Genomic DNA, 72,089 nt, shown 5'->3' on the forward strand with positions numbered 1-72,089 from the left:
AGGTGGCAACCCCCCCCCCCCATGAGCGTTCTCGCTCATTGTAATTGCTGATCGGCAATTCTTGAGTGCAGGGGCATGTATATTGTGAGAGCTCTGCTCCCAGACACACACCCTGCACTCGTCCATGCTCCATGTCCGTTTAGGAGCAGAGGCAGCGCGCCTTCATAACTATGCATGGCACGCTGCCGTGCTACTCTTAAACAGTCGTTTCCATGCAGGAATAAGCTATTCCTACACAGAAGCATACTGAATCCCGGGGATAGATATACAGATAAAGATATATACAGACATGTTTGCATGTGTACGTACGTGTGTGTGTGTGTGTGTGTGTGTGTGTGTGTGTGTGTGTGTGTTTGGGCGCACGCCCGTGGGTCGGTGTGTAAACAGATTGATAGATATACACTTATACAGATTATGCATACAAACACAAACACATTAACTGTAATCTTTATTTCATAAAAACCCTGTCCCTCAGTCCACAAGCCAGCAATCAGTTCTGCAATATTCATCACCTTCACTGTTTTGCCTTGACTATTTCTCCAAGATGTGACCTTAAATTACATAATTATAGCTCTCCTTTACATTAACTTACAACATTAATAACTCTAGTTGTTCATGTATCAGAGTGTCTTGTAAGGCTGTGCTGGGTGTTCAGGAAACACAATTTATACCAGTAATTTAAAACATCATTGACACTTGTTCTAGTAATTAGTCCACTGCTAACAGTTGTGCTTATTTTATTGTACTCCTGGTAAGTTATTCTGCTAAATTCCAGCAGTAGTCCTAGCAGCAGTCCTAGCAGTGTATGATGTTTGCTGGACCCTGTAATTTCTCAAAAAAATCATTGTTTTCTGTATTGCTGCCACTGGCAGGTGATATAATGCTAAGCTGCTTCACATCTTTAAGCAAGTAGCTGATAAATGTGGCTGAGGCCACAGCCTAACACTCTGCTAACAGATACTATCACATAATGAAATGCAAAATGTAAAAGCACTTTGCAGAAGGAACCGGCTATGCATTTTCTTCATTGTTCTTGAAGTTTAAGTCTAGAAATTCAGGAGGAAAATTGAAATACCTACAGCAGCATAAATGAAGATAACTGGATTTTCTCCATGCAGGAGCCTTGTTATCATAGTTTTCAGTTATGTTTACGGTTATTTCAACATTTTCTCCTTTCAGCATTTTATTATTTCAAAATTTTAATTCAGTACAGTAAACTCTCAGTTAACCATCACCCATGGGGATTGGTAGATGCTGAATAAGTGTAGTTTCTGGTTGATTGAGAGTTACTATTAAAAACAGACCTGACAAAGACTGTACTATACTATACCATAAACACTGTATTGATTTGATTTTAATATTGAGATACAGTCATTAAAAGCCTGGCTGGAATAATAATATTTTAAACTCATATTTCCACTAGAAAGAGTGGCACATGGAACAGTTTTTAGCAGCATTCTGAGTGGATTGGAATTGAATGAATTGAACAGAAAGAGAGAGAGAGTGTGTGTGAATGCATGTATGCAAGCAGAAGCAACTGTGTGTGAGAGATCGGAGAGATGTATGAAAGCTGAAGAGACTGTGTGCGTGAGAGATCAGAGAGAGAAAAAGTTAATGAATGCATGTATGAAACCTGAAGAGGCTGTGTGTGTGTGTGTGTGTGTGTGTGTGTGTGTGTGTGTGTGTGTGTGTGTGTGTGTGTGTGTGTGTGTGTGTGTGTGTGTGAAAGATCAAAAAGAGAATGTGCAATCTGATACAAACTGACTGAGTGAGTATGGAGCAAGTGCTGACGTACTTTTTGACTTGTTTTCAGGTTGGGGAGAGAGGGAATTTATTTGTATCTTTCTTTTTAAAACTCTAAAATTCTAAAAACGTAAGGTATGTTCCTACAAGGTGGGGGGGGGGGACATGAAAAACTGAACTGTTCACACTGTACTGTATTTCTTCTATTTTTTTCTGGTTGCTTGAGAGTTCTGGTTGCTTGAGGTCCGGTTAACTGAGAATTTACAATATTATAGCTTCAGTATATCTATTTTAAGTAAAGTGTCAAAGACCCTAATAATCCGCACTGGCTTTCCCACCGTGCATAAGCAAAACACAACATATTAGCATGGCCATTGATAGGCATGTAGCATGTGTACCATGATATGCACTTTATTATACAGTGACTGCTCATTACTATTCAAAAGCAAGCACACTAATTTGACAGCCCAACCAGCATTCCTATTGTAAATTGAGCATATACCAATAGAAAAAAAGTCTGGCTGCTGAAATACCATTGAGTGTCCAAGACTTTCTATTGGCATATGCTGAGGGACAGAGCAAAATATGAGAAAAATCAGATACAGTCTGCAAAACTAAAGAATCAGAAATATACATGATTTTCCTTGTATTTCTACAGGGTCCCTAGCAAAATCGCGGCAGTTAAAAAAAAAGAGAGAGAAAAAGCAGCAACAGAGATTCTCTCTGCTTAGGTGCTTCTCCTGCACTGTACTATTGTCCTGTGCAAGCATGGGAATGTAAGCCCCAAACACATGCACAGTACATCAGTAAACAAGGAAGAACGCAGAGAAATACTACAGTGCCATTATGCAAATACATTATTTAAGAAAAATGTCCAATTTCTTTCTTAAATAACATCATTGTATAATAACAATAATCCACTCCTGTGTGTGAGTATATCAGGATTTACCCACAGTTGGCTGTGTTTGATCAGTCAGGCACACCAGCCTTGGGTAAATCCTGATATATCTGCACACAGTCATGGATTATTCTTTAAGTAAATAACTTACTTATTTTGTGCAATAAGATGTACTGGATTTTTTTTTCAATTTGACTTACTTATTATGGTTTATGTTCTTATAGTTTGTTAAATACATGTTTTTTTTTTCAGAAAGCCTAGTTGGTTATTTATTTTGTTTCCTGCTTAAGCCTGACAGTGTTGCTGTAAATGAATGGTATAAATAATGTTTAACAAGTGAAAAGATATGCTATTCATGAATACAGAAACATGCACTGTCTGTATACACAATACCATGCATACATCTGCTTTCTCTTCCAGAGCTATACGGGTAAAAAAGTAAGAAATGCTATGTCGGTCCACTAACAGAAAACACAAAGACAATGAAACACAGATCTGATGTAATACATTTTATTAGACCAGCATAGGTTTTGCAATTACGTCAGCCTGTAAACTAGCACAAGCCCTTCATATGGAGTTATTAAGTTCCTGTTAGAGAATGGGCAAACTGTACATCAGCACCCTGACTGGAGAATGAACATTCTCCAGAAGGGTATTAATGTACAAGTAATGCCTGCTGAAAAATGAGTCCGCCGCTTCACGGCAACATATTAAGCCACAATGGAGCTTGGGCAGAAAAAAAACTAATGGTCTCCATTACTTTATACTCACCAAGCAGCTCTGTTGCTGTTTGGTGAGTGCAAAAACAGAGAAAAAGTGTATCCATGTGTATGTATGTGTATGAGTGTGTTTATGTTTCCGTCTGCAAGTGTAAATGAATGCATGTATGAAAGCAGAGGAGACTGTGTGTGTGAGAGATTGAGAGAGAGTGAAAGCAATCTTGTCTGAGTGATTGTGTGTGTGTGTGTGTGTGTGTGTGTGTGTGTGTGTGTGTGTGTGTGTGTGTGTGTGTGTGTGTGTGTGTGTGTGTGTGTGTGTGAGTTTGAGAGAAAGAGAGAATGCGTGTATGAAAGCAGGGGAGACTGTGTGTGTGTGTGAGATCAAAACAGAGTGAGAGCGATTATGTGTGAGTCAATGCATGCGTGAAAGCAGATTAGACTGTGTGTGTATGTGTGTGTGTGTGAAAGCAGAAGAGACTGTGTATGAGACAGACAGACAGAGAATGGGCTTTCTACAAAATTGTTTTACTTGTTTATTTTTTAAGCACTATATTATTTTATTTTTAATATTTTTGATAAAAAATGCTTCCTCCAACACCATAAACATATACTACAGAATGTTTGAAACATTAAGAACAGGAACTATTTTACATCCAAAATATAAAAAAAAAAAAAAATAATATAGTACCAAAAAACAGAATTAAGTAAAACACAACAATTTTACAGAGTCCATTCTCTAAGAGCAATAATGCTCTCCAGGGTGCGAGTTAATATAGCAATAACCCACGCCTGGGTGTGGGTAATGCTGGATTTACCCATGGTTGGTGTGGTTTGGTCACGAGGGTGAAGCCCGAGTGGCCAAACAAAGCCAACCGTGTGTAAATCCAGCATTACCCACACCCAGAAGTGGGTTATTGCTATTATACAATGACATTATTTAAGAAAAAAAAAATAACGGCATTGTATAATGCCTCCATGCTACCCTTCCACAGCTGTCTGGTATTCTGCGGCAGTTCTGATGTACTGCGCATGCGTATACTTACGCAGTACATCAGAGCTGTGGGCAAAAGCATGGAGAACGCAAGATCTACGTTGCTTTTTACAACCTGTCTCGCTATGTTAAAGGAGGTTAATACAGTGAGACAGCTTTAAAAATAGCAACGGAGACTCTCCGTTGCTTTTTTTAAAGCTGTCTCGCTAGGTTAAACCCATTTAACATAGCGAGTCAGTTTTGAAAAAAGCAACGGAGAAAGCAAGATCTCCGTTGCTTTTTAAAGTGTCTTGCTATGTTAAATGGGTTTAACATAGCGAGACAGTTTTTTAAAGCTGTCTCACTATGTTAAACTTGTTTAACATAGTGAGACAGGTTGTAAAAAGCAACAGAGATCTTGCGTTCTCCGTTGCTGTAAAAAAAAAAAAAGGAATTATATTAATGGAAAAAGTCCAGGCGACCGGACCTTTTTCCATTACTATAACTATGATTTACAATGTGCACGCTGACCAATCAGCATGCACGTTTTGGAATATTAATGGGGGTCGTTGTATAATGTGTAATTAATGCCCTTCCAAGGGTGTTGAGGCCCTCCAAGTACACAATTTCTTTCTTATTGGCAAAATACACTTTTCAAATGACAATGTGGAGAGTGTGCAGCAGGAAAGCTTGGCATGACAGCTACACCTGAAAGACAAACCAGTGTGTGTGTGTGTGTGTGTGTGTGTGTGTGTGTGTGTGTGTGAGCCTGAAACTTTAGAATTCAAAAGTATGGCCTGTCAGGTTCTTTTTGCATGTTACTTTAGAGTCAGTGCTCATTTAGCAGAGAAGAAAACAGCCTTAAAGGCTGCTCTGCCACTTAATAAGGAAATACATATCTATACAAGAGATGTGCAGGGAGATCAGTTAAATCCACAGAAGGAAAGCAAATTGGTATGATTTATAATTTGTAAGTTTGTGTAATTAAACAGTCCCTGTGAGATGTTTTGGTTGACAGAAAATGTGAATTTGCAATACTGTCCAGTTCACAATGAAGTGATCTGTTATGAAAAAGGCAGGGACTACCAAGAGAATAAAGTATTAGGTTAGAATATATGGATGTTGTGTGCAGTTAGTACAGTATACAGGCTGAATGAAAAAAAAGAGAGAGACAGAGAGAAGAAAAATGTCTTAGTGTCTCAGTCTAAGGTTCTGACAGTTAAGTCTGAAGATCAGCAGTAGTAATCAGTGTGTTTTTTAAAGATACTTTATTGGTTGCAATATAATAATTGTCCAATTTAACATTTCTAATGAAATTATATAAAACATTGTTTATATTATAGTCATCCAGTTTGTCCAACAACCATTTTATAAAATAACAGACTATCTTAACTGAACAAAGTTTTGTTATACTGTTAAAATTGAATACTAAGGCTTTATTGACTGTTAAGCTTGTTTTCTAGTGCTCAGACTAGAAAGTTACCCTGTGTGATAATAACTACTCTATTGTCGTGAATAAAGCGCAGGTGCCAAAGCACAAGTCCTAGTAATCTTATAATTACTGTTAACTTTCTGAGATAGCAGCTTGGAGTCTGCATATTTGTAGTAACCCAGAAAGATAGTCCACTATGGTGCGACTCTTTGAGGTAAGCACTGCAGAACGGTTGTTTAAGAATCAGGAAAGGGTACTACCAGTGATAAAAATGGCTTATTGCTGGTATTAATGTTTCTGTATCCTAGCCCATTGCTGTATGTATTATGAGGGGACTTCCTTAGCTGAAGTGGCAGTAGTCAGTCGCAAAAGAACATACCTCTCAACAAAGAAAGACCTACCATTCTAAAAATAAATGAGTGACTAGGAGCTGAAATATAGTAATATTGATATTGAACAGAAAGGCAGCCGGAACATGTGATGTCCAGACTAGCAAAGTATGGATGAGATTAATAAAGATAAAAACAATGGGAGTCTGAGAAGTAGTGCTTGAGACAAAAGGGAAGGTAATGGATCCATTGTCAGTAAATATGGCCTACAGGCAGACTGATGCAGGAAAGAAAGACAGTGGTAAGCTCAAATGTAAAATGAGCAGATGGCCAAACAGGTTAAAACAGAAAAGCAAAAATGTCAGCACTGTTACTGCATTAAAAAGCTAAACTAAATAAAAATGTATACAGAATGCTACCAAATACAAATCTTATATTGCTGTAGGTAGACATACATTGTCAGTACAAAATATGACGTAAAGAGTAATGCATTAAAACCAATCCTAAAATACAGCAGTTAATCAGTTTGGCTTAGTTACTTAAGTAAATATGTACAGAAATGTTAAAAATTTAAACTAAATACATTAATATAACAGACAGTAGCTGGTCACATTGCCTGTAGTTGGGAATTTCTGTACACATCTTAATAACGTTTGGTTTCATAATAGCTCACTAAAGTAGTTAGTCAATGTGCTTTCTGTTTGTACTTAGAGCATACATACAAGAAGAGAACTATAACCATGGGAGAATTCATTATCCTAGCAGAGAACTAAGAAACTGTCTACCTCTAAAATATACAGAGAGAATAACTGGACAGTTTGGTGGAAGCTTGACCTGTGGAAGGAAATTATCGTTGATCTTGTCATATCTATTGCAGAAGCAGTGACCTTGGCTGAATGAAGTCAGATACTATGCAGCAATGCTCATACCACCTTGTGGATTTTCATCCCTTAGTAATGACAAGTTGCATGCACAGACACTGGGAATTAATGGATGGTACAGTTCACATCTTAGACAAACCCAGTAATAATATGGATCTGTGCCAGCAACTGGGAATCATGGACAAGCTGTGGGGATACATTAACAAAGAGTGGGGAAGAGAATAAAAATCATAGATCAGAAGTGAAAACATGAAGAGGAGACAACTAGCCTGATTACACCAAGCTAATCAAGATAAGTAATCAACAAAAATGACATGACATATAAAAAATGAGTAGTGGGGTGGATGATGAAGTACCCATTGGGTATGCCATGAAGAAGTTACCTGTGCTAATTCTGCATCCAGTTTGGCCCTAAAAAAAAAAATAGCAGAGTGCAGATGAGGATGGATATACAAAATTCTTTACACATATATAAAACATAGAGGTAACTGTGAGGAGATTGTCATGAGAAAAGTAAAATGACTTTAGCCTCTCCGGCAGCATAGCAGGATAAAGTCCCAACTACGGCCCAGCCGAACCAGTTTGAGTAGTATCTCAGATGACTGATGGAGCAGCAGGGAGAGATGGATGCCCTAGTGAAACTCCTAAGGAAAGGCATGATCTAAATAGTGGAGTTGCCCTCAGATGCAATCAATGACTGTGGGAGACAGGGAAAGGGAAAAAGTGTATACGACATATAAAAAAAATAATACTGGACAGAAAGAGGGATGGCTGCATTCCCAGGGCACCATTAAGATCCAAGACAAGCTTCACCAACACTGAAGCAAGGCTGGGGGTGTTGGAGGAGCACTGGAGGTTCAGCCACTATAAATGAGGTCCTGGGGATAAAAAATAAATAAAAGGTAAAAAGACTTTAAAAGCGATACAGATCAGACGTAGTTATCATTCATCTACATCTATGTTTATACAATACTGAGCTGTAGACATGAATAAGGCTTATCTATGCATTTGCACTGCATCATTGGCTGAGCAGGTGTAGGTCAAGAATTTAATGTCGTGGGAATTTTAACCACAATGTATTGCATTGTGCGAAACAGTGGTGTATTTTTCCAGAGTTCACCTTTTCTACACTGTGGGACAAACATGGAGTCGGTATATAAAAGTTTGGTGGGTGTGGGGGTCTTGACTCCCACATTAGGAGATGCAGGAAGGCGTGCACCCTCCCACCCACAAAAACATGTTTTTTGTGTGTTTTTTTTCCCTTTTTTCAGTTCACACTTTTCAGTATGTGATTTGCAATGATTGGTGAACATAAAACTCATTCTTCTCATTCACATAAGGAAACCCATGAATTAGGCAGAAGTAAATGGACAAATGTGACAGTGACTACACAAGATGGCTAGTTTTATTTACTTCATTTGTTTACATTACAAGTTCACTGCTCCATCTTAACCCTTTACTGCTACAGCCCAGAGACAGTATAAATGCTGCAACCAGGTGCAAAATATGGCAACTACAAATATCCTCACAAGAAAAAAATGTAGTGATAATGAAGAAATACAGTAGAGTATCCATGCAAAAAGAAATGCACATTTTCATTATATACTGTGCCAAGCAAAACATATAAATACAACATGTTACTGTATTTGATTAAAATGGACACATCCTGCTGACTATATTTAAATCCAGAGAATTATTTAATGAAGTTTAGAAGAAATATAACATTGAGCAATTTCATTCTATAGTCTTATGCCATTGATACAATCCTCTGGTACCAGTGGAAAGTTTGTTCATAGGAACAAGAACTGAGTTTTGAAAGTCAAGGGAAGCTGTGAAGAGTGGGTAAAAATAGATGAAGGGTGCCAACCTAGCCAGATAGAATTTTGCAGATAATTCTGTCATTTGTAAATATGAATGTAAACTACAGGCTTGTTGTCTTAAATGGAAAAACTGCTGTTAGATGTGGAACTGAAAAAATGAAACAACAGTGCTCTCTACTGACCATAGTAGAGCATGGGGTGACCCTTTGATGTAGACAGTGGTGCCGAATGGGCTAGATGAAGAAATCCTTTCTATTGTTTTAACCAAGAGTTAAATTGCTAGATTTAAACATGCAAATGTATTTTTATTGCTCTTTGTCCTGACCAGCTGCAAGATAACAAAAGGGAGATGTTAAGAATGTAAATGCAGTTTCTGTTAGCCTGGGAACCAAGGGAAGTGTGAAGAATGATGTAATGTGTAGCCTGGGAACCCCAGGAAAGTGCAAAGAATGATGTAATGTGAATCAGAACTGCAATTTCAATTTAAACAGAGAGAACCACAGATTATTAAGCAATTTGTCTTGACCATCCAACTCATCAGCACTGTCTTGCTCTTATGTAAGTTATCTTAGACTTTTGTTTTCTTTTAGAAATAGCTAGCAACTAGAAAGATTAGACTGTGTTTTTCTGTGATGTCAGAACTGTACTACTGAATTATTTTAAGTATTTCTCTGTGATATCTGAACTCTTGATTAGCACTGTGTAGTAGAAAGTATTGTCTTGTCTTTTTTATTTATTAATAAATATTTTAAAACCTTTCAACTATGGCTTTTTTGTGTAGACATAATTTAAGCTCTAGAGTACATTGCATATTTATAGTGATTACTGTACTAAGTCACACTAATAAGCCTAGGCTGTTTAGTTATACTACCAATTGGATAATAATATTACGCCATAATAATTGGGCACCCTTTTAAGGGCCTTTGAGTAGCTGATAAATATTAGCTGGGTGGTGGCAAGTGGTACTACTATATAGTCAGGTAAAAGGGGCACAGCTAGAGAACCTGTGCCAGCCTTTCCCAGGAGTGTCTGTGTGGTTGTATAAACTCTTATCTCAAAGTGTGTGTGTGTCAGCTACTTGGGCAGGGACACGATGCACTGGTTGGACAGAGAGGGTGCTGGAGGTTTTAGCTTACCCAGCTAGGCTGAGATCTGGACCCCATAGCTGTTCCAGTGGGGAGTCTTATTGGGGACCTGGAGAGCAAGGGAGTGACCAGCCCAGGACTGACTGTTATCTCTGTGTGCTCTTAAGGAAAATTGCACTTTACTGTGTGCATTTGTTATCCTTTCTTCATATATGAGACGCCCTCTCTGGTGTTAGTGGTGAGGATTGAGGCTGCTTGATTGCTGGGCCAGGGCACGGGCATCACATATTAATTGTTTGTCAGAGGTGGGATATCCACATCACATATTAATTGGATGGCAAATACTAATTTGCTTGTAGTGGTGTGGGTAGAGTGAATTCCTGTAGCTTGGGTACAGTGAGCTCTGAATGTGATGTTCATCGTGCATACAGCTGCAGTCATAACAGATGGGTTCTCCTGCCGTCAGGCGGGTCCTCGGTCGGCCGAATTCCAAAGTCTAGGTCCGGCGTCGGTTGTCGTCGCTTCTTCCCTGACGTCAGTGTGACAGGGGTATAAAAAAACCAGCCAACGCCATTTTCTTCAGTCTTTCTTGCCGCGCGGTGCCCGAAGCAGAAGCAGTTTGCAAGTGCCGGTCGGCCAGCTCCTGAGATTATGAAAAATTTGGAAACCGAAGTCTTCTTAAAAGCTAAGTACCCCATTGGGGAAACTTTTCTTGCCTCAGACCGATGTCAGACAAAGTTAATAATTGTATTTCTTGTGGGAAGCAAATACCACATAAGGATTTCCATTCCCTCTGTATACCTTGTTTAGGCCCAGACCACGACGTCTTGGTCTGTCGCTTTTGTGCTACATTCAACAAACGCACTATATTAAGCGTCGGGCGGAGTTCACCCAGCATTTTTTTGGGAAAGCATTTAACTATACTATGTCGTCGGATACTCCGACTCCGGTTTTGTCTAAAAAATGCAAAGACAAGGACCGACACTTGAGGTCCGCGGCCTCTACCGACACCACGCCAAAGCCGACTGCACGTGGTCTGGTTCTCAGCGAGGCGCCTACGCAGCCCCTGATTACCGACGACACATCTTTGGCAGTGTCTCCTGCACCCGAGGTCGCAGGCTCCTCGGCCCACACCCCGACTACAGATACCGAAGCCACTCTTGGCGTTGAAACACAGAATGTGGACAGGTCCACCTCCACTCAAGGTGTCTTCAGACCTTCCTCTTCTTTCTCCATCAAGGCTTTCACCAAGTCTAAAGCAACCATGCACCCGAAGAGACCAGCTACACTGGGCCCATCTCCAGGCCCCACGCCTAAGAAACAGATGCTTAAAATGGCTGAGGATTGAATTACTCTAATCAGAGGTTCTCAGCCACCTCCGGACAAACGGCCCAGAGTGGAGGAAGATTCCCCCTCCTCTGATCAGGGCTCCATTATTTCAGAACACTCTGATGATCAGGAACAGTCTTACTCCCCTTTTGAAGACTCTGATGCAGAGGAGTCTATTCCTTCTGTATCCCCCCCTGAGGATTACTCATTTGGGGAAACTTTGCATACCTTAAGGGAACACTTCCACTGGGAAGGCCAGGATTATTCAGATTCCAAGAAAAGGCTCAGGGAATTTCTTTTGTTACCCCAGCACAGGCCTCTGGCTATACCTCCTGTCTTGGACATCCTAGATGATGTTTACTCGGGGGCCTGCCTTAACCCAGACTCTCTACCTCCAGCTCCAGTTAAGCCTGACAGGTACTACAGGGTTACTGACTCACACCAATTTCTATACAAAAGCCATGCTGCTGACCTAGAAACCATCTCACAGGGGCCCAAGGGAGTTAAGGCCTCCATTGCCAAAAATCCACTGCCTTCCGAGAGAGATTCCAGATCATTAGAAAGGTGGGGAAAAAAGGTATATACCTCGGCTACCTTATCCATGAGGGCCTTAAACTGTCAGTTTCATATGCTAAAATACCAACAGTTTCTGTTATCTCAATTGAAAAGTAAAATGTCACAACCTGAACAACCAGACTTGAAGGAGTTGCAGGATTTGCTGCATAGTGCAGAACAAGTGGGTAAACATACCTTACAATATGGTTTTGATGCTCTAGAGGCCTCATGTAGAGCTGCTGTTATAGGCTCAGTCATACGCAGGCATGCCTGGCTCAAGGAACAAGCCTTGCCTGATCATGTCAAAGCTAAATTACTAGACGCCCCTCTTCAAAAGGATGTACTATTTGGGGCAAATGCTGAGGAAGTATTACAGAAAATGGAGGAAAAGGCTAAATCAATGCAAACTGTGAAAGAATTTCTGCAGGTTCAACCCCCATGTTTTAGTAGAAATTGGCTTTCCAAAAACTGGTCCTTTCCTGCCACAGACAGACCCCAAAGAGGCAGATACAGGCGCCCAAGGGGCAGAGGACAATCACAAGGATCGTACAGAGGCAGACAATGGCAAGCTCTTACACAAAGAGGTGGTAAGGACAACTTGCAATCTTTCAGAAAGCAAACCCAATGACTTTCCACTTTGCATGCCAACCAGGTCTCAAATGGCAGCCCCCTTAGGAGGAAAGCTGGCACTATTCTCAAAAAATTGTCATGTTGTCACAAAGGACAAATGGATCCTAGACATTATAAACAGAGGCTACAAATTCCATTTTCATACCCTTCCAAAAATGAGAGGCATGCCAAACCTGCCACACAATCAAAGGGAAGAGGCACAAAAGCAAATTTCAGATCTTATAAACATGAAAGCTATTCAAGAGCTACCTACACATGAACAAGGTCAAGGTTTTTATTCCAGGCTATTTCTGGTGCCAAGGAAGGGAAAAGATTGGAGACCTATTTTGGATCTTTCCATCCTAAACACATTCCTACTCGTACCAAAATTCAAGATGCTCACTCTACAGCAGCTTCTTCCCATGCTGGGCAAGAAGTCTTGGCTGGTAACATTGGACCTCAAGGAGGCATACCTACATGTCCCAATCAGACAAAATTGCAGAAGATACCTCAGATTTCTTGCAGGTTCAACCCATTATCAATTCTCTGCATTGCCCTTTGGCTTATCTACTGCGCCCAGAGTATTCACGAAATGCCTGGCATCAGTAATTGCCTACTGCAGACTTCAAGGGATACAAATATACCCTTATTTGGACGACTGCCTGATCCAAGCGGACAGCAAGCACATTCTTCTGAAACATCTGGCTTATGTAATAATGTTATTAAACTCTCTGGGATACACAGTCAACAAAGAGAAATCAAGGCTAATACCCTCTCGGAAGATAATTTTCCTGGGTGCCAATTTGGACACAAACACCCAGATGGCCTACCTCACGCCAGAGAAGCAGGGGCAACTAATTCAATATTTCAGAACACTGGCAAATTGCACCAGGCTGACTGCAAGGAAAATCCTGCAGGCTCTGGGATTCATGGCATCTTGCATCTTACTAATCCCATGTGCAAAGCTGCATATGAGAAAACTACAATGGTACCTAAAAAACATATGGTCTCAGCACAGCCACAGTTTGGAAACAATAATACCACTAATTCCATGTCTGCAAAAGGAATTCCTGTGGTGGGCTCAAGCATGTCAAACAAACACAGGTCTTCCATTCAGCAATCCTCAAGCAAATCAAGTCATCACAACAGACGCCTCGGACTACGCCTGGGGGGCGCACATGACAGGCCGGTGCATTCAGGGCAAATGGTCCCAAAAAGAAAAGCACCTTCACATCAATCAAAAAGAAATGCTAGCAGTAATAAATGCTATTATAGCTTTCAAGGACCTTCTACAACCAGGTCAACTATTGATAAGAACGGACAACACCACAGTTATGTGGTACATAAACAAGCAGGGAGGAACACATTCTTATCCCCTATGCAGACTGGCCATGTCACTTTGGAACATGGCCATGGACTTACAAATGGAACTATAAGCACAGTACTTGCCAGGCAAGGAAAACACGCTGGCAGACAACCTAAGCAGGAATATGACAGATCCACATGAATGAAAGTTGCATCCAAAAGTTTTTACAGAAATAATCCAAAAATGGGGAAGGCCAGACATAGATCTCTTTGCCTCCCACAAAAATCATCAATTGACAAAATTCTGCTCAAGGATCTTCCACCCAAAGGCCTGGAGAGTGGACGCTCTCTCTTTCAGTTGGACATCAATGACAGTTTATGCCTTCCTGCCTCTTCCTCTGCTGCCCAAAGTCCTATTGAAGACCAGAGCAGACAGACCAAAGATGATCTTCATTGCTCCGGACTGGCCAAGGCAACACTGGTACCCACTCCTGAGGAGCCTGATGCATTCCCCACCATGGACCCTGCCTCTAATGCCTCTTCTTCTGACTCAGCACAGCTTCAAACCTCTTCACAGTCAGCTAAAAACACTCAATCTAGCCACATGGAAGATTCCTTAGCATCACAGCAGGCCCTACTCTCCCAAGGAGGTGCAGGGTGTCATTTTGGAGGCCAGAAGGCCATCAACTAGAAAAACTTACTCCGCAAAATGGAAAAGTTTTTGTGTCTGGAATGAGAAAAAGGGCCAGAACCCTGGAAAACTGAATTTACCTCAAATACTACAATATTTGGCTGAACTGCTAAGCAGTGGACTTTCGTTCTCCTCCATCAAAATCCATGCCTCAGCCATTTCTGCAGAATACAACACTGACCCTCACCCTCTATTAAGACAGTTCCTCAGAGGGGCTAAGAATTTAAGACCTCCAAGGAAACAACCAATACCTGCTTGGGATCTTAATTACATTCTGGAAAAAATGACTTTGCCTCCTTTTGAGCCAGCTGCCTCATCAGATTTGCAATATTTGTCCTGGAAAACAGCTTTCCTTCTGGCTATCACTTCAGCTCATAGAGTTTCAGAACTACAGGCTCTCATGGCTGTCCCACCTTTTATCATCTTCCATCAGGACAGAGTTTCCTTACGAACCAACCCGTCCTTTATGCCTAAAGTGGTATCCAGGGTAGCTTTAAATCAGGCCATACATTTACCTACTTTTTATCCTAATCCTCAAAACAAAGGGGAGAGATTACTACATTCCTTGGACATCCACAGACAACTGCGTTATTATTTGGACAGAACAAAACCTTTCAGAAAATCAGAACAGCTCTTTGTGGCCTATGCGGTAGGAGCTCAAGGAAAGCCAATTTCCAAACAGACAATCTCAAAATGGATAGCCCACTGCATACGCTTTTGCTATTCCTTTCATGGCAAAACTGTACCCACAGGCATTAGAACTCATTCCACCAGGGCCACAGCCATCTCTGCAGCCTTCCTCAGAGGAGTTCCTACCAAGGATATTTTGGAAGCAGCCACTTGGAGTTCTGTGCATACCTTCTCCAAGCACTACAACCTACCATTATACTCCAAATCTAGAGCAGGTTTTGCCACTGCAGTCTTGCAGGGCATTTTGGCTCCTCCTAGTTCCACCTAGTGCCTACCACCCCTTTCTTAGCTTTGGGATTCTACCCATCTGTTATGACTGCAGCTGTATGCACGATGAACATAGTACAGTTTTGTACCTACCGTAAATGTAGATGTTCGAGTGCTAATACAGCTGTAGTCCAGGTTTCCCTCCCTCCTTCCCCTCTAGGGGTATTCTTTTATGGTGTATTTGCTTACAACTACTGTTTTTTTGATTATATTGCATTGCATTATTACATAATTTTATGTATTGCCTTCCTTCTGGGGGCACCTGACATCTGGGGCAAGAAAAACTGAAGAAAATGGCGTCGGCTGGTTCTTTTATACCCCTGTCGCACTGACGTCAGGGAAGAAGTGACGACAACCGACGCCGGACCTAGACTTTGGAATTCGGATGACCGAGGACCCGTCTGATGGCAGGAGAACCCATCTGTTATGACTGCAGCTGTATTAGCACTCGAACATCTACATTTATGGTAGGTACAAAACTGTACTTTTTGTACTCTAAATCAGCCACTCAGTGAATACTCAGAGTTCAGATCACAATTTTTGTATTTCTTTTGTTAGCTTAGTTGGTCAGGGTGAGCAGGCAGCATGTCAGCAGAGGTGTATGGAAAGTTGACAAGGAGCCAGCTGGCAGAGATGTCCCAGGCTAGGGGACTGGTGCATGGAAACCTGACTAAGGCAGACCTGACTGCAGCCTTGGTTACAGCTGCATCAGAAAACAGTAATCAGGAGGACAATCAGCCTGGCAGTTGAGATATAATACCCTCGGAGAATGGACAGCTCACCCTTTCTGCAGAGGACTTAAAAATCCATCTGGAGCTAAAAAGACTTGAGTTGGTGGCCAGGCGTTTGGAGATAGAAGATGTGGAAAAGGAGAAGCAGAGGAAGCATGAGAGAGAAATGCTGACTCTTTGCCAGAGTCATGGAGGTAATGGGGAAGGGAGTAACTGGACCCCAGAAGCACAACAGGTCAGGAAATTTCTTCTGCAGTTTAAAGAGGGGGATAATTTTGATAGTTTCATTCATATGTTTGAGAAGGTATGCAAACTGTATAGTGTTGACCAAAGGCTCTGGGTACAGTTCCTGACCCCCTTACTCCATGGTAAAGCTCTAACTATATTATCTAAAATGTCTGACATTGCATGTTTTGATTATACTGCTGTAAAAAATTGTCTATTAGAATTTTTTAAGCTAACACCTGAAACATAAGAAAAAGTTTTGTGAGCATAGATGCAAGGCAGATGAAATTGTGAGTGAATATGTTGCTGAACTGACCACTTATTTCCATAGGTGGGTGAGTGGATGGCAGGTCACCACTTTTGAAGGGCTGGCAGACATTTTGGTGAGGGAACAAGCCCTTAGCACTTTGCCTCAGGACATACGGATCTGGTAAGCTGATAGAAAATGTGCTACTTCAGATGAGTTGGGGAAGAAGGGAGACCTATAACTTGCAGTCAAGACTGGTGAGGTGGTTACAACAGTGAGACTGAAGGTGTGTCACAGCTGCTTGGGGGTTACTGATGGTCCCTTGGACAGAGTGACTGCAAATGTAGTGGTGAGTAGTAGTATCCAGGCTGACAGTGAGGCACCAGTGTCAGAGGATGCCAGACTTCCTGTGGAAGGGGAGCTGGGAAGGGTTATAAGGAGAGAGTTGAGACAGGCTCAGCTCTCAGATCCTACATTGCAAGGCCTGAGGCAGGTAGCTAGGGAGGCACCTGATTCTCAAGGAAAGAGGGAATCTGTATACTGGGACAAAGGGTTACTATACAGAGAGTGGACCCCTGAGGGAGGGCTAGAAGGTGAGAGAGAACAGGAGTTGGTAGAGCCTAGAGCCTACTGTCTGGCGCTTCTAGCCATAGCCCATGATATTCCCTTTGCAGGTCATATGGGCATAAAACATACAAAGAGGCATATTATGCAGAACTTCTATTGGCCTGGAATTTCCAGAGATGTAACAGGGTACTGCAAGACCTGTGAGCAGTGCCAAAAGGTAGGCAAGGAAGGAGACAAGGTGAGAGCTCCTTTGATGCCTTTCACCTGTGATTGAGGAGCCATTTCAGAGGCAGCTATGGATATTTTGGGTCTTCTGAGTACCCCAAGTCCCACAGGGAAAAAGTATATCCTAGTGGTAGTGGATTACACTACACAATATCCTGAGGCAGTGACTTTGTTCTGCATTGAGGCAGGGAAGATGACAAATGCTTTGTTAGAGATTTTCAGCAGGGCAGGTTTCCCAAAAGAAATGCTGACTGACAGAGGTGCCAATTTCATGTCAGACCTGCTGGCTTGTCTGTGGAAGTCCTGTGGGGTGAAGCACATGAAGACCACCCCCTACCATCCCCAGACTAATGGTCTTGTTGAGAGGTTAAACTCTACAATCAAGTCCATGCTATGGGCATTTGCAGAACAGTTTAAGAGGGAGTGGACAAATATTTGCCACATCTGTTGTTTGCTTACAGAGAAATTCCCCAGGAATCCACAGGTTTTTCAACCTTTGAGTTGCTCTATGGGCATAGGGTGAGGAGACCTCTAGATTTAATTTGAGATGAGTGGGAAGGTGAGTGCGAGTCTCGCAAGGAGTCTGTTGTGGCATACATCCTAAACCTCAGGACAAGGCTAAGGGAACTCATGGGCTTGGCCCAGGAGAACCTGGCAGAAGCCCAACAACAGAACAAGGTGTGGTATGACAGGAATGCTCGAGCTAGAGAGTATGCTGAGGGGCAGCAGGTAATGGTTCTCATTCCTGTCAGACACAACAAACTGCAAGCAGCTTTGGAGGGACCCTACAAGGTGGTAAGAAAGGTAAGTGATGTTAACTACATGGTGGAACTGCTAGACAGAAGGCAGGGGCACAAATTGTACCATGCTAACACAATGAAACCTTACCATGATAGGGAGGCCCTTGTGCTGAGCATTTGCAGTGGATTGCAGTAGGAGTCTGAGAGAGATCTGGTAACTGATCTCCTCAGTGAGGCTCAGGCTGACACCTCAGTGGAAGGGGTAGCAATATCCCAGCAGCTATATAAAACACAGGTTAGAGAAATCCAAGCAGTGTTGCAGGAATCTGGGGATATGTTCACTGGGAAACCAGGGTGCACCCACCTGGGGCAGCACCAGGTGGATACAGGAACCCAAAGGCCTATTAAGCAGGCCCCTTATAGAGTGCTTGAGAGAGTCAAACAGACTCTGAGGGAGGAGGTACAGGAGATGTTGGAAGTAGGGGTGATTCAAGAGTCCAACAGTCCCTGGGCCTCCCAGTGGTACTGGAGCCACAGAAGGATGGCAGCACCAGGTTCTGTTTGGACTGCAGGAAATTAAATAGTCACACAAAGTTAGATGCTTACCCCATGCCTAGGACAAATGAGGCCCTAGAGCAGCTGGGTGGGGCTAAGATTCTTTCAACCATTGATCTTACCAAGGGTTACTGGCAGGTGCCCTTGACTTGCAGTGCTAGACAGAAGTCAGCCTTTTTTACTCATTTTGGCTTGTATGAGTTCACAAAGATGCCCTTTGGGATGAAGAATGCACAAGTGACTTTCCAGAGGCTGGTAGATCATATCCTAGCAGGAGCAGGAGGGTTTGCCCTTGCTTACCTGGATGATATTGATATATACAGCCATTCCTGGCCAGAGCACCTTCAGCATGTCAGGGAGGTACTGGGCAGACTACAGAGGGCAAGGTTGACCATCAAGCCAAGCAAATGTCAGGTGGGTATGGCAGAGGTCTCCTACCTGGGACATAAGAGCGAGGAGTGGTAAGATAAGGCCAGAACCTGCCAAAGTGGAAGCCATTCAGGCATGGCCTGCACCTGTTACTAAAAAGCAGGTGAGGGCATTTTTAGGGACAGCAGGCTACTATAGAACGTTTGTCCCCAGTTATAGTACCATAGCTGCTCCCCTCACAGACTTAACAAGGAAGAACAGACCAGATAAGGTAGTGTGGACCCCAGCATGTGAGCAGGCATTCCAGAAGCTTAAAGAAGCTTTGGCAGAACCCCCTGTGTTAGCCAGTCCAGATTACAGAAAATAATTTGTTGTGCAGGTGGATGCTTTGAACCATGGGGTGGGGGCTGTACTTAGCCAGATTTCTTCAGAGGGAGAAGAGCACCCAGTAGTTTATCTCAGTAATAGGCTCCAACCCAGGGAGGAATGCTATGCAGCTGTAGAAAAGGAATATCTAGCCATTGTGTGGCCACTGCAGAAACTTCAGCCTTATCTGTATGGAAGGAAATTCACTGTTATGACAGATCACAACCCCCTAACATGGCTAAACAGAGCCAGCCAGCAAAATTCCAAGTTGCTAAGATGGAGCCTGGGGTTGCAAGCATATGATATGTCAGTGCAGCACCACAGTTGATGTACCAATGCCAATGCAGATGGGCTCTCAAGACAGGGAATGGGGTAGGTATACTCAGATAGACCTGACCCTCTCAAGCAGCATTTCTCAAGGGTCACTTGAAAAAACTAGTTTGAGTTCTCCAGGGGGGATATGTGACGAGTGGGTAAAGATAGATGAAGGCTGCCAGCCTAGCCTGATAGAATTTTGCAGATAATTCTGTCATTTGTAAATATGAATGTAAACTACAGGCTTGTTGTCTTAAATGGAAAAACTGCTGTTAGATATGGAACTGAAAAAAATGAAATAACAGTTCTCACTACTGACCAAAGTAAAGCATGTGGTGACTGTTTGATGTAGACAGTGGTGCTGAATGATCTAGTTGAAGAAATTATTTCTATTGTTTTAACCAAGAGTTAAATTGCTAGATTTAAACATGCAAATGTATTTTTATTGCTCTGCGTCCTGACCAACTGCAGTATAACAAAAGGGAGATGTTAAGAATGTAAATGCAGTTTCTGTTAGCCTGGGAACCAAGGGAAGTGTGAAGAATGATGATGTAATGTGTAGCCTAGGAACACCAGGAAAGTGTGAAGAATGATATAATGTGAATCAGAACTGCAATTTTAATTTAAACACAGAGTACCACAGATTATTAAGCATTTTGTCTTGACCATCCAACTCATCAGCACTGTCTTGCTCTTATGTAAGTTATCTTAGACTTGTGTTTTCTTTTAGAAACAGCTAGTAACTAGAAAAATTAGACTGTGTTTTTCTGTGATGTCAGAACTGTACTACTGAATTATTTTAAGTATTTCTCTGTGATCTCTGAACTCTTGACTAGCACTATTTAGTAGAAAGTATTGTCTTGTGTTTTTTATTTATTATTAAATATTTTTAAACCTTTCAACTGTGGCTTCTTTGTGTAGAGATAATTTAAGCTCTAGAGTACATTGTATATTTATACTGATTACTGTACCAAGTCACTCTAATAAACTTTGACTGTTTAGTTATACTACCAGTTGGATAATAATATTGCACCGTAATAATTAGACACCCTTTTATGTGCCTTTGAGTAGCTGATAAATATTAGCTGGGTGGTGGCAGACAGTAGTACCATATAGTCTGGTTAATAGGGGCACAGCTGGACAACCTGTGAAAGCCTTTCCCAGGAGTGTCTGTGTGGTTGTATAAACTCATCTCAAAGTGTGTGTGTGTGTGTCAGCTACTTGGGTAGGGACACAAAACACTGGTTGGACAGAGAGGGTGCTGGAGGTTTTAGCTTGCCCAGCTAGGCTGAGATCTGGACCCTATAGCTGTGCCAGTGGGGAGTCTTACTGGGGACCTGGAGAGCAAGGGAGCAACCAGCCCCAGACTGACTGTGATCTCTGTGTGCTCTTAAGAGAAATTGCACTTTACTATGTGTATTTGTTATCCTTTCTTCATATATGAGACGCCCTCTCTGGTGTTAGTGGTGAGGATTGAGGCTCCTTGATTGCTGGGCCAGGGCATGGGAATCACAGAAGCCATAAGATTCAAATGGGCTAACTGAAAGAAAATAGTATACAAGAGAAATGCAGAGATTAAGAAAAATAATTTTAAAGGTCAGTATGCAGGTAGGACCACCATATCCATACCTACCCAGACTACTTAAAAGATACAAAGTGGATGGTGTGTTTGCAGCTGTATGAACATGCGCATGATTCCTGAACAGAACCACATGCCTAACAGCATGCAGTCATGGTTTGCATATTAAATGCATGCTGCACTCTAGTGAAGCTTACTACTCTTCATATTTTGTCAGTACATTTAGCGCTGGCATGCTAACACAGCAGAACACTGCACCAGGGTAGATTAAACACAGTAAGATGTATGGCATAGCAGTCTGAGTATCCTGCATATTAAAGGCACCCTGTGCACTGAGATACACAAAATAATTAATGTGAAGTATGCTAAATACAGCGACTTATGTTCTCTGCATGATAAAAGAGGGTATGTACACTGGAGCACAGAGGGAAGTTACTTAGGAAGGGCATGATTCATAACAGCTTATATGACTACACTATACATGAAAATTGATAGGAGGAAAAAATAAAGCCCAGTAATGCATGATGTGGCTGTGGGAGGCACCATGAGTCAGATATTACATGTGACTGTGGACTCTCTCTCTCTCTCTCTCTCTATATATATATATATATATATATATATATATATATATATCTATGGGTCTACTTTAGATGAATAAAATGCCACTTACCCAAAACCCATTTCACCGAGATAAGTAAACCGCCACAACACCGACATCCAGGAACATCGACTATTCACTCCAGGTAAGTAACCGCTAGGCCATCCTGCTGAACTTTGCCCCTTATCCCCACAGTAGTGCAATCTTGGAGTTGGTATATTTAGTTAGTGGGTGTGTGGGGTTGGAGGGATAAAGCCCCCTCACATGGGTGGGTTTGGTTTTCTTCTGTTTATGTGTTGATTTCAGATGGTCAAGCGGTTACTTACCTAGAGTAAATAGTCGGTGTTCTGGGACGTCGGTGTTGTGGTACTATCAATCTTTTCATCTCAGTGAAATGGGTTTTGGGTAAGTAGCATTTTGTTCTTCTAAAGTAGATATATACATATATATATATATATATATATATATATATATATATATATATATAAACATATATACATATCTAGATCTATATATTATACACACACACACACACACACACACACACACACACACACACACACACGCACACGCACACACACACGCGCACACACACACACACACACATGCACACACACAAAATAGAGCAACTCTGTGCAGGAATAAGCAGAGTTTTTCCTTCTTATTTTTCAACTTTTTAATTTGTTAACTGAGTAGGTGTTCTAATCTATAGATGATGTTCAGCCAAGTACTGGCGCAGAGGCACATGGAGATAGTGAAACCAGTTTAGATTCAATTAAATGGACTTTTTTTTGTCATGTCAGGAGTCAGCATTTCAAGTTCCAACATTTCAATAACATTTCAATAAGGAAATCATAGCCATAATGTCTTTATTTAAAAAAAAGAGCGAGAGAAAAACTGGACTGAATATTGATCCCTGAGGAACTCCAGCAGAGAAAGTCCGATAGCTATTAAGTGTATTTCCTCTCCAGCCCATTCCAAATATTCTGAAAGATCTACTGGTTATCAGGTTTGTACTTGCATCCTGAGATCTAGGAAGTGTTTGACTTTAAGTTTTAAACAGTAGTATTTCATGATTAACACTCTCAAAGCCTCTTTTAAGATCAGTAAATATTATATCTGCTGGGCTATCATTTTCAGTTTTAGCATACATTTTCCCTGGAATTCAGCAAGCAGCCATGCAGGAATAAATTATTCCTGCATGGCAGGGACCGTTCCTGTTCAGCACGGCAGCGCGCCATGCATATTTATGAAGGCGCACTGCCATGCTCTAAAACGGACACAGTTCCATGTACGAGCACAGGGGGTGTGTCTGAGAGCAGAGCTCTCACAATACACATGCCCCCTTCACTCCAGAATTGCCTTTCAGTATTTAGAAATGAGCGAGAATGCTCATAACACCCCCAACCCATCAGGATAACAAATCCGGTCAAACGCAAAAGGGACAATCGTCCCCACCAAGCCAAAAGTTGTTAGGATAACACAGGTAGTATAAGCACATAGCGCACACCTCCTAACCCATTAGAGTACTTGTTTGTATCATTGTTGGTTGAGATGCTCTCAGATTGCTAAATATTGGATTAAAACTGAAATCTTGATCTCGTCAATGCTGTCAATTGATTTTCCTTGTACTCCTAATTTTTTTTTATTGGATATGTTATCAATATGACAGAAGAATACAGGTTATGATAGCCTTACCAACAATGGTCATCAATGGCCAACAAAAGATGTATAATAGAAAATAGAAAAGCTTATCTTTCCACCTTCATTTTTATTAACCCACTAGTGGTGTTATTTTGTAGGCTTTAATAGTTAGGTATGATATACCTATTTTGTGTAGAACTGTAATCAATGGATTGGTCTGAAATGATGGTTTATTCCTCAGTGTAGTCCTATTTGGTTTTCCCTGCCTTCTTTTTCTTTCCTTTCTTCTTCCTTTATCTCCCTTTTTGTCATCAGTGTTTTTAATGACTTGCTGAAGCAAAATCTTTTTCAGAATAATTGAATAAAAATAGTGTCAGGTTAGTAGCAGAACAAATCTCATCAATTCACCACTCCAGACTTGGTGATCTAATTCCTATAGACTGTCTGACAATCTCTTTAGATAATACAGACTCAGCTCACCAAAATTTACCTGAAAGGACTCACCAATGTTTCTGGACAAAGTGATGAAGATTACTGTCACTAAAATTATACCAGGTATGAGAAGTCCCACAAGTACAGATAATTTAGAAGAATGTACAAGCAACCCAAAATTTGAATCTATGAATCTGTTTCTGCCTACGAAACTTTGTCTTCATTAACTATTTGTTTCAGCTGTGTTAACCATTAACAGATGCAATCCTTTAGTGGAGGATGTCATCAAGGACACGGACACCTCGTCTGATATCTCCTCACAGGACAGAAGTTCATCCCTTCCCCCAGTATTTTTATAGCACACAATATCAAAAGGCTCCTGGTACCTCACAAAAAGGAGTTAACAAGCATAACTGTCAAAAGGTCAACATGAAAATATTCATGTCTGTGAACCACTATGCAATGATCTCCCATTTGCAGATTAGGAGATCATTTAGTGATTGTGATACTGACTACCATTACATTGTTTTCCTGTTCCAACTGTTAAAAGATGATGGTTCAGTGACATTGTCCATAGATCTAGACTATAAAGAGTTATTCAAAGAATCTGCTTCAGTTCACCTATTGTAAGTTACTAGTCATGTGCTTCATATTGTTAGAACAGTCTGAGTTAATGGTCACCAATGTTAGTCTTAATATGAGGGGATTAAATTCTCCAGTTAAACAACATGCCTTGAAAGAATATTTACAGAGGTTAAAGGCCAACATAGCTGTTAATTAAGAATGGAATGTCAGAAATCAGCACAAATGTTGTCATGGCAACCTGTGGCATGGTGTAACACTTCAGCTAGTCCATGAATAACCTGGATGGGCTTTAAAACAGGTTGTCTCCTATGGGGTGAGTTTTGTGGAAACTTCGCATACCAGGAAGACCTCTTATCTTGAAAGAAGTTTACAGGCCAAAACATAATTTTTCTACTTTCTTCACTAATTTGCTTAACTCATTACAGTCGAGTGCATCTCCAGGCATTTGTGCAGTTACCTTCTCCTCCTGTGCCTCTAGGCATCAAATATTGCTTGTTCATATTTGCATTAATAATTCCAAAACCATACTACATACAGTGTATCAGAATATTTTTATCTTGAAACATACATGATGGCAAACACAGTTGTATTGATATTTGACCTCTGTCAGTGAGTATTTGTTAGAACTGTAAGGTGATAACTTCATTTTTAAAGGCTTAAGCCATACTAGGAGTTAAAGGTATGCACTCAAAAGAGCTGTACTGGATGGAATGAGTTAAAACATAAGTGTTTCAATGATGAAGGATTTCTTATGTTATTAAAAAGGAAACAGAATATAGTAATGGACTTCTTACTAAATCAATCAACTATTTCAGCTAAATAGCACATAGGTTCATAGGATGATACTAGGGTATGGGCCCAGAGACCCTTATAAGCCTAGACAAGAATTTCACCCATGTTCCCACAAAGTCAGCACCTGTTTTCCCTGTCCAGCAGGGACAGAGGTGGGATCCCAGGAGTATATTTTCTGTTTCCCATCCAGTCGTCCAGGTTCCTCTTAAAGAGGGCTAGTGAAGTACTCTGCTTTACATGGAGAGGAAGTCTATTCCACAGATGGGGGAGTCATTGGGACATAAATCTATCCCACCAACAAGTTCTATTAATGTCACATACCAGGTTGAGACTTTGCGTGTGGGTTGTGCAAGTGGAGTTTAAGGCTGAGTCTGAGACAACCTTGTATGCCAGACACAGGTCACCTCTGAGCAGTCTGTATGAGACTGAGTAGAGGGACAGGACTTTTACTGTATACGTATAGGAGAGGTATTTGAGACCCTGGATTTTCCTGGTTAGGAACCTCTGTGGTCTCTCCAACTGCTGCATGTGCTTGGCAAGGTACATTGTACTTGATAATGGGTCTGATAAAGGAGGAGTACAGGGATGTTATGACCTCCTTGTTCCTGGATGAAATACCCTTACTTATGAAGTGGGCCATGTAAAAAGCCTTCTGTACAATGCAGGCAAGTGGTGGTTAAAAGTCAGGTTGCTGTAAACCTGGGTGGCCAAGTCCCTCACGACTGATTGTGTGCTTAGTACGTTGTTATTAATATGATAATTAGTGCGAACACCATTTTCCCCAAAAGGGATAATGATGCATTTCTTTGCATTCTGTTTGAGGCCATGCTTCTGGCACCAGTCATTAGTTTGGTTAAGGCCCTCTTGGAGAATGTTCACATCACTAGGGGAAGTTATGACAGTGCCCAGCTTGCAGTCATCTGCAAACTTAGTCAGCTGCAGACCACTGGTTTTGGCTTGCACTTTACAAAAGTATATCCCAAACAGTAGAGGACCCAAGACCTATCCTTGGGGTACGCCACTTGTTACGGGTCGACTACTAGAGGTGGCTTCTCCTATTTTTAATGAGTGGGTTCTATCAGTGAGCCAGTTAGCTACCCATCTGGTAAAATATGGGTTGATGCCTAGCTGGGAGAGTTTATCTATTATACCCGAGTGGGAAATAGTGTTGAAGGCTTTGGCTAGATCAAGGTAGGTAGTGTGCACTGTCTTGCCCTCATCCATGGCTTTGGTGACTGTTTCAAAGAAGGCAACCAAGTTTAACAGGCATGATCTCCCTTTGACAAAACCAAACTGTGTGGGATCAAGCATTTGGAGGTTGCCAATGTCCTTGTTTATAAGGTCCATGATAATGCATTACATTGCCTTGCACATGAAGCTAGTTAGGCTGATGGGCCTATAATTGCCTGGGTCAATGGATGCTCCACCTTTGTGCAGAGGGATGACAGTGGCTGTCCTCTATTCTGCTGGGATGAAGCCAGTGCAGAGGCTTAGGTTGAATAGAGTGCCTAGTGGTTCTGAGATCTGTTGCCTGAGTTCATGTAGGACACAGCCAGGGATGTTGTCAGGTCCCATGGAGGCTGTATTTTTTTGCCTTTGAGAGGGCATTAATAACCTGCTCCCTGGTGATGAGGGGAGGAGGCAGGTGCTGGGGATGTCCTGGTTTACTGATAGGGAAGACAGAGGGGTGAAGTTTTCACTGAACTTGTCTGCCAGTATGTTGGCTATATCTATGGCGTTTGTGTATGTGGTATTCTCGACCACTAATTCAGAGCAAATTTGGGAGTTACCTTTGAAATTGTGGATATTGTGAAGGCTGCAAGCCTAGCTAGATAGAATTGTGCAGATAATTCTATAATTTGTAAATATAAATGTTGAAATACAGGCTTGTTTTCCTAAATGAAAGAATATGCTGTGAAATGTTGAACTTAAAACAATGTAGCAACATTGACCTCTGCTGTAAGGAAAGCTAAGTCAAGCACTTCTTGTCTGTCCTTTGAAATTAAAATTAATTCATGTCTGCCCCTTTGAAGTTAGAATTTGGAGTCGATGAGTCTGAAGTGAAGCATTCTGCCTATTGTTTTAACTTAAGGAATAATTACTAGAGTTTACATATGGAATGTCTTTTATTGATGTAGTTTCCTGCAGGTGCAAGATAACAATTATGTAGTTTCTGTTTGCCTGGGAACACCAGGAAAGTGTGAAATGATGTAATGGGAACAAGGACTGAAATAGCAATTTAAACAGAGAGAATCAGAAGGCATTACGCATTTTTGTCTTGACCATCCTACTCACAGCACTGTCTTGCTCATATGTAAATTATCTTAGACTTGTGTTTTCTTTTAGAAATAGCTAGGAACTAGAAATATTAGACTAAGTGTTTTTTCTGTGATGTCAAAACTTTACTACTGTGTTATTTTAAGTATTTCTCTGTGATCTCTGAACTCTTGACTAGCACTGTGTAGTAAGAAGTATTGTCTTGTGTTTTTATTATTTATTATTAAATATTTTAAAACCTTTCAACTGTGGTTGTTTTGTGTAGAGATAAGTTAATCTCTAGAGTACATTGCATATTTATAGTGATCACTGTACCAAGTCACTCTAATAACCCTTGACTGTTTAGTTATACTACCAAGTGGATAATAATATTGCACAGTAATAATTGGACACCCTTTTAAGGGCCTTTGAGTAGCTGATAATTATTAGCTGGTTGGTGGCAGGGTACTACCATATAGTCTGGGAAAGGGGGGCACAGCTGGAGAACCTGTGTCAGCCTTTCCCAGAAGTGTATGTGTGGTTGTATAAACTCTTATCTCAAAGTGTGTGTGTGTGTGTGTGTGTGTGTGTGTGTGTGTGTGTGTGTGTGTGTGTGTGTGTGTGTGTGTCTGTGTGTGTGTGTGTGTGTGTGTGTGTGTGTGTGTGTGTGTGTGTGTGTGTGTGTGTGTGTGTGTGTGTGTGTGTGTGTGTGTCAGCTACTTGGGCTGGGACACGAAGCACTGGTTGGACAGAGAGGGTGCTGGAGGTTTTAGCTTGCCCAACTAGGCTGAGATCTGGACCCTATAGCTGTGCCAGTGAGGAGTCTTATTGGGGACCTGGAGAGTAAGGGAGTGACCAGCCCCAGACTGACTGTGATCTCTGTGTGCTCTTAAGGGAAATTGCACTTTATTGTGTATATTTCGTAACCTTTCCTCATATATGAGATGCCCTCTCTGGTGTTAGTGGTGAGGATTGAGGCTCCTTGATTGCTGGGCCAGGGCACGGGCATCACAGATATATGCAAAGAAGGCCTTGTGATGGTCCTTAGTGGATGTGGCCAATTTGGACTCGAAGTTAGCCTTAGAGGATTTCACCAGTGTTTTCTTGTTCAGACAAAGAAAAGATTGCTTCCAACTTGGCACCTGTTCCTTCTTGGTCCTGGACAGCAATTCTTTTATTTTTATAATAGAATCTGTTTATTGCTGCTGCCCACCATACAGGCTTACTCTTCCTTAAGGAAGACGATTTGGTCCTGTCAGGTATTTCTGAGTCCATGCAGCTATATAGGTGCTCATATAGTTTTTTGGTGTAGGCTTGGACATTAGTGCTTTATTCAACTGAAGGGATGGTGGCTGTTAAGCTGCTTATACCTGCTCTTAGAAGGTTGTAGTCAGTTTTGGAAAAGTTTTTTGTTCGACCCTGGCAAGGTGGGGCAGGGGAGATCGTGACTTTGAAAGTGATTGCTTTATGGCTGGATCTTTCACCTCTTCTCTTTTACATTTTAAATATGGCTAAAATGTTTGTAACTAAGGAAATGATTCTTTTGAGCTGTGACACTAGATCTAAATTGCCTAGACATAGTAAGGCTTTATTACATTTAACTCTATTGGCTGCCAAAAAGCAATTACTAGAAAATGGAAATAAAAAATCTAAACTAGCTGTGTTTAAAGTATTGACTATTGTAAAAGAGAAAAAATAACTGGAAATGGGAATTTAGAAAATGAAAGAAACAAATTATGCAGACATGAATGGAATTTGTGGGAATAATGCATGCAGAAAAAATATTCAGTCAGAGTTAGAGTGAGGTTTAAGGGAAGGCAGGACTTGAGCAATTTATGTAATGCTGGACTGACTGACCATTATAAAGAAAGAAAACATATATGTAATGTATAATGTATGTAACTGAAAAAAATGTTAATATGGCTTTTTTTCTATTAAAGTATATGTACCTATGTCTTAAGTGATGGTTTAATAAATATGGTAAAAAACTCACATAGCCAGTAATGGGGAGAGGGAACAAGAGAGACTTTTTCTGACTTTTAACACATTGAGTAAGAGATTTCTCATTCTTAACGTATGGAAATGTTTACAGATTAGGCATGCTGTTAGGTATTGCATCAAGAAACAAGTATTAAAACATGACAAGCTTAAGAAGCAAATGTATTTATTTGTGTTTATTTACTGTTTGTTAAATGGGGTGGATGGAGCACCGCTCCTAATGGATCATTGTCAGGCTCTGCCTGGGACATACATGATATGAGAGCAGCAATGCACAAAAAGTGTACAACAAAGGTGCAAACATCAGGCCTGCAGTTTATATAATGAAAATATTGACAATCATAAGAAAATCAAAAGAGGGTCAGTGCTTAATTGCAAAATAGGTGGTTAATATCAACTTATATACAACAGTATATATGAAGGTCTTTCTGTGACTTACTGATGAAATAAATTGGGATGGGAGGAGACGTGTGAGGATGGTAGATAGTGACAGAGGAAAAAGGGTGAAGTGTTGGGGATTGGAGAGACTGAGGGATGAGTTAGGATAGTGATATGCAGGTGGATGTCTAGAGAGAAAATGGATGAAAGATGGAGGAAGGGAGATAATAAAAAGAGTGACAGAAGATGTTAGGTGATGCCTTGGGGAGAGAAGCAATTATGATCATAAAAGCATTTATTTCCAGATGTAATGCTTGCAATATTATTGCTGTTCATCAAGTAAACTGTCATACATCTCAGCTCACTTTTATAATACAAATTCAGTTAAAATGTCAGTTAAAAATAACATGATTAATTTCATCCAGCCCTACTAGTACATTTATTAAAATATCAGAATTCAATTAATTGCTACTCAAATGATTTGAAATATACTTTGTAATGTATTATTTTATTTATTTTACATCTGTTTACCAGGAATGTCCAACTGGACAAAATGTCCTTATTCAGCAGAGGCCCATGGAGAACAGCTCCACATTTATAAATAACAGTATGATGCATATACAACATACAGATACAAATGTTGATTCTATATCAGATACAAGTATAAAATGAAAAAAATACATGTTATACATTTCATTAATACAATTATATAGTCTAGGTAGGAATGAAAAAGAATAGCAGTACTGTGATTGAAGGTAAAAAAGCAAGTTAAATATATATATATATATATATATATATATATATATGCTTAGTAGGGTATACTATTCAAATATAAGACATCTATTTAATAACCAAGGTTTCTGCAAGACCAGGTCCATGATTCTGATAGGTGTGATTTGAGAAGTTTTTTATAGTTGGAAGCGTTAATAGTTGTTCTCATATTTAATGACAGGGAATTCCAAGTTTTGGCTATGCAGTTTGAGTAAAGTGAAACTTCAGTTGTATTGTTAGACTTGAATATATTTAAGAAGGATTTGTTGGTGAAATGCAATACCCTCTTGTTGGAGTAGTGTATTAGAAGATTTTGAAGCACTGGTGTTTTTTTCTGGCTGATTTAGTATTCAATGGGTGAAGGTGAGTTGATTATAAGCAAGTAGATTTGGTAATTTGAGGCAAGATAGTTGTTTTAAAGCCAAACAATGATGGGATCTGAAATTTGATTCTGTAGCAAACTTTGCAATTTTATTATAGCAAGTTTCAAGTTTGCTAGGTCAGATTTCTTAATATTTGTGAGAATGTGTGAGGCATATAATAGCATAGAGATGAGATGGGTTCTTGCTATAGTGGCCTTTGACAATTTGTTTAGAAACTGCTAATTTCTCGACAGGGTTCCTAGTTTTATGTGAACGTTTTTATTTTCTGTGATATGTGTATGTCAAACATCATATTATGGTCAATGACCACTCCAAGTAATTTTGTTTGGGAAGCCAGAGAAATAATCGTATGGTTTGATGATGATACATTAAATGGTGAGGGGGCGTCTGCAGCTGTAGTTGGATAGCAATGTATGAATTTTGTCTTGTTAAGGTTAAATGTAAGTTATGCATTGTTCAGCCAAGATTCCACTGCATTGAATGACTGCTGGGTGATTTTTTTTTGGAGTTTTTGTAGTGTTGGGGTGGCACAGATCAGGGTGGAATCGTCCGCATATTGAACTACGGAGGTTAAGTGTGGTGACAGTATGGAGATTGCTAGTAAAGATAATAAAAAGGAGAGGACCCAGAATAGATCCCTGTGGTAATTCCAAGGTTACAGGCAGTAGTGAAGAGAGATTTTGTTGCCATTTTACAGCTTGCTGGCGACCAATTAAATATTGCTGGAACCAAGTAACTGCAGAAGAACTACGTTTAAGTTCCAAGAGTATAGTTAAGAGTTTAGAATGAGAGACAGTATCAAAAGCTTTGGGCAGAACAAGAAAGATGGAGAAAACTAAATTGCCTTTGTTGCGATGGTGGTTAGTAATGTTAGCAAAGTTAACAAGGGCAGTGGTGGTACTATGTTTAGGATGGAAACCATGCTGAGTGTTAGATAGAAGATTGTTGGTTATTAGATAGTTTAAGATTTGTGAATGGATGCACCTCTCATATTTTAGATAATGATGATAGTATAGCTATTGGCCGGGAATTTAATAATTCATGTTTCCACCTTTATGTAGAAGGATGATATATGTTACTTTCTGAATTTTAGGGACTTGTTGCTCTGAAAAAGATTGATTTATTAATATGGATACTGGGTAGAATATTGCTTCTGCAGTGATTTTTAGATATTCAGTAGGTAGATAGTCGGCAGCAAGTATAGTATGTTTAAGCTTTTTGAGATATTTAACTATGGCATTTATTAGGGCAGGTTAGAAAGAGAAGTTATTGTGATCAAGCATGGGTACTATGTGAGTCTGGGTAGGGGAAGAGCAGTTATTGTTTCTGAGGGCTAGCATGGATTCAGTGAAGTATCTGTTAAATTGTGTGGCTATGCTGTCTTTAGTATTGGTGAGTGTTGGAGAGGGAGTACTAGTTTGTCCTGGCTGTAGGACTTTTTTGATGGCAGCCCAGAATATTTGTGGGTTTCTTTGATTTTTTTTGATTGGATTGAAACCCACAAATATTCTGGGCTGCCATCAAAAAAATCCTACAGCCAGGACAAACTAGTACTCCTTCCCTAGCACTCACCAACACTAAAGACAGCATAGCCTCACAATTTAACAGACATTTCACTGAATCCATACTAGCCTTCACAAACAATGATTTTAAAGTAAATACAGATCCTGTTCTTATAAACAGCATATTTAATATGTAATTTCTACCTCAACTTCTATCATTCAGATGCAAACCCCTACAAGCATCTATCCAATTTGTCATGTACGTTCTTCTTGAAGGAGTATGTTAATAAAGCCAACAAACCACTTTTTTATTTTTCTCCTGCTGCAACACATAGAAACAAATGCATATCTTATGATTACAAAGAATAAAGGCCAGTATTCATAGCTAGTTTTGAAGATAGAGGACAAAGTGCAATTTTTTTACAAACTTCACAAGAGTTTTTTGATTCATAGATGACTCCCTCTCCCCACACACACACACACACACACACACACACACACACACACACACACACACACACACACACACACACACACACACACCTTATTGACTAGAACTACTCTGTACAAATTAGATAGTGAGATTCATACTACCACATGTTAGAAATGTATGTAAATGACAATCACCATAAGCAGTCCAGTTAGAGGATTTGTGAGGTAGGGAATTTATAGATGCCTGAACTACTCACATGCTGGGCACGGCAGGTATGTGACATTCTTGTGACTCAAACCTCTACCTTTCAGTGTTGATTCTGTGCAGGATGACTTGGAGTTAATTCACTCTGTACAGATAGTTAATGTAGGCAAGTCATGCTGAGTGAATGGAATTGTATGCTTATGTATATTTGTGTGCCAAAGCATATGTGAGAGCACTGTGACAGTGTGCGAGTCTGTGAGTGTCTGTGCATCACGAATGGCTATTATGAATGCCAGTGTGTGTGTGTGTGTGTGTGTGTGTGTGTGTGTGTGTGTGTGTGTGTGTGTGTGTGTGTGTGTGTATATGTTCAGTGCCTGAGTGTAGCCCTCTTAGAAAGTCTTCAACTGTATGGTTGTTCCAACTCCATTGTAAAGAAATTCATAGTTAATGAAAGTTCCTGGTTACAGAGTTGTTACCCTTTGGGAACATGGATATCAGTGGATCAGCAAATGGTACTGTAAAACAGCTAGGCTTATCAGTGCATCATGTACTATGAATGCAGGCCATATTGTTTTGCTGGAGCACTATTTATATATTTTTTCTAACAGCTGTCCAGATGCTTCCTTACATGATTATGTAGCACTTTTTTCCTCTGTTCAACATAAAAGCAATTGTAATTCTCTTTCACTAAATTAACAACATGAGTAGTCCTGCAATCTGCTCTACCCCTAAAACATATTTATTACCATTCTCAGGATATAAAAAACTATTATTTTTATTAACACAATTACAAGATGTACCATTCCCACATTCAAGCATACACTTTTGATCACCAATACTCCTTTCAACTATTCTCTTCTTATTTAAACAACCTTGTAGATTTGGGTCTCTGTTATATGTAAATAAATGTTTATCAGCTAACACCTATATTATTTTCTGTAACATCCCAAATTCTGTTTAAAATATATTTTTACTTCCTTGCTGACAGTGATATATATATATATATATATATATATATATATATATATACACACACACACACACACACACACACACACACACACACACACACACACACACACACACACACACACACACACACATATATATATATATATATATATATATATATATATATATATATATATATATATATATATATATACACACACACACACACACACACACATATATATATATATATATATATATATATATATATATATATATATATATATATATATATATATATATATATATATATATATCACAAGCATATGCAGAAGCTTAGTTTTCTTTGGAATTTCTCTCTCTTAAAGGCACAGTTCACTTTTTAACATTCAAATGTGGCTCTACAACCTTCAATCTAACATAATTTTTATCTTATGCAGTTGGTCATGTAACAAAATTTCCAGATAATCTCATTAAATGAGTCTGTTTCATTCTTTATCCATCTGTTCACTTGCTAATCTTTCCATAGTAGTATTCCTAAAACAGGGTTGTTGATATATTATTTTTCTTACACAAAATGGATAACAACCTAAGTTCAAAAATGTTTTGTAGGCTTCTACTAACTCCCTACATAATGTACTATGCACTTTATCATCACCTTTACACAAATCTAGATCCAAAAAGGTTAACCACCCTTTTTCATATTTGTAGCTATTAATAAGTGGTTCATAACATTTCTTAAGATATCAATAATACTTTCTATTGAATAATAATCAGTATTAAAGATAACCAATCCTTCATGTCTAAAGCTCCAAAAAATTTTAAAACACCTGTTGTTACCTACTATCTGAAACCAAAAAGCACAACTCCTTAAAATGTAGATAACTACAGGCTTAAACTGATGCAATAGATTCAGATCAAGGGCATAACACCACAAATAACTGCAAAACAGGATCTGCAGAGGTAAACCAGATGATGATGGTTACCATTACGCATCTTGGGTCTCCCCTGAAAAGAGGCCACCAGATCCAATCAACAAATAATGAATGAATAAATAAATAAATAAATACATTTTCTTTCAATTTCAAATATGCTATGTTATAATATAAATTTGCATAATGTAATGCATAGACCAATGAATTCTTGATAAAATTTGACTATATATGTTGTTGTATGTGTTACATATGTTTTTTGGTCAACTTAAGGGGTACCTCTGCAGCATCAGTATATCTGGTGTGGCATTAAAGTACTACAAGTATAGCCGACTTTGGGCACCAGCAAACCCTGCAGTCACTAGGGGCCCCAAGTTTCTCGGGGGCCCACAATCACAGCAAGTTACGTTATCCTGATATTTTGTAACGTGTCTGTCAAACCAACAAAAGCTAGTGCAGCAATCTCATATACTTAAGAAACCAGGTGGATAATAGCTCTTATGTGTGTCTCCTTTAAAATTCAAAGATATCTCTGGTTATAGTGACAGTGTTTTATCAGGCAACAGGATTCACAATTCCATTAACTATTTTACCACTGATGTAGTGTCACAAACCCTGCTAGTGGACATTATCTATACTAAAACTAACAACATAGCTAGCATTAGGTACCTGCGGGGTCCTTTAATCATCCTTGACTGTGTGGGGGCCCCACAAATGCTGCTGCTGCTGGCTGGGGAAAAATAAGGATTAAAAACATTTATTAATTTCAAAATGATGGTCCTTAACCTGAGCATGGCTGTGATATGACCCTTATAAGATAAAGGTGATAATGGACACGAGCAAGATAAGCACCAGAGAGATCAATAGCCCAGAGTGACTGATCTCAGTGCGTTCCTTCCTCAGGGATGGTTTTCTCTTTCATGGAGTTTTATAAGTACTGGCAGGACATCCGATAGTATAACTCTCAACTTCTTTGTTGAAGAATTCATCTCAGTGCCAAAAATAATAGCAGAATAAAGTCTCAAAATCAAGACCACACATTAAATATTACTCTAATTCATATAGAAAGTTAATAGAATAACAGCTATTGCATCAACATGCATTTTTTGGACAATAAATGTAAAACTGATGTCTGGATTTATTGACTGTAATTCTGAATGATTTACCAGCAAATCAAAGTTTTTACAAAGGACAAAGCAAAATTATAAGCAAAATCAGGGAAGGTCTGTGAAATCAGGGAAATTGACATATATGCATTACTCCTTGAAGAGGTAAATAAAAGTGATTTACCCCTGATACTGTCTGATGACTGCTAAACAGTAGGCACTGATATGGTGTGGCAGTATCAGTGTTGCACAATGTTTTGCTATTTGCTGAAATAAGTACAAAACTAATATTGCTATGTCTTATACTTGTGAGTGTCTTTGCAAAAAATATCACTGATTTTTATCTGTGCACACACCCAGTAATGCTAGGACATGTATGCTATTCTTCTGGGTATCAGTAAAAAATACAGCTAACAAGTAATTATATTTCAAAGTAAGGTCTAAAATATACCATAAAACATTCAGACATTTAGATCTTCTAGGATTTTGGTGGCCCATACTTTCTAGACTGTAAAAATTGATATGGGATGTGGCTGTCTTAATCATCCTTGATTGTGTGTGTGTGTGTGTGGGGGGGGGGGGGGCGGCACAAAAGCTGTTGCTGGTGAGGAAAAAATTAGGAGAAAAGATGTATTAATTTTCTGATTATGCTCTTTAACCTGAATAGGGCTGTGATATGACCCTGTTAGGATAAAGCTGATAATGGCCACTACTGCTCTCAACTACACCCATTCTAAAACCAGCCCTGCTTAGATGTGTGTGTACAGAAAACTACTGTAGCTTATGTGTGTGTATTGTGGGTGGGGATTGTGTAGTTATTATTTCTTTAATTTTCATCACAGTCAAACCTTGGAGGAGATCAGTATAGCTTATGTTTGGCTTAAGGATAGTGTGGTTAATGTTTGTTTTACTTTTCTGACAGACCTCACAGGTGTACAAAAAAGGTTACTACAATTTCTGTAGGGGCAGTGTACTGTATAGGAGCAATGAAGTAGAAAGCATTCCTGTAATCATTATTTTTTTCACTTTCCTCACAATCATACTTCAGGCACGTATACTGGTGGCTGCCTTTGGGGGCTATAGGTGAGGAGTGAGGAGGCATGCTATGCATATGTATGTCAGCAGTCACTTGAAATACATGACTGTGGCAATTTGTACATTTGCTTTCATCCCAATCTAGCACCAGTGGAATACATAGGCAGTCACTGTCTATTTTGGGGGAGGTTAGGGAGGCAGGCAGTATTCTGGGATAGACCTGTGTATCCTCACAATTGGCTTGTTAGTTTATTATGAGCTACTATTTTGTCAGCTTTGAACATTTAGTCTTGGGCACAACTTAATACCTTCCTTGAAAGACAATAAAAATAAGACTGGAATCCTTTTCTTACTCATGATTTTAGTTTAGGCTACCATTTGATTAAAAGGTTGGGGAAATGCTTTAAAGTGCATCCCAGAGCATCTATAACCCTATGGCTTCTTGGACCCTGTCTTTTTTTGCGTTATTTCCTAAATGATTACTACTGTGCTATGTTGGATAGGAAAGGTGTGTTGAAAGGATGCCAGGAAAACTAAAGCTGAACAGAAACACTGAATTTCTATCTTTGATCATCATTTTTGTTTATGCCATCACTAGATAAAAAGGTTCTGTAAAAAGGAAAAACAAAACTTAACAATGCACTTCTGAGCATATAGAAAATGATGGTGTTTTGAAAAAGCTGAAGAATAAGACAAAATGTGTGAAAAGAAAAAAAAAAAAAAGTAATGTGCATTGTATGGGGAGAAACAGAGAGGAGGACTAGAGGGTATGTGTGTGGCGTTTATATCACATTACCGAAAGATGAAAATAGCGAACGCTATTTCATCGAACCTAAAATATCTAAACCTCATAATATCGAACATTCAGAACAGCGAATTTTTTCCTTGGGAAAAAAAATCGCTATTCCGAAACACATACACACAACACAAGCACACCTAAAAAACATCAATACACACACATACACTTATAATCTTACAACTAATCCTACACTAAACTATACATACACTACTATCTATCCACTTACCTTAACCCAAACCCTAACCCTAAGGTCCATCACTATCGCACACTCACCTAACCCACACCCTAACCCTAACTCACTTAACCCGCCCCTAACTCTAATTCACCTAACCCGTGCCCTAACCCTAACTCACCTAACCTGCACTCTAATCCTAACAACCACACAATCGCACACTTACCTGAACCCGTCGAGTACATTTCCACCACAGTGCTGAAAATAGCGAAGCCACAGAACCGGCCAACGGAATTCTTTCCTTAAGAAATAATTTGCTGTTCTGCTGCTTCACTATTTTTAGCATTCACTCAAAATGGGTTGATATTAGAACATTCGAAGTTTTACAACTTCAATGTTCTGATATAGGCCCTGTGTGGGGGAGGATCTGAAAGAGTAGGGCCAGGATACCATTTCACCCAAGTCCATACAGTTACATAGAGTTGTTGTGATGTATCATTGTTCAACTAAATGCCAACAACTGTGAATGTCCTTTTGTGAGATGGGACAACATAGTGTGGTACATTGACCTGTTGTAATGCAAAAGCATTGTAACCACAGGTCAGACTATGTGTACTACATCTAAAAGCTTGTAGCATGAAGTAAAAGGTTGCTTATGAGGGGTGGCAGTGACAGGGTGATACTTACACTGGAAGTGCCTAGGGGGCCCCCAACATGAAATTTGCTGGGGGCCCCCAAAATGCTAACACCAGCCCTGCCTACATGCATGCCTCTCAACTGTCCAGATTTTTGCCTCATATTTTTGGTTTATCCCTCATGAAACTCGGGGTTGTCTGGCAAATCATTGAGGATTGAAGTCACTAAATAATGACAGACATTTGTGTTTTAGACTTCATCTCCTTTAGAAAATGCATGCTAATGCAAAGCAAGTTATTCTGGCAACCATCTAAGTTTATAAGAATAATTTTTAAAATCTGTCCCCATACTTTAGCCTTTGCCCCTCCATTATTTTGTGCTTCATCCAGAATTCTTGTGCTAAGAGGTTGTGTGGCATGACAGCCAGGTATTTGCAGAGTTTGCTATGGTATGGAAACTGCCAGCAGCAGGGAGCTATCCCATCGGGGCCTACCATACCAGTTGGAAAAGCAGATGTGGAACAGGTAGCAGTGGAACTCCATGTGGGAAAAAGGCAACAGGAATTTAATTTAGCACTGGCAAAATGTGACATGTGGTTCACAACTATGGGACATGACACAAACAATATAGACTAAGATGATACATCCATTATCAAAACCAGTGCAAGGACTGGCTGCAGGGAACAATAATGCTGTAAAACTGTAGGACTGAGATTGTGCAGCCTGGAGATATGTCACAGCGGTGGATCCTAATGAGCGTCAATGGCTGTGAATGCGCATGTCATGGCCAAGTGCTGTGGCCTCTGTGGTCAGAGCTGACAATGATATTGTCTCAGGAATGGCCTGTGTCATCTGAATAAGCTCAACCTATAATCAGGCATCTTACATCTGGATCCTTCCATGTGCATGAAATGCAGGACCTGCAGAGATAGACTAGAAGATGGTTACCCACTTGGCTGCACCAGTGGATGCCATATTAGCCACCAGAGATCTGACTAGCATCATCTGCTCCCTGGCCCTACACTCCCAGTCACACTGCAGGCCATGGATATCATCTCACAGGCCATGCAGGTGTTGCACCTCCACCTGCAGGCAAAGCAGCATGCTCAACATTTACATAATGGTGAGGGCTGCAGCTCTCTCCGGTTGTAATACTTAACCAGCATATATATTGATTAATGCTACTATTGTGCCCAGACCAGAGACAAATCTGGAGGCATAGAGGTACAACAGACCATCATGTCTCTCCCCTGTGGAGTGTACCTCTCAACTGTACAGATTTTCATAGAATGTCCAGATTTTGCCTCATATTGTTGGTCTGTTTCTCATAAAATTGTGTTTTTCTGGCAAATCATTGAGGATTGAATTCAGAAAATAATGACAAGTATTTGAGATTTAGACTTCATACCCTTCAAAAAATTATGCTAATGCAAAATCTGTTATTCTATCAACTTTTTAAGTTTGTAAGAGCAGTATTTAAAAATTGCCCTATTTTTGGGCCTTTGTTCCCCCATTATTTATTGCCTTGTCTAGATTTCTTGCTGTAAGAGGTTGAGAGGTATGGAGCGTACAAAGATGTCAGACGAAGGCCATTTCATAGATCATCTGGGCTGAGGATTCTTGTGTAGATTGGGTGGGGCTCATGATTATAGGATATACTCAAAACACTGGTGAGGCTGAGGTTTCAGCCTATCCCTGCTCAGACTCTTTGTACGTGGTGAATGTGTGTGAGGCCTCCAAATTTAGTGTTCCTGACAGTGCCATATGCACATTGCCATCATTTTCAACCACTGGTGACCTGCAGATATCTGACGTGTGCTGTCCCCATGTACTATACCCTCTACAAGTAGAACCCATGAAAGCATAAAATATATATACCTGTGGCAGTGCTGTAATACATGGAACCTCAGCAGACATACTGTTATATGACAGAATCACACCTCTCAACTATCCACATTTTTACAATGTGTCCAGATTTTTGCCTCATATCTTTGGTCTGTTCCTCATAAATTTTGTCTTTTTCTTGCAAATCATTGATGATTTAAATCACTAAATATTGACAGATATTTGAGTTTTAGACTTCATACCCTTCAGAAAATGCACAAGAATACGAAGTCTATTGTTCTATGAGCTTTCTAAGTGTATAAGCAATACTTAAAAATTGTCCCTCTTTTGTGGGCCTTTGCCTCCCCCACCTCCATTATTTTTGGCTTTGTCCAGAATTTTTGTGCCAAGATGTTGATAGTTATTGACAGAATCTGTGAATATCATATGGATACATATATGTCTCATTCTGCATGGTGTTGCAGTCGCAGACCAGAGGTACCCAGTAGACAGATGGCTAAATATGTCTTGGAGCAAATGCACTGCACTGTACAATATGGAGATGTAAAGCTAATACAGTTCTGGTACATTCTTTCCAGACACGTTTTAGAGTCTTCACCAGCCCGGCTCCCACATACAAGCAATCATCAGGTATGAATGTCCACTCCCAATCCCCATGCAGGAACACCAGGAACTCTTCCACTTCTTTGAAAATTTTTTGTGTTAGTGGTCCACCTTCTGTGGTGGATATGTCCCTGGCAATGTCCCATGCCTTGTTCTTGGCATGCAATATCATATTTGTCACCCTTCACTGACTCTAATGTAAACTCTTTCCCTGGCCAATCACAGGCCAACATTAACACCTAAGTCTCCTGGGTGGTGGACTTTTTGAGTTGTTTCCTCTCCCATGGACCCACAAGAAGTCATATACACCTGTGAATTACTCATGTCGGTTAGTGCGTGTGAGAGTGGCTGTATATGGATGTCCTATCTGAGTGTACACTGCTTACAAATCCTGCAAGGTGCCCATTTACCTATCCTCTGTTGTGCTGTAACATTCGTCTTCCTTCCCTATACTTACTGCAGCTACAGACTTGCTATCACAGCACTTGTTCCTGCATCAGCACAGCATAGCAAATCTCTATAATATAGTCCACACCCTATCTCTCCCTGCAAAATGCATTATTGTACCTCATCCAGTATGCGGGAGCCATTTTGCCTTGTGTGGCATTTCTGTCCAGTGTGTGTGTACAGGATTACAGTATCAGGTGTCTTATCTTCCCTCAGTTTTCATGTTTTGCCTAATTTGATGTCTAATATCCTAATGCAGTAAAATACTGATTTAACGGTTGTTCATATTAGCTTGATTGTACCATTTTTTTATCATGGTAATTCAGGCCTCATGGCACAGCAGTTATATTAATTATGGAATTTATAGCACATGTTTCTGAATCAGTACCATAATGCACCCCTGCTATCAGCATCAATGCCACTATCTTGCTCATTCTTAACTGTCCTAGGATTATGCACTATATACACGCAAATGGCATCTGTGAAGCTCACAGTGCTGTGGGTCTGTGCAACATAACCATTTTGTAGCACCTCACTGCTGCTGCATAATCTGCAGCATGGGCTGTCCAAACATGCATTCTTGTATAAAGAGCTACCATTCTGCTCCATGCATGGACCTGACTGAGTGACATTCTCCTGCTTCAGACACTGAGAACAGCACTGTTCCTACCTGAAGTCTGATGAAGAGCAAGAGTTTTTTGTTATTGGTATTCTTCCACAGGAGCTTTGAGGATCACCTGGTGGGTCACTATGAATGTCCCATTGCACAAGGCCGATGTCTGGCTCAAGCTTGCTAGGATGATGAGTGATGCCACTGGCATCAGCTGTTCTCCTCAGCAGTGCAGGCAGTACAATACCGACCTGCAATGGTGTCACCCTGACCAGCTTAGACAGTCACAAAAAGAAATTATAGAAAAATAGACAGAGCTTTAATGTAAGCATCTGTTTTTTTTTTGTTTATTTGTTTGTTTTTTGCTTTTTTTTCTTGACTTTTCCAGGTCCAGCAATGTACTTGCTTACAACAGCAGAGGAACAGAGGGAAAACATGAACTGCAGGAAAGTAGGATGCTTCTCCCAGTGGTGGGGTATATAATGAGTTATATTTTTTTTCTGTTCCTTTTGCAGGTCTAGTGGTGGTGGTGATAGATGAGTGCAGCGGTCACCTTAGCCTGCACTGATCAATGTCCCAGGATCTGGGACACCAGTGGGCACCAGACTGGTCTTTCAGCAGGGGATGTCAGACATCTTGCTGAAAGCAGCGTGGAGGACTCAGTGATGATTTCTATGACCACTACACAGGAGGGGAGCTGAGGCTTGTCGTATAATAGTGGACTAAGGAGATCCATTGTGGTTATCCGCTATTAGTTGCATAAGCTGGTGATGTCTGAAGAGCACTGGCAGCTGGATGATTGCTTCACAACCATAGTTCATCTATTGGTAGAGCTGATTGAGTCATGCAACCACCAGGCCTAGACCACAAGGATGCCAGAAGCTTGTCTGCACATGACACTAGCCATGAGGATAACTGTTGCCTGTGTGGGTTGACTTCTGGGCTGATGAGGCATCTGCCAGGCACCCTTTCCTATCCCTCTTTCTTGTGTTACCCTACATTGTATGTTACTCCCCATACATTGTTTGTTATTCAGCACTCTCTTTCACCAAATATCCATTCTTAAACCTTTCAACTGTAGAGACTTTCACAAAATGACCAGATTTTTGCCTTATATTTTGTCTGATCCTGATAAAATTTGTGGTTTTCTGATAAATCACACAGGATTGAAGTCATTAAATAATGGCATACATTTCGGTTTCAGATTTCACATCCTTCATAAAATGCATGTTAACACAAACCCTGTTATCCTAACAACTGTCAAAGTTTATAAGAGCAATATTTAAAATCTGTCCCTATTTTTGGGCCTTTGTTCCCCCAATTATTTTAGCCTTTGTCCAGATTTCCTGCCCTCAGAAGTTGAGAGGTATGTCCATTCTCTTCATCAATATGTGCCTATCCATTATCTTCCTCATTTTTGGGTCAGTACCATACCTCTCAACTGTCCCTATTTTTGCAGAATGTCCTGGTTTTTGCCTCATATCTTTGATCTGCTTCTCAGAAAATGTCTGGCTTTCTGGCAAATCACTAAGAATTGAAATAACTAACTAATTACATATATTTCAGTTTCAGATGTGATAGCCTTCAGGAAATGCATTCTAACACAAATATTGTTATTATAGCAACAATCTATTTTTGGGCCTTGCCCCCCCCCCCATTATTTTAGGCATTGCCCAGATTTCTTGTATTAAGAGGTTGAGTGGTATGGTCAGTTCCCGTATGTATTTGTGTCAAGATTTTATATTTTTGTATGTGACACTGCAATCATCCCTCATTCCTCTCACATAACCATTCCTCACTAACTTTTCCAGCTACCCTCTTCTTCCCAAATGAAAAATGGGTGCCTTTAAATGTGCTCTTCCTCGTCCAGTTATTTTTTGTGATTTCTCTTGTGAGCTTTTCCCTGCTTGTTGTTCATCCCTTTTCCCTACCTTCCTGTTTCCTGCCTGCTTATATGATTAAATTGTCTGGCACTTGCCTGTGGTTGCCCTCCTTGGCCTTTCTGCTACCATGCGTGTAGTAATAATAGAGCATTTTGTTGCACACATGAGTGTGCATAGGCCCATGCACTCAAGCATACTTTCTATGATCTCAGTCCCTCCAGCCACTTGTACTTTTATAGAGTAACTCACCCAATGAGCATGCCTAAGGACACTTGTCCATTTAAAATGGCTCCACTAATTTCCTACACACTCTGTTTCACTGACTAATGGTGGTATGCAAGCCCTAATCCATATCTAAGTAGCTAGAGGTCACACTGCACTAACGATCTTTAAAATTTACTGCAGCATAATTGTGAAGTATCTGTCTATGAATCCCATCCTGAGTGTTTTGGTCAATTTTCAGATTAATGGGGCTGCTTGAAGATGGTGAGTTAATATTTTGACAGACTGTTTTCCATGATTTAATGTTCATACTGTTATTCCGCACAGACAGCTACAGTCTTATACTGTTAATCCAACCAAGGGAGAACAAGATGCAGAAATAGTAAAAAAATTAGATCAGATATAGATTAAACTACAGAAGACCATCTCCTGATTGGAGGCTATATTAGTAAGATGTGGACCAGAGCCCACAGCATGAGAATCACTGCTGTTTTCCCTAGATATTGTACCTGCTGCTACATAAAAACTCAGAGATGTAACTGACTCATCTAGCACATGGTACCACTGGCACCTCTCAAATATAAGTTGAGGAGCAAAACAAAAAAAGGATCCTCTCCCCTTCTGGCAGACCAAACTACATCAGTTATTTCTGATCTGTGCCCTTCAACTCTAAGTTGAGGAGCACACAAAAATGGTATGTTCTGATCTGGCCAGTGCTGCTAACCTCAGGAGCAAGTCAGGTCCCATTTCTGTGTTACTCAACTCCTAGATGACAAGTAAAAAAAAAAAAAAAAAAAAAAAAGACTAATCTTTCTACTTTTAAAACTTATACAATGCAAAAAATTCTAAAAAGTTCTAAATCACTTCAGTCCTGCAGTCCTGACCAAAAAATCAATATCAGAGTTCACTTCTGTACCAGCATTCAGAAATGCCTGTAAAGAAATGAATACCAGTACTGCATCTCCTGATTGCTCTCCCTAACACCTTGCACCCAGGGCTGATCTTCCCTTCTCTCCAACTTAGCATCAACTGTGTAAAAACTGCTCAGTGCACACAAAGCAATTTCTAGAAAGGCATCTTCACAGCAGCCTCGAGCACTTGCTCATTCCTTAAAAAAAGGTCATATTTGAAGAGTTTATATCACGTTATCGAAAGATGAAAATAGCAAACGCTATTTCATCAGTCCCAAAACATCTAAACATGAAAATAACGAACATTCAGAACAGCAAATGTTTTCCCATGGAAAAAATTTGCTGCTCTGAAACACATACACACAACACAAGCACACCAAACAAACAGCAACCACACACATACACCTAAATTCCTACATCTTACGCTACACTAAACTAAACATACACTACTATCTACCCACTTACCTTAACCCAAACCCTAACCCTAAGGTCCATCACTTTCACACATTCACCTAACCCACGCCCTAACCCTAACTCACTTAAACCACCCCTAATCCTAAAGTCTGTCACTATCGCACACACGCCTAACCTGCGCCCTAACCCTAACTCACTTAACCCACCCCTAACCCTAACGTACAAACAATCGCACACTTACCTGAACCCAACCCACAACTTTCCACCACAGCGCTAAGAATAGCGAAGCCACAGAAACGGCCAACCGAATTCTTTCCCAAGGAAAGAATTCGCTGTTCAGCAGCTTCGCTATTCTTAGCGTTCGCTGAATAGTGTTCAATATCAGAACATTCAAAGTTTTAATACTTCGATGTTCTGATATAGACCCTATTTGAACAGTTACATCATACATCTAGTCTGGAAGCTCTGAGGGCTAATACACTAAACTGATAATGAGCTGCTTCCTGTAGTCAAGTGTAGAGAGTTTGATTCTTTCCACCTCCCTTTGCTTACTGTGTGAAACTCTTGGACAAGTCACTTATCTGGCCATTGCTGCCAGGTCACTACTGAAAAGGGGCATGTGATTAGTGAGCTTACCTGATTAACAAATAGATTACTTAAAATAAAATAAAACTTTCCTGCTCCTGGACATTGACAAAAAATATGTCTGGCAGTTAGTGGAAAGGATTAAGGCTATGAGCCATTAAGAAGCTGCTTCCTGTGTTGCAAGGTTTGAGTCCCTGCTGTGTAACTTTGAATAAGTCACTTAACCAGACACTGTTCTGGAAGAATTGCTAGATTGGTGTAGGTTCCTCAGTGGTGTCCTTGACTGCATGTCTAGTAAACTTCCACAAATGTAAGCTGTATGACAATGTGAATACCTGCTATCTGCCTGAAAATACAGTAATCTGATCCTAAATGTTTATAGTGAAAAACTGCATAGCATGCTATGGCAGCTGGGTGATATATTTCAACTATAGGACTAGAAAGCCAGTACTACAGGATATCACATTTTACTATGTCCTTAGAGCTCTTTACGGATCACTTTTGAATGTTGCATAACCTTAATTCTGCCAGACTCCTCCTGTTTAATTCTGTAATTTCCTGAGAACTGTACATCTCAATTCTTAATCTAAAGATACAGCAGAAAAACATATTTCATCCACTGCAAAACAGGATACAGCTGTGCCTTATACTGAACAGCAAGGTTTCACTGTGGCTTTTGTGGTAAATCCCGCCTTCTGCCTATTCCTTCTGTCTTTAGTTATACCCTGCTTCTCCACATCTCACTATTTCACTCCCCCAACACACACATGCACGCACTCACATGCATGGAAACACACACACACACACACACACACACACACACACACACACACACACACACACACACACACACACACACACACACACACACACACACACACACACACACACATACCCATTGCTGCTCGATGTAGGACTGCCACTCATGGCTGGCTGCCTTTCTTGTAAAACATGCCATGAAGCTATGAAAAGCACCCTCATCTGGACTGCCCTACCAAACCCTCTGCAGCAGTATATCTTGTGCTGTAGAAGCTTCTATTCCTTCCTAACTTACAGACTGCTCCCAGAGGACATGAACAATCTTAAATAAGTCACTCTCTCTTCTCCACCCCCTCAGTATTTTTACTCCTCTGTACCCTCTTCTCTTTACCTCAGTTCCTGTAAGTTACTTGCATATACAAAGCACACCTTGTGATACTCTTGATTTAAAAAGATCTCCCCTGCATGGAACCCCTACTATTCCTACCATCTAACCAAGCTGGCTACTCTGTTCACTGTCTCCTTCTCCTTACTCAATGCTGTGGATATCTGACAGTGAATTAAAATAAAATAAAATAAAAACTTTCCCTTGACAGCATGCTATGTACTAAAGTTGAAGAAACTTTGACTGAGGCACACATTTTTATGTTGCAGACCGAATTCAATACCCAATACTGTGTACACAATGTAGTGTATACTGCATCTAAAACTGTAAGCCGTACTAGAGGAAGCACACTGGCATGTATCCAGCTAGCTACACGTCCAATTTCGGCTAATGAGTTTATTAACTGATCTATACTTTGCCTGTGTCACTCACAGATTTGTCTTTTTTGCAACCTATCTAAGACAGTAAAAGCTTCTCCGATGTAGAGACTACTGTGGTTTACATATTAACATCTGCCTTCTGTCCACAAATGTGGGCATGCGCACACACACACACACACACACACACACACACACACACACACACACACACACACACACACATACATATAGATATATACATGCATGTGCTTGTACTCACACATGCATAGACAGATGCATGCATGCTCACACACACACACACACACACACACACACACACACACACACACACACACACACACACACACACACATACACACACACACGCACACACACACACACAGATATACACATCCACGTGCTTGTACATGCACAGACACATACCTCCATGCATGCATGCATGCATGCATGCAAATACAATAAAAAACAAAAACAAATGAAGAAGCATAGAAATCTGTCTAGTTCCAAGCTCAGCACTATGAGTCTAGTTACCCCCCCCTCCCACACACAGTCCTCTTACCACCTAATTCCATTCATGTTCACTCAGACATGACATGATATAGTCCTGTGAGAAATACAGCACTATGCAGTTATCAAGTGACAACCTGAAATATATACCAAAGCTCTGACATAACATGCACACACCAACCTATTAAAATACTCTTGAACTTTCATTATGAACACTGGTGAGCAGTGCACTAATAGTTAAGAATGGTTAAGTGCAGGCATACATCCATATATCAATCATTATGCAAAAAAATAACCTTGATATATTTGGAATGCAGGTAAAACCTAATGTAAACCATGAAGATATAAATCTTATAGAACATATAAACAAAGAGAAGCCTTGCAAACACAAGGTGCAGGGTTTGAGTCTCACAAGGGATAACTGGCTAAGCTTAAAATGGCTCACAAGGGCAGTTAGCTTAGTACTAACCTATGAACCTATGAACCACCTTCTGCATCAAGCAGGTAAATTAGATTCAGAGCATTTAGCTGAACTGGTTCATTTGTCAAAATGGGAATCAAAGACTTGTTTAGTTGATTCCTATCTCATTGCTTTACTCACATCAGTTCTGTTTGAGTTCACAAACATTGAGGTTAAGTACATTTCCCGTTTATTCCACTGCTGTGTGACCTTGGATTTGTATATTTAAGCAGGGCACCATTGTCTATGTGGGAGATGTAGCGGGGGCTTGCCCCCTGGCAAAAACACTTGCTTTGGTGGGGTTTTTTTTGTTATTTTGACTAAACATTCCACTGTTGTAAATTGATTGACAGACTGTGAGTCAACATAATGACTTTTCAATTTTTTTATTACTCATTACAAAACAACTTGATCATCACAAAGAATTAAAGAAGTGTTTTCTACATGCTCACACATGTAAACAACTTCCTAGCCCTCTGAGACAGATCCAGTAAAATTATATACTCAGAAATTGTAATCTTGGTCAATTTCACACTTATCTATCTAGCAGTTAGCAAGAGGAATGAGTCTCAGAACTATTAACCAGCTGCTTCCCACAATCAAGTATACATTTCACTCCTTCTTGTTCAAGCTTACCTACTGTGTGACTCTGAGTCTGAGCAAGTCACTTATCTGTACGGTGCTCTCAATTTATGGGGCCAGATGGTGTCCCAGGCTGCGTCTTGCACGAACTACAGAATGAACTATCCCCCCACCTAAACACACTGTTCAACCTCAGCCTCTCCACAGGCTACGTGCCCATACAATGGCACACAGCAACGGTTATTCTGCTCCACAAAGGAGGGGCCACAAGTGACCCTGGTAACTATCGCCCCATAAGCCTGACTAGCCTGGTCTGCAAGGCTATGGAGCGTATCATCATGGAACTTATTAACAAAGACATTGGGAACCTCCAAACACTTGACCTGACCCAGTTCGGCTTTGTTAAGGGCAGATCATGCCTACTAAACCTGGCTGACTTCTTCTTGACAATCACCAAGAACATAGATGAGGGGAAGGTAGTTCACACAGCCTACCTTGACCTTGCCAAGGCTTTTGACACCATTCCCCACTCAGGAATTATAGAAAAACTCACTAGCCTGAACATAAACCCCTACGTCACAAGATGAGTTGCCACCTGGCTTACAGACAGAACTCACACGGTAAGAATAGTGGGCTCCAGGTCCGACTCTAAACCAGTCACAATTGGTGTCCCACAAGGCTCGGTCCTGGGACCCCTACTGTTCGGCATATAGTTCTCAGAAGTACAGGCAAACACAGGAGGACTATGGCTAACCAAGTTCACTGATGACTGCAAACTGGGAGCCATAACTGACTCTCTGGCTGACACAGACATTCTCCAAAAGGGCCTTACTGAGACGGACACCTGGTGTCAAAGTCATGGTCTCAAGCTAAATGCCAAAAAATGCATAGTCATCCCGTTTGGGAAAAACAAAACCCCCATGAATTACCACATAGGTGGCAGTCCCCTTAATACAGAAGAGGTAATAAGAGATCTGGGGACCCAGGTAGATATAATCTCTCCTTTGACAATCATATTGCCAAAGTAGTTAGGAAATCCTTCTATGTAGCCCATCTAATTACTAAAGGGTTTGCACCTAGAAATAAAGAGGTTATAGTGCCCCTCTACTCGTCACTCATCAGATCCATCATAGAGTACAATGCCCCATTTGGGATGTACCTCACAAGACACTTCCAACAGCTGGAAAGACCACAAAAGTACCTCACCAAGAGGATTACTGGTCTCAAACATATGTCCTATGCAGCCCGACTGGAAAAACTCCAGCTGTACTCAGTGGCATATCGTTTACTCAGAGGTGATCTCTGCCTGACTTACAAAGCCATGTCCAACTCAGAATTGATGGACATGCTCCACCTAAAGAAATCCAAGTCACTGCGAGCCATTCGCTCTAGTGAGCTAAACCTCGCCACAACAATAAATAGAACATGCTGGAGGGATAGATTCCTGTCACAGAGACTCCCCATGCTTTGGAACAAAATTCCTAACTACATTAGGCAGAGCACCTCACTAACACTCTTCAAGAGAAACCTTGACGAGTGGATGGATAACAGAAAATACACCCCTGGGATCACTTCATTGGCTCTTCTTGACAGAGGCTCAGTTAATTAATCAATGGGGCGGCGAAAGCTGACACACTCTAGCTAGGCTTATAAATGCCCTTGGGCAGATAGCCTAGTACCTACCTATGAACCTATGAACCTATAAATGATACACATCTCCTGTAGGTCTACCAGGTTAATAAAAAAAAAAAAAAAAGAATCATAGGCTGTGGTCCAGTAGGGGCGGACAGTAATATCCAAAACTGAGTCACTGCACTACATAAATTCCTTTCTCCTACAAGTAATAAACCACTGAAGAAATAAACACTGTTAGACTACATGATTTATTTTTAGTAAATTTCATAGCACTACTTCTGCCCTTTTAACTTTTACTGATTAAATAAATAGGAATTGTAACAATATCTGTCTCTCAGCTGCTCTATTTATTGACCTTTCCAAAGCCTTTGATATGGTCAATCACCACCTACTTATTAATGTGCTAAAAGCCCAATCTCTTGACCCACAAGCAATCCTTTGGTTCAAATCTTATCTGGAAAATAGACAACAAGCAGTACTCTGGGACAATAATCTATCCACACACCTCCCAGTGAGCACTGGAGTTCCTCAAGGTTCTATCCTAGGCCCTCTTCTTTTCTCCATCTTTATTAATGATCTCCATACTGTTTTTCCACAATCCACCTGTGTACAATACGCTGATGACTCTACTCTTATCTGCACTGCTAAGTCTTCCTCCTCTCTCCACACCCTTACACAAAATGTGTTTAACACAGTTGAAAAATGGTTCACCCTACGCTGCCTTCTTCTTAACCCCAAGAAAACTAAGCTACTACTCTTTACTCCCACCATAAAATCTCTTCAGTTCCACATCACTATTACCTCTGACAATGGAACCTGCATTTCCCCTGATTCTACTGCTCAACTACTTGGTATAACTATTGACAATAACCTCAGCTTTGATGTCCATGTTAATAATATTATAAAAACTGTTAATAAAAATTAGACTCCCTGTATAGAATAAAACCCTTCCTTACACCACTAGCTAAGAAATCCATTGCCCAGACTAATCTTACTTCCACCCTATTCTATGCATCTGCCATTTACACCAATCTATCAAAGCATAATCTCACCAAACTTGAAATTAGCTACAATAACATAACCAGATTTGCCACTGGCTCTTCATACAGAACCCATCACTGCCTCAACCTTAAACAACTCAAATGGTTAGAACTACAAAATCAACTACAATGCAATCAACTTGTGATCGCACAAAAAATCCTGCACCACCCTACTAATACTCCCATCCTCACTAATCTGATCTCCCCTTATAAAAATCTTTCAACACTACGCTCAGCTAATAAGCTACTTATTGCCAGCAACCCTTCTAATAACAAAGCCGGCGATTCCCTCTTCTCCAATGTTGTGGGTAGAATCTGGAACAAACTTCCTAATACACTCACCTCACTCTCATCCTCTCTAAAAAACACCTTAGAGACCACCTTAAAATACATTGGCTTTGCCCGTGCTCAAAGCCTGATTGAATCTACTTTTCTTCTCTCCCTTCCCCTATTTCTTTTTCTTCTGCTTCCTTAACAATTACTCTATATCTTATGAACAACACTACTAAATAGGTTTGCTATTGTTCTAATGCTTTAGATTTGATTGACTTCACATGAACCCTACTAAAGCATAAAGACTTGTTTATTTCTTACTTCTACTCTAATGAAACTTGACATTGTTCACAATTTATTAATTTTTTTTTCTTATCATGTCTTATTATGTAATGTGAAACTAGTCATTCTTAGAATATTTTGAATGTATTAAATCACTCATGTTGGAGCTTTTCTCCTCGGGCCTCTACTGAAAAGGGATATGTATCCAGCTAGACTAGCCCGGTCAACAAATGTAAATTAAATGTAAATAAAATAAAATAAATATTATTCATAGTATCTGTCAGGACCATTCTCCAAAATATGACACATAGAATACTTCACAACAGAGACCACAATCAAGAACCATCTGACAAAATGCTCTTTCAAACTATATTCTTTTCAGCAGTGGAAAGGACAGATGCCCATTCATATGATGTCTACATTTAGTGAGGCACTTAATTCTTCAGTCAGTCTTACAAAAGTGACAAGTTATTTATACTACTGTCAGACCACCAGAGTAAAACAAGTCTGTTATGAATGAGTAAACCCCCTTTCAGAGTACTGATATAAGATGGATGACAATGCTTGCACGAAACACAAGTAGAACATGTCATATAACATTTTCATTCTTGCAAGTGTCATAGGTTTAAGTAAAATGTTTTCAGTTCTGCAAGCCAGGAATTACAAAGCAACAATAAAAAGGGAAATCAGAGCATATTCACAACTTTCAACCTGGGTCCTTATCAAGGTGAGGTTTACCCAGGAAACAAACCTGAAATAAATTAAACTAATTCACAGGACATTCACAGTTTGGATGCAGCTTGAACATCAGTTTATCTTTGTACCAATGACTGCATTTTTTCTTTTTATCGTGCCTGTTAATTGTGATAGTGAACTGATCCAAAGAGGACCTATTTTAGCCACAGTCCCGGAGTTAAACACCAAGAGAAGATAGGCTCACATTTCAAAAGAAATAGACAACAGCATCATCATAAACGCAACAAATGTATGAAAAGCATGCAAGCCATACATATGTACTAGCATCTAATGTATCTACTATTACTAAACAGAAGGAACATGAACAATATAGAGATACATAAAAATGAGCACAGAAGTAATTCCTCATAGGTAAAGTATTTCTGAATGTGTGGTACTTGCCTAGCAAAACTGCAGTCAAGGATAAAGTAATTATGACTTAAAAGGGAACAATGTAAATTTACAAGACAGAATGTTCTGGATGAAGAGGGCAGGTTGTTTCTCATTAATGTGTTACAGTATTTATTAGTGTTGGGCCTGAGCATATCATGTCATAATTTCAGATCAATCTGCTAATTTTATTTTTTTGTTTTAATCACAGTGGATATACATTTCTTCTTAGTAAAATGGTGCTTATACCTGTAGTCCTCATAATTTCAGTTTCATAAACAGGAATAAGTCTCATGAATTTTTGAACCATGGAAAATGACTACCCTGCGTGGCATATGGCTTCATGCTGCTTGTTAATTGCATCACGTCATGCCAGACTGCAGCATAATTATTACTTTCAAAGGCTGAGTGGTTACACTGGTGATGCACAAAGGCATATTAAGAGGAAAAGAGAAAATCAATGACTCCCTGGAAAGAATTTTGGACATATAATTTGACAGCATTTCAGACTGCACACTGAGACCACCATTTTACTCCATAAAACATCTAAGTGCAATGTCCTATTTCAAAAATGAGGTTATTCTATCCTGAGACCTCAAATTACATCCAAACACCAAAAAGCAGTGAAAAGCAGAATATTGTTTTTTTTTTTCCAGGAAAGCCATCAGGGACATAACATAAGCTAAAGCTGTGTTTGTTTCAATGCATGGTTTGCCTTGTTTACTAACAGTTTACATAATTAAGAATTAAAAAAAATCTTACCAAGATTATCTGTTTATTTGTTTGCATGCATGTGTCTTCATTCATTAATATTTAATTAACTAATATGACTTGCTGTGCCACATCCATTTTCAGAAGGGGCCTGAGGAACAGAACTCCAATACAGGCACAGCAATACTAATAATATCAGTAAACATAATAATTTCTAACTCAGCATTTAGACTGGATCAGATAAGTGCAGATTATGTAGAAATAGCACAACAATGAGGTCAATGATTATGTAACATACCATAATACTTTTTCTGGCTCCCCACCATCACCACTGCCTACCAACCATCAGCCCTCACTCCAGTCATTTGGCCTATTCCTTTCCCCTTCTTTAGGAGCAACAGCCAATTGAGAAAATGCATTATTTAGGCCTTTCATATTTTAGTCCCATCTCCATGACATATATCCAGTAACACGCACACTCCAAGGATAAGCGTGCAATGGCCATTGACAAGAGTGTCACTCAGTTCAACAAGTGATGTAACCCCTCTAGACTGTCCTGTCCCCAAAGGACACAACATTTCTGTGTAGCCTCTGATCTCCACTGTTGACTGTGCCACAGGATTGTGCACCCCAGGGACATGCCCACACCCTTCTGCCCAAAGAAAGTTGTCAATATCACACCTATGCTGAGGTTGTGGTGAATATTTCTTCTTAGTCCACCATAGTCCTGTGCACTTGCTAAGAAAACCGTTTGTGAAAATATACTGTCTGTGTTTATGTGTTTCAGTCCTAATTTTGACTATGTGTAAAATTTCACTATATTAATGTGTTACATCACAAGGGAGATGAGAATAAAAACAGCATTATGACATGACAGAGAATTTACCAAAGATTATTGTCATCAGTTTTCATCTGTATTCAGTAAACACACCAAATAACAACACTATACCACTATCACTGTTCAGTAATATACAGGATCATACTGCAAGTAGAAGAGTGGTGTTTGACTAATACACTGATACTGAGTGGGATAATTCAGGATGAAATCTCCTTTCTGCTGAGGTATGGTGAATCCAGATTTGATTACAACTTTAGGGGTACATTGTTGAAACCCTTTGCATGGGGGTGCTGGGGACATTGCCCTGCCACAAACACACTGAAGAGGTCCTTTTTCAAATTGTGTGCATGCCATTTCAGACTAGCTGTTTTCATCACATTATTGTTTGTCATACTTCCACTTAAGACTTGGGCACAACCAATAATGCACAAAAACAGTGGAGAGAGCTGGAAGCCTGCCAAGGGTGCTGTAATGTGTAGCTTTCCATACTTGTAATAATTTTCAAACTCCTCCTCACACACTCATTTTGGGATAGCAACTCCTCACTTTGTCTAGTCCTCCATGTTCTGTTCCATGCATTTATTTTATTTATTTTTATATTACATTTGTTAACCAAGTAGGTGCAGTGCTTCCAGATTCCTTTTTATGAATGACCCATGCCAGAATGGCTCAAACATTACAACTTAGAATCAGCCTTCCATCATGATGACATCAACAAACATTAGAACATCATTCCATCAGTGGAGTACATAACTTCATACTATATTTTATAATGACTCCTGATACTCATGTTACGGCTGAAATTTATACAAGCGTTATACAGTTTGAAATGAGAACACCTTGGCTTATTATCAACACAGGGTATACAAAACAAGAAAAAATGTAAGTTAACAACATAGTCTGGCTTAACAGCTATATATATATATATATATATATATATATATATATATATATATATATATATATATTAGGTGACAGTAGCAGCAGTGTTAGTGACATGCCATTAGGATGATTTAGAAAATCTAGGAGATTCTAAGAAGGATGCGTAGGAAGTGTGCCTAATAGAAAGTGGTAGTAATGTTTGCTAGGCATGCAGTGTTAGTATTTGTGGAAGTGTGGCTGATAGAAAGTGGTAGTAATGTTTGCTAGGCAGACAGTGTTAGTATTCACGGAACTGTGGCTGATAGAAAGTGGTAGTAATGTTTGCTAGGCTAGCAGTGTTAGTATTTGTAGAAGTGTGGCTGATAGTGGTAGTAATGTTTGTTAGGCAAGCAGTGTTAGTATTCGTTATGTGTGTATCTTTAGGATGGCCGAGTGTACATGGAAAATTCTATAGTAATTCACTCAAGACAGGATCAGGAATCCTGTTACTAATCCAGTATGTAGCAGATGAGGAGCCCTAAATATTTATCCTCTCCATTCTGATCTTCTATTCTTGTTCAGCTGTGACTACGGTGGAACCATTATAGTATCCTGTACCTCTATTTATAGAGCATTCTCTTAGAATCTCTGACCATGATCATTTCACAGAGTTCGAGTTTTTGTTTGTCTTTCGGCTTTTCCCGGTTAGGGGGTCGCCGCAGCAGAACTCCGGTCCACTAATGATTGGCAGTTGGTTTTTATGGTGTTGAGTTGCCAGCCCGACGCCCAGCCTTCAACGAAGGCACGAGTAATCCAAGAAAACACTATTTTACATTTGTTAAAGTATTAGTTCATTAATTCATATAAAAAATCCTGAAGGCAGGTTGTCTTTTCCAATGAGCTTTATTACACAGATGAGCAATTTTGTCTACAAATGACTTCATCATTTACCAGTTTGAAAACATTTACGCTGTCTCCTCCCATTTCTTACTCATTTTTCTCTTTCATTCTCTGACACCTACTTGTCATTCCTAATACAGTAATAAAATGATCAACTCCATTGGCTGTTCCTGTTAAGAGGTTTTACAGAACTGAATTTAGTAGTATTGTCAGTAACTTTAAGGCATGAGTTTGGAAAGAGTATCAACGTTTTTCCAATATACAAGCTGGCTGTGGGCAATTATACAAGATAATAAATCTGTTTCTGGAAAAATAAGTTTGTATTGGAAATGTGCAAATGGGTGATAAAAAGAAACCCCCTGACTGACCAAAACTCTGCATCAACTCATTAACAGAAAAAAAAAACACTACTTGCCCACTTATGGAAGCTTCCATAAAGACAAAACATCAACAGATATTACTTAATTAAATCTTGAAAAACTAAGGAAGGTTACAGCTGAATATGAAATAAAAATGACTACCTATTCCAAGAAAAAGGCTTGGTTTAAACCATTTCAGTCATACAGCAGGAATGATTACTGGTAAAACTGCCTAAGCAGAAATGTTCTGCAAAACATTTCTTTTAGAAATATTCATAGAAATATAGACTTATCTTTGGAATTTACCATCTCAGGCAACCATAGTTGCTCAATGTTTACTAAAGAAATTATTAGGGTGTCATTAAACTGATGGGATAGCTTGGCTTGATGGCCTTAGCAACTAATTTTTATTGTCAAATCATTCCTTTCCACAATAATTTAACCAGTGTATATGTCCCAGAGATTTGGGAGGATCACAGGATCACAGAATCATAGGAGTTTACTAGGCTATCAATCCGGAGGACATTTCAAGCCTAGCCATTTCATCACAATGTAATACCATAGATAAGCTAGTCAATATAGGCAGTTCCTAGGTTACGGACATCTGACTTGCAGACAACGCATAGAGACGAACAGGCTGCCGCGATGTCAGAAATAATGTGAAACAATAAATAAAATAAAGTTGACCAAATATGTGTGTGTGTGTGTGTGTGTGTGTGTGTGTGTGTGTGTGTGTGTGTGTGTGTGTGTGTGTGTGTGTGAGAGAGAGAGAGAGAGAGAGAGAGATAAAAAAGAGACAGCTTGGGAGAGTGAGAGCGATGTATAAGTGAATGCAAGTATGAATGAAGAAGTGACTGTGTGTGCGACAGAGAAGGAGAAAGTGAGAGCGATGTGTGAGTGAATGCAGGTATGAATGAGGAAATGACTGTGTGTGTGTGTGTGTGTGTGTGTGTGTGTGTGTGTGTGTGTGTGTGTGTGTGTGTGTGTGTGTGTGTGTGTGTGTGCGTGCGCGTGCGCGCACTTGTGTGTGTGTGTGTGTGTGCGTGCGTGCGCAGTGTGTGTGTGTGTGTGTGTGTGTGTGTGTGTGTGTGTGTGTGTGTGTGTGTGTGTGTGTGTGTGTGATACCCCTAAACCTCTTAGAGCAACAAATCTGGACAAAGCTAAAAATAAAAGTGGGACAAATGCCCAATAATAGGGACAAATTTAATAAATATTGCTCTTATAAACTTAGAAAGTTGATAGAATAACAGGTTTTGCATTAACATGAATTTTCTAAAGGGTATGAATTCTGAAACTCAAATGTCTGTTATCATACCTGTCAAGCTCTTAGAGCAAGAAATCTGGACAAAGCCATAAATAAAAGTGGGACAAAGGCCCAAAAGTAGGGACAATTTTTAAATATTGCTGTTATGAACTTAGAAAGTTGATAGAATAACAGCATTAGCATGAATTTTCTGAAGGATATGAAGTCTGGAACTCAAATGTCTGTCATTATTTTCTAACTGCAATATGTAATGATTTACCCCTAATTGGTCAGAAAACCAGAAGTATATGAAAATAGACCAAAAATAGGATGCCAAAATCTGAACATTCTGCAAAAATCTGTACAGTTGAGACATTACTTTCTAACTTCAGTCTTTAATGATTTGCCACTATTTTTGCTAAATAATCACAATTTTATAAAATATATGAGGAAAAAATCTGGACATTCTGCGAAAATCTGTAGAATTTAGAGGTATGTGTGTATGTGGAAAAAGTCCTCATAAACACTGCATTTACTAACAAGATACCTTAAACCAGCTTTGTTGATAGGAAGTAAGGAAGCATAGCTACAGTATACAGTATTATGTTTAAGATTTTTCTTTTGTTTGGAAGGGTTTTTAAAGTGTTTTATATGCAAAGAAAAGTAAAATAAATACTAAACTGAGGCAAACATTTGACTAAGTGACATTTAATAATCATATGTACATGTTTCGACTTACATACAAATTTGACTTAAGGATAGACTAAAAAAAAATGGATCTCATCCTTAACCTGGGGACTGCCTGTAACTATCTATGTCCAGAAAGGCCGTGGGTGCTATCCCCAGTAAGAATTTATGGTGCCCCATCCACTCGTCCAGGCTCCTTTTGAACAGTGTTATAGAGGTGCTTTGTTTTCACATGACTTGGTAGCCTAGTTCAAAGATGCAGGAGTCATTGGGAGACAAATCTGTCCCTCCAGCATGTCCTATTTAAGTTGCATGCCATATTTAGGTCCCTGGAACAGGTAGCTCTAGTCCTGTTTGATTTATGGATGTACAGCAAGTTCAACATGTGATCCCAGATGCCTTATCACTTTGTAGGTACGTATGGTATTGTTGATTTGATAGTGTGAAAGAACATTTTTTTTGCCAAAGGGAATGATGATGCATAACTTTCCATTCAATTTGAGACCATGACTAATACACCAGTCATTGGTCTGCGTAACACCCTCCTGGAGCATACTTACATCATCTGAGGATTCAATAACTGCACCTAGTTTGCAGTCATCCACAAACTTAGTCAGCCACAACCCCTTAGTTTCGGCCCGAACTTCTGAAAAATATATACAAAACAGTAGGTACCCAGCATGGACCCCTGTGGCACTCTGCTGGTGACAGGTCTGCTGGTTGATGCGGAGTCACCCACTTTGATAGTGTGTGTCCAGTTTGTGAGCCAGTTTGTAACCCATCTTACAACAAAGGGGGTTATATTCAGTTTGCTAAGTTTATCGGTAATGCCTGAGTGTGGCAAAAGCCTTTGGCAAGTCAAGGTATGCTGTATGCACATATTTGTCCTCATCAATGGCCCTGGTCACATTTTTGAAAAAATCCACCAGATTTAACAGGCAGGATCTGCCCTTGATGAAGCTGAATTGGGTTGGATCCAGGGTTTGGAGGTCGTCTATGTCTTTGTTTATAAAGTCCATAATGATACATTCTGTGGCCTTAAAGATGAGGCTGGTCAGACTTATGGGTCTATAATTGCCTGGGTCTGTTGCTAGGCCACCTTTGTGGATGGGAATAATTGTTGCTGCTCTCCATTCTGCAGGAACAAAGCCTGTGGTTAGGCTGTGATTGAAAATGTTACTTAATGATGATGCTAGTTCATGTTTTAGCCTGTTTAGAACACAGTTTGGGATGCGGTTTGGTTCCATAGAGGCTGTGTTTTTTTTGCCTTGGACAAGGCTTTAATGACCTGCTCTTCAGATATGTAAGGGGGGGGAGTTTGTGGCAAGGTTTGTGATAAGTTTGGAGGGGATATGGGAGTGAAATTTTCACCAGACCTATCCACTAGCAGATTTGCTATCTCTGTGATGTCAGTGTGTGTGATACCATTAGTCACCAGTTCTGCACATGCTTGGGTCCTACCTTTTAGGCTACATACGTAGCTGTAAAAAGCTTTATGGTTATCCTTGGCTGTGCTTGCTAAGCTTTTCTCAAAGATGCCCTTAAAGGATTTGACATGTTTTCTTATTTGCCTGTTTTGGCTGAGGACTTTATGCATTTATTGTAAGGTTTGTTTATGCTGCATGTCCATCATGGCAGATTGTTTTTACTTGGGGCTCTGGCTTTGATTCTTTCTGGTACAGCCGAGTCTATACACTTACACAAGTGATTGTACAGGGCTTTAGTGTAAGCTTTGGTGTAGTTACCACTTCCAGCTGGGGGTGGGGCTTGGAATGCATTTATACCTTAACCTAGGAGGGTATAGTTTGCCTTGGTGAAGTTTTTAGTCTGACTTCACCCTTTGTGAGTTCTGCTGTTAGTGCCAGCTGAAAGATGACTGATTTGTGGTAAGATTTAACTAATAATGGTCCGAGAGTTGCGGCAGTGCATCTGTTTGACATGTTAGTGAGGACCAGATCTAGAATGTTTGTTCTTCTTGTCGGGGTATGAACAATTTGCTCCAGGGCATTTGAATTAACAAAGTCAAGGAACATTTGTGCTAGTGCATTAGGACTAGAGTAGGTTTCCCAGTTGATAGTGAGGTAATTGAAATCCCCCATAACCAGATTGTTTGGGAGTATTTGTATTGACTCCAGTTTGGTCAAGTAGGCTCAGTACACTTCATGAAGCATGGAGGAGGATCTGTAGCTGGCTATGACTTGAATGGGGATCTTACCCACAGTAGCCTGAAATTGGAGTAACACCATGGAGTTGTCCAGTCTAACCAGACAGGAGGTGAATCTATCTCTAATATAGATAGAAACACCGCCTCCTTTGGTTTTCACATGTTCATTTTGTGGTCTGAAGGTTTGGAAGGCATTGTAGCCTTGCAAAGCCAGGGTACCCTCTGAGGACGTGATCCAGGTTTCCATGACTGCACAGACATCTACGTCTTCCAGTGATAAAAGTGCTTCCAAGGTGTGCGGTTTTTGGTTTATTGCCTAGCATTTAGCAGCATGACCCTGATTTTGTTATGATTGGCAAATTTTACGTCAGTTAGTTTATCGAGATCTTGCCTAAAAAAGGCACTATGGGGGAGGCAAGAGCCTTTGCCTGCATCCAAAAGTCTAGTGGTGCCAGGTACAAAACCATCTCTGACAAAGCAGTGAGGTTTCTCGGCCATGACTTCCAAGGCTGACAGAAACTGTATCCTCTTGAATGACACCAAAAACTAAGCCAATTATAGAAATCAGTCATTTTTTGTTTATACTGTTGCATCATTCTAGGTGAGGGTAGTACGCTGCTCAAGTCTAGGGTCATACCTGCCCGGGACACATACTCAGAGAGCTCAATTATGTCTCTCTTCATATAGCCCAGGGAGATACATTTAAGGTCATTCACTCCAACATGAACTACGATAGTTGTAATGCCACTTGTTGCTGAGAGACCTGAGTGCATGTATGATCTGACAAATCCTGGCACTTGACAGGCAGCTGACCTTACTTTCTTCTTATCCAACTTGGTGAGCAGGACATCCATGTGTCTCACTATGGAGTCTTCAATGACAAGAAAATTTGTTTTTTGAATGTTATTCCTTCCGGATTTCGTAGGTGGGACACTGGTGTTACTATGTGTCATTGGTGCTGTGGGAACTGTGTTAGTTGTAGCAGTCTTGTGTTTTGGAGGTCTCTGGTGTTTTGGTAAGTTTTTTGGGAGAACCTCTGCGTATGTTGATTTTTGTGTTTGATGCATACTATGTGTATATGTAGTGGTACTATGTGCATGACTAGTGGTGGGTGGGTTGACAACCTCTTCAGTGTTACTGTTTTGAGTGTGAGAGAGCAGGGATTCAAGATTCTTAGTGTAGATACACCTCTCGCACTCTGTACTAGAGTAAGTTATTAGTAGAGGGTTGTCAGTGTACATGAGGCAATTGCTACACTGCTTCAGGAGACCCAAGTCAACATGGTTGGTAGAACAAACAATGGTAGTCCAACTGTCCATATTGTTAGATTAAAGAACTGTTTTCACAAAGGGGGGTGCTTTTCAGAACCGATCAAGGATATGCTCAGTGGATGGATATTTTTTCCTGGTGTTTTTTTTTTTCTGGTGGTTTAATAGGTCACAGCTCACTAGCAGTATTTTTTTGACCAGAAAAGTACAAAGGATGAGGACAACACTAATGTGCTACAGCTGTATCTAAGGGGAAAATTGTCAGAATTATCTGTCCGGCTATGGAGCACAATTGCACAGCTATGTGCAGTGCTGCACAACGCGCAAACAAGCAGAAACCTGCTCAAATGCAGGGCTTAAATACCAGAAGCTACAAACTTTAAAAAATACTTTGAAAATGTTCAAAAGGACTAATGAGGATGCTTACCCCAAGCCCTAGACCAACTACCCTTCACCAGACAGGTTCTAATCAGGACACTTATCTTACTAGAGTGAATAAGGGCCATTTCCAATGAAAGACGGCCTGAAAAATGTGATCAAAACAAACAGCCACTACAAACAGACCCATATGCAGCAAACCTGTATATGGACTATGCTACACCTACTAGCTGCCCTAGTTTCAGAAGAAAACACTAGAGAATGTTTAACAAAGCAGAAAAATAGCAGTGAGACACTAAAAAAACAATTTTAAACAGCAGAAAAACAGCAAGAAGACTCGAAAGAATGTTTAAACAGCAAACAAATCAGTAGTTTTAACACTGCTTGGTGGGAAAACCAGAACAAGGAGAACAGATTGCTTTGCATCAGTGAAAGGTAGCAGCAAATACTTAACAGTGAAAATAGCCAAAAGAGCTTTGCAGACAGTGAAAACAACAATAAAATAAGATTTAACAGGCACAGTAAGGCAAACAATTGCAGTACAGCAGTGCAGTTTAGTAAACAGTATTTAAATACAGGAGTATGATTTCCAAAGGAGAAGAGCTCTACAAACAGAAAATTGCAGGCCAGTTAGTATAACCAGCATTATTAGAAAATGTTATTCAGGAGTGCTGTTGAGTTTGTTTTCAACTTCCTTTAAACCACATATAGATATTGATCAAAATAGGTTTCTTAATATTTATTCAAGCATAAGTAATATAATGTACTTCTACTCAAATTTGATTGATGTTCTAGATGAGAGTTTCTCTGTTTTGATACAATACTGGAGTTCAACGCAAATGAATTCCAAGACCAGAAAGTGTTACATTACCATGAGAAATATTCTGCATACAAACACGATGAGAGAACGAAAAGTATGGATAGCTTTAAGTTTTTCATTAACCCAAATATGGAGTATTGTGGAAATGCAAATTCTCCCTCTATTAAAATACTAGAATGCATCCCAAAAGGTTTTACTAAAAAATAAGCTAGTAAGGAATTGTAATTATAGGAAAAGGTTAGCTAAACTAAGTCTGTATTCAGCATCTTGTAAGTTAACCAGAAGTGATTTGATACTAGCTTATACATGTTTATGTAGCAAAAAGTTAGCTATACTACTGGGGGTAAATTTTACATCCTACAAACTGACAAATAAAAATAACAATTTACTGATAACAATAGAATCACAGGATCATAGGAAGTTACTAAGCTATTGGCCCTGAGGCCCTTACAAGCCTAGCCAAGAATTTAGCCCATGTTCCAACAATTCAGCACCTGATCCCACTGTCCAGCAGGTACACAGGTGGAATCCCAGGGGTGTGTTTTCTGTTCCCCATCCAGTTATCAAGTCAACCACTACAATACTTTAATTTCTCATGCTATGTATTTAGTAATTCGCAGGGTAGTTTGTATTGGATCCCTATGCCAATAACAAGTTATGCTGCATGTTTAAAAAACTTCAAGAAAGTATTAATTTACTGGGTTGATGTAACTATAATGCCAATTTTACTAGAATGCAAACTCCAGTATGGCATTTTCTAAGGTCCCGAGTTTATTTTCTAAGTACATTGTAACATTGTAACATCACTTTATAGTTACCTTAATGCATAAATACCTCTCAACCCTTCAGCTTAAAAAAATGATATCAAGAAACTACCAGAAATCATAGCAGAGGATCGAAAATCATAGTGCTCAAAATGTGCCCACTGGGAGTGTGAGGGACTGGAAGAACAATATAACATACCTTCTTTGAAGGACACAACCTGCAAAAATAGGACACACAACTCCACAGTTGCCCCAGGAATAAATCTGTAATGCACTGTGACAAGTTGCACATGCATACACTTCCATACAGTACAAAGTGACCACAATGGCATTTTGTGTGTGTGTGTGTGTGTGTGTGTGTGTGTGTGTGTGTGTGTGTGTGTGTGTGTGTGTGTGTGTGTGTGCGCGCGCACGCGTGTGTGTGTCCCATGATATCACAATATCCCCTTACCTTGTTGTGTTTAGATATGCATTACCAATCTTATATTAATCCACCCATGCTTACATCCACAATCCTTTGCACATATAATCAGACTGTAGCGACACCACCCCTTAAAGTTCAATAATCATTCCTAATGTTTACATTTTAAGGCTCCTCCTCCCCCATATAATTTTACACAGTGCCCAGGCTGCCATGTCATACATCCCACAGAGCTCAGGTTGGTGATCCACATTTGGCTGTAGGCATAATTAGCATGCAAGGTATGCCACACATTTCCCTGGCCTGGCCAAAAGTCATGAACTGGCAGAATAATGACTCAGTCTATAAATCTACCTTGTAACAGTATGAACTACCAGACAGTATCCACAGCATATCCCTTACACACAGTGCACCATGAGTCCCATTGCAGCTTTCTGAATGTTGCTGTCAGAGCTCAAAAGGCTAAACTGTAGTATAATTTCTTGACTAAGTACAATCATGTTTTATGTACCAGAACTGAAGACCAGGAGACAGAACTAAGTGTTACATTACTAGCATTTATGGACTTTATAAGTAGAAAGACAAAGCAGGACATGCTTTTCAACAAACTGACTTCTGAAAACATTTTCCTTCCCCAAAGACCTTCCTATGTTACAAATATGGTGCAAGGATCTCTTCTTGCTCTGCCATCTACTTAGGTCTGTTACAGCTAAAGTTTTATCTTCATTATCTTCACAAGGTAATCAGCTTGTATTCAGGTCTGCCTGGTCAGGACTTTACAAAATGTAATGGCAGAACTATCAGCTGAGACAATGGCTACTCTGATGAACTGCTCAATAAAGGACAGATGGAATGCTGAATGCCAAAACATTAAAGTTTATTTTTTCCTCTGAAGACTAAGGCAATGATTAACTGTTGTGCTCAAGCTGTTAATGCTCTATATGCTGCAATTCAATAGCTTCAGAAGTTAAATTTGTGGTCTGACTGATGCTGTGCCTATGAATTTCTAACTCTTAAGTATTCCCACACTGTGGAATAATGGTAACCTTTCTACCTTTCTGGACCAAAAAAAAGCTGACAGGTCATAAATTGATTCCACCTCTGCCACACATAGCACATCAGTAATCACTGAACAGGCTGTTGCGTGTCACTCAGTCAGGAGACATGGATTTTGCTCTCATATCCACATATACTGTGTCAATAGATAACATATGTGACTTAGCAATGTGCATGATCTTGGGGTTTTCCTCACTGATAGAATAACACTGAAGGATCGGGCATTAGTTGTGGTCAGAATTCGTTACTATCTTGGGAATATAACCAGAATCAAGAAACTTTTTCAGTCTAAGAACTTCTTTGAGGTAGATCATGCACTGGTGTTTTTTACAGTTGGTTACTGCAGTTTCAGTCATGTGGGACTTCCTAACTCAGAACTAGACCATATGCATTAATAACATAATGACCAGAGAGAATCATAAGTGGACATAAACTGAAACATTGTTGCATGTTAAAAGTAATCATCAAGATGGAAAACTTTAAAGGCCAAGGCAGTTGTGTAGTATAGCCCAGATTTTTCTGTGGAAGGAAAAATATTCCTATAAAGTTATACTCTGGAAAGTAAATGTTAGAAATCATTTAAAATGGCTTTGAAAATGGCATTGAGGGATCTTCAAGATAATAGAGAAGTTCAGCTGACAGAAGGTGCATGTTAGGGAAACTTGATCATAGATCAGTTAGGAGACAATACAACAACCATTGTGTTTTGGAGGAAAGCATTCTCAACTACTAGAGGAAAGGACAGTGATAAAAAAGTATTCAGGAATATTACTAGCAGATCCACTTTTATCCAAGTTGCTGCTTAAGAAGCCCATGATAACTTACAATATAGGAGAAAATGTAGCGCAAAAACTAAAGATGAACTATTTTTAGAGCCCCTTTAGATCAGTAAGGTAGGGAACCTTCAACTGCAGGCAGTGTAATGTTCACAAATATATGGCAGGAGACTCAGTATCATCCAGATTTAAAGGTATATTTTATAAATGCCTGGTTGAAATGGTGTATGGGTTGAACTGTGACTGTTTCCAGAATTATTCTGGGAAATAGAATATCCTTTTAAAATAAGAGTTCATGAACATATTCAAAATTGCATGAATCAAAGTATTCAAAGCAGCTAAACACAAGGTTCTTGGAGGAAATCTAAGATAAATGGAATTTTAAATAGAATAAAAAAATAAGAGCTACATTTGACACAGTCGAGAGGGAGCAAGAAAAGAGAAAAGCTCAGTATGTTTTGGTGTTCTGGAAGGCTTTATTGTCCATTTAAATATACATACATAGATATGTGTGTATGTATGTATAGGTTCATAAGTAAGTACAAGGCTAGCTGCCCTTGCAGGCCATTTTAAGCCTAGCCAACTTCCCATTTAATGCTCAAAATAATTTATACCATTTGGTCATAAACTGTCCTCACCCATGCCATAATCAATAATTATATATTACCCATAATGAGAATAACTGGGATCATACCATAGATAATCTGAGGGGGCCCATGCATGGGATAAAGAATTTAGGAGCTGCCTCAGTCCAATAGTAGTATAGGGGGCAGTCCTGGGGTAAAATTTCTGTTTCACATCTATAGATCTAAGTTGCATTTGAATATGGACAAGAATGAACTTTGTTTTATGTAGATGGGGAGTCTGTTCCATAGCAGTGGTATCATCTGCGAGATATACCTGTCTATCCAAAACATTCTGTTGACATTGCAGAAGAGGTTTAGATCCCTAGACCAAGTATTTTTGATGTCATTTGACTTGCTGATATGCAGTAAATCCATCAGTAATGGGTCAGAGGATGACATGTATGCCAGACACTGGTCACATCTTAGCAGTCTGTAGGATACCGAGTATAGTGACAGGGCTTTGAGACGGTCCATGTCGGACATGTTGTTTAGGCCTTGTATCCTTTTAGTAAGGTATCTCTGTGGGTGTTCCAGTTGTTGCATGTGTCTAGAAAGATACATGTCAAAGAGGGCATTATATTCAATGACTGACCTAATGAGGGCTGAGTAAAGGGGGACAATGCCATCTCTAGGTCGAATATAATCCCTTTGTTTATAAGCTGTGCAATAAAGAAGGACTTTCTTACCACAATAGACACATGTTGGTCAAACATTAGGTCACTATCCACATAAGTTCCCAAAGCCCAAACAAATGGGTCATCTCTTAAGGGAGTATTGTCAATGTGGTAGTTTCCTGGGCTAGATGACTTCCCAAAGGATAAATAATGCATTTTTTGGCATTTAGTTTCAGTCCATGATTTTGGCACCAGTTATTTATTTGAGACAAACCTTCTTGCAGGATTGTTAAGTTACTTGGGTATTCAATTACTCCTCCTAGCTTGCAGACAGAGCCCTTTGGCATTGACTTTCACTTCAGAAAAGTAAATGGTAAACAGGGCAGATCCCAGCACAGAACACTGGAAGACTCCACTGGTGACTGATCTCTCTGTGGAGGTAACTTCCCCTATTTTGATTATCTGTGTCCTATCTATGAGCCAGCTGGCAATCCAGCAGGTGACACAGAGATTTATTCCCAGTTTCTTTAGCCTTTCTGCTACCCTTGACTGGGGGAATTATGTCAAAAGCTTTGGCCTGGTTGGGGTATGCGGTGTGTACCATTTTGTCTTGAGCCATTGCTTTGGTGACCTTTTCAAAAAAATCCACCAGAGTGAGTAAGCATGACCGGCCCTTGATGAATCCAAACTGAGATGGGTGCAGTCTTGGCAGGTTCCCTATGTCCTGACTGATTAATTCCACAGTAACTCTTTCCATGGCTTTGTATACAAAGCTGGTGAGACAAATGGGTCTGTAATTGCCTGGGTCTGTGGAAGGTCCCTCTTTAAGCAGGGAAATGACTGTAGCTGTTCTCCATTTGCTGAGTGCAAAACCCATATGGAGGCTGAGATTGAGCAATGTTGTTAGGCATGTGGCTAAATTGTGCTTCTTGTTACTTAAGATGCATTCAGGGATATTGTCAGAACCCATCAATGCAGTATTTTTAGCTTTTGATAGCACTTTTGGGACGTGGTCTTGTATGATAACGAGGCAAATCAGTTTCAGGTATATTATGAGGGACAGACAAAAGGGGAGAGAAGGGTAAGGTTAGAGCTAAATTTATTAGCCAGTAGTTTCATTTTATCTTCAGCGTCAGTGTAGGTAACATGATTCACAATTCGCTCAGTGCATTGCTGTGCTGTGCTTTTGAGATTATGAACATAACTGAAAAATAGAAAGATAGATAGAGAGATAGATAGATAGATAGATAGATAGATAGATAGATAGATAGATAGGTAGAAATAGACAGACAGAGATAATTGATAAATCTTTTTCTGATGGAAATTAATGTCTCTTTCAATAATTTCACTAATTAACTTAAGTGATAATTACGGTGACTTTTAAGTAGTAATCTTGTTTGCAGGTGCTGCCGCACTATTGTGCTGACCTGCAACATGACCGACCTGCCTTGTGTTCCACTGTTAGATTTTGACTTGAAAAACAGTCTTCTGGTGTATTACTGCTGATTTAAGTCTTATTTTGTGCTTTATTGTAATTTTTAAAAGTGTAGCTGCCCCCTCCCATGAGAAAAGGAGCTACTGCTGCTGTTGATTCTGGATGAATTACTATTTCTTATATAACAATGTTAACTTTAATGGGTTTGTGTTGGTGCCCAGGACTGCTCCCCAATCTAGCACTAGTACAAAGTTGAGGAGTAAAAAAATGTACCTTCTCAAATCTGGCGCTGTCCCCTTCTCAATGGATGAGCACCGGGTCCTAATAATCTTATGTTCTACTATCCCTTAGAGGTATAGCTCTCAACTTCTTAGCACAAAAATTCTGGACAAAACCAAAAATAATGGGGAACAATGCCCCCAAAATAGAGACAAAATTTTAAATATTCCACTTATAAATTTAGAAAGTTGCTAGAATAAAAGGCCTTGTGTTACCATTCAGTTTCTGAAGGATATGAAGCCTGAAACTCAAATATTTGTCATTATTTAGTGAATTCAATCCTCACTGATTTGCCACAAAAATCCAGAAAACCACAAATTTTATGAGGATCAAACCAAAAATATGGGGCAAAAATCTGGACATTTGGTGAAAATCTGGGCAGTTGAGAGTATGCTCAGAGGGTACATGAGAAGTGAAAACACCATGCACCTGAGACATCTGCCTCTTTTGCCCCACCCAAGCTACTTTTCTGTGTTTGCAGAATATGCAGTACAGCACCAGTATAGTTCATGCTCATCTTGTTAACCACGTTATTACTCCCAACACCCTTTCCCTGGACTAGTGTGTTCTATTGCACACTTGTGCCTGACTGCACAGGGCTGTGTGTGGCAGCAGTTTGCAGCTCCTTCTGTGTTGGATTTAGCATTGCTAGTTGTCATTTCCTCCTGCATATTTCTGAGCTGTGGTCAGTTGTTTTGCATCCTTGCTTTGGCTCATAGTTTACTGCCCTGCCATATTGCATCCTCACTGTGATAATATTATGCAATGTGTGGCATTACTACTTTTCTGCACTGAAAGTATTACCGTGGCATGCAAGCCTGCTGTTGATACCTTGAGTACTGTGTACCTTAATGGCTCTTGTAACATTTTGCCAATTGTATCATCTGTCTGATGGAATCCTGTGACATTTTGAGAATTTATCCACCATATGAAGTCTTGGGGACAGTCATGTCTATGGTTCCTGGGTTGCTGTGCTGTGGCATTCCTTCCTGACACTCAGTCGTACACTAATAAATTAGTATTGCATTGATCCCCACATTGCAGTATGCATGCTGTGGTCTAGTTAGCAAAGAGGAGTAAGGCTCTGAGGTGATAACAATCTGCTTCCTTTTGACCAGGGTTTGATTCTCTCTGCATCCATTTGCTGCCTATGTGACTCAACAAGTCTCTTAACTAGACAGTGCTCCCAAGCTGAGTCTGAGCAAGGTCTATGTGGATCACTGCTCTGCCCTAATTAACAAATATAAATAAACATTACTTGGTTATTCTCCTGCAAAATCCATGTCAGTTGTTTAGCTTATTCCTATATTAATGTGTTGTGTTGGATTGTATGGTGTTAAGCTATTATAAGTTGCACAGTACTGTATGGTATCATGTTATATTGAATTATGCTATGTTGTACAGGGCTGCACTGTCTTGTAACTGTTTTTACTATCCCCTTATATGTTTATAGATAAATACTAGGCTACCAGTCTGCAGACTATTATAAGCCTAGCCAATAGCCAGAGATCAGAATCAAACCCTGAGAAAAATACCTTAACCATTATACCAAATCCTCCCATGATACTATACCACAATACATGGTATTATATATGTCACACATCTATTGTACTGTGTTTTATTATAGCATGTTGTACTTTCTGCATTTTATACAGTTTCACTTTCCCATTATACATCACATTTTATCTTCCTTCTTGATAAACCAAGGTCCATCAAATTCCATAACACTACATAAAGTGTGCCACATGGCATTTCTAGACCAAGTAAGGATCCTCAGACTGTCTATGCCCCATCTGTTGCCAGTTCCCTAGCACAAGATACCTTGTGGAATTGTATAAACTGCTGCATGCTTACTGACAGCCATTTGCTACCACCACAAAATGAATCTACATGTGAGAGGTACAAATGCTTATTACAACTGGAGACAAACCTCTCACACAAATTGAACATCTGTACCTATACTAACAGCACATCCACACACTGCAAGACAAACAAAAAACCTTCCAATGATAAGGGGATAAAACCTCACTTAGAAAACCACAAAGCAATGACAGAATTCCCTCTTTGTTAGGCTTCACTGGTGCTGAAGTATC

Source organism: Protopterus annectens, chromosome 3.part0, assembly GCF_019279795.1.
Source record: "Protopterus annectens isolate FY-2018-M chromosome 3.part0, PAN1.0, whole genome shotgun sequence".
In the NCBI taxonomy this organism is placed as follows: domain Eukaryota; kingdom Metazoa; phylum Chordata; order Ceratodontiformes; family Protopteridae; genus Protopterus; species Protopterus annectens.